The 72089-nt window shown below is 40.8% G+C and overlaps 1 protein-coding gene and 1 long non-coding RNA gene across 2 annotated transcripts; one reads left to right on the top strand and one right to left on the bottom strand.

Moving 5' to 3' along the window:
- Positions 1-42455: 42455 nt before the first annotated feature.
- LOC100343814 (developmental pluripotency-associated protein 2) lies at positions 42456-44936 on the bottom strand. Its single transcript, XM_070059773.1, has one exon. It carries the CDS (start codon positions 44469-44471, stop codon positions 43515-43517), a length of 957 nt encoding a protein of 318 aa, XP_069915874.1. The 5' UTR covers positions 44472-44936; the 3' UTR covers positions 42456-43514.
- Positions 44937-47312: 2376 nt separating this feature from the next.
- Positions 47313-54731, top strand: LOC127492678 (uncharacterized). The gene is made up of 3 exons (XR_007922363.2): positions 47313-47640; positions 48422-48525; positions 54431-54731. It is a non-coding gene; the product is annotated as an uncharacterized lncRNA (long non-coding RNA).
- The last annotated feature ends 17358 nt before the right edge of the window (positions 54732-72089 follow it).

Here is a 72089-nt window from a genome sequence, read left to right as displayed (position 1 = left end):
TTGAACTCCACATCAGACCTGATGCTAAGAGGACCCCCTCAGCTAAGACTCCCCAATGTGAGGCAAAAAAGGTGTTAGAACTCAGAAAGCACTTGGCACTGAGGACTGTAAAAGCATATAATGCTGCTGCTGCCAAAAATTCCTGCAGCCTAAGCCAATGAGGCACCCACAGTAATTTTTGAGTGTCTGCAGCTAAGGAAACTGTATGGAAGTTATAGCACTGCATTTGTTTGGAACCAGAATCACTTCAGCCTTCCAAACCTGCACCGTAGGACTCTTCTGCTGGTGAAAGCCTTCCCTACAAAATCACTCAGTGAAGTCTGAAAGAGGTAATTGTTCCAACAGATGTGCAAACGTCAGTGCAAAAATGTATCAATGCAGAAGCACAAAATCATGAAAAATAATGAAATATGACATTACCAAAGGAGCACAGTAATTCTCTAGTAATTAACCTTAGAAAATGGGGAAAAAAGAAAAGCAGACGGGGAATATTGAGGATTCTTAGGGTACCAGTAACATGTTGGTCTTAATTTGGATGTTGGTTGTGAGTCTGAACAGAGGACCAAAAACTCATTTATCTCCACATATGTGCATTTCTTGGTATGTATACTATATTTCAATACAATGTAAAAAAGTCATATGCCCATTTAAAAAAGGAAATTATAAATGGACTGAAAATGAATTCACAGTAGTCATCTTAAGGAAACCTAGTAAATATGAAAGTAACATAAGCAATTCACTGAAATAAGGAAAACTGATGATCTTAATAAATTCAACAAAGGTGTAGATATCACAAAGAAGACCTAAATAGAAATCTTATAAAAGAGTTCAATGATTGAAATAAAAAATACAATAGTTTCTGCATAAGACTAGGTCAAACAGAAGAAATAACATGTGAAGATGAAACATCTTTGAAATTATTCAGAGGGAAGAAAAGAATATAAAATGAGCAAGAGTGAAATCAGCATATGGGACTTATGTGACATCATTAAGCAAACAAACTTTCAAAATTAAAGAAAGGGAAGGTACAAAGAAAAAAATTTCATTAATGAAATAATTGCTGAAAATGTCTTGTCTTGGGAAAGATATAGATATTCAGATCCATAAATTTCAAAAGTACTCAAACATATTCAGCCCAAAGAGTTTCTCTCTCAGGTACATTATGATCACACTGTGAAAAGTCAAAGACAAAGAGAATTTTAAGTATCAAGAAGAAAGTGCCAAGTCACATATAAGGGAACCTCTATTATCCCATCAGTGGATTTCCCAGCAGAAACCTGCAGGCCAGGAGTGAATGGGATGATATATCCAAAGTTTTGAATGAAAAATAACATCTGCCAGCGAAGAATACTCTATCCAGAAAAGCCAAGGGAACTCATCCCCACTAGACCTACATTACAAGAAATGTTTAAGGACCTGCTCTAAGCAGAAATAAAAGTATGCTCATTATGAATATGAAAATATATGAAACTATCAAGTTCAATGGTAAATGTAAATATACTGTCAACTTTAGAACACTTCAGTACTTCAATTGTGGTCTATAAATCTTTCATATTTCAGGTATGAAAGAAGCCAAAATGGTCACAAATAACTACGTAGTCCCCACTTATTTATGGATTTGCTCTCTGAAGTTTCAGTTAGACATAGGCAACTATAACCCAGAAATATCATGTGGAAAATTCTAGAAGAAAAATAATTCGTAAGTGTAAAGCCCATGGCATTCTGAGCAGCATCATGAACTCCACACTATCCTGCTTCAACTGTCCCAGGGTATGGATCATTCCTTTATTCAGCATACCTATGCTGTATACACTGCGTACACTGTATAGACCTGTTAGTCGTGTGGTAGCTATCTCAATTACTAGATTGACGTTGAAAAATCACATTACTTAATAATGGACCCCAAAGCACAAGATTAATGATGCTGGAAATTCATATATGCCAAGAAGAAACTGTAAAGTGCTTCATTTAAGAGAGAAGGTGAAAGTACAATAAGATATTTTGAAAAGAAGACTACATTCACATAATTTTCATTACAGGATATTGTTATAATTACTCTATTTTATGATTAGCTATTTTTTTTTATTTGACAGGCAGAGTTAGTGAGAGAGAGAGAGAGACAGAGAGAAAGGTCTTCCTTCCATTGGTTCACTCCCTTAATGGCCGCTATGGTCAGCGCGTTGTGCCAGTCCAAAACCAGAAGCCAGGTGCCTCCCCCTGGTCTCCCATGCTGGTGTAGGCGCCCAAGCACTTGGGCCATCCTCCATTGCCTTCCCGGGCCACAGCAGAGAGCTAGACTGGAAGAGGAGCAACCGGGACTAGAACCCAGCACCCATATGGGATGCCAGAGCCGTAGGTGGTGGATTAACCAAGTGAGCCAAGGCGCCAGCCATGATTAGCTATTTTTAATCTTTGTGCTTAATTTATAACTAACTTAATTATAGGTACATATGTGTAGGAAAAATTATAGTACATATATGGCTCAGCACTATGTGTGGTTTCAGGTATGCACTGGAAGTGAACAAATCCCTTGTGGATATGGGGGGTTAATGTGTAGCACCAAGTTGTTAAAGAAAATAAAAGCAAATTGTGACATGAAAGATATAAATTTTGGGAGTCAAGGTAAAGTCTAGATTGTTTTGTATGTGACCAGGTTTAAGTTGTTATCAACATAAAATTAGTCTTTTTTTTTATCTCTAAAATGTTTCATGTAATCATACAATAAAATGGTATATCAGACATACAAATGATAAAGAATCAAAATTTAATACTACAGAAATTCACCACGTCAAAAAGGTAAACAACTAGAAAGGAAGAAAGGACTAAAGGATCTATAAAACAACCAGGAAACAATTATAAAATGGCAATAAAAGTCATTACCTGCCAAAAAATTGCTTTGAATGTAAATGGATTAAAATCTCCAATCAAAAGACATAAAGTGGTTGAATGGATTAGGACAAATAGCAAGGTGTAAACATATACTGCCTGTAAGAGAACCACTTCAGCTCTAAGGATACACATAGGCTGAAAGAATGGAAGAAGACATTCCATAGTAACTGGAAGAACAGAGGTGGCCACATTTCTATTCGGTAAAATAGACTTTGAATCAAAACTGTCATAAGAGAAAAAGAAGGTCACTATTTAAGGATAAAGGGCTCCACTAATCAAGAGGAGTATTTGTACACTTTTTGCAAAATTCAAAAAAATTGTGATATTACTAGGATATTTCCAAAAGTTGGTGGAAAATGTAGTTAAAATATGTTTATTTGGGTACAAAAATTAAAATTCATGAATATGAGGACTCTTTAGAAAGTTCATGGAAAACATATTTTATGAAAAAATGCAATGCATGAGTTTTGAATTTTTTCATCAAAATAATTTTTAAAAGATTTACTTATTTGAAAGGCAGAGGTACAGAGAAGAAGAGGCAGAGAGATTGAGAGAGAGACATAGAGGTCTTCCATCCACTGGTTCACTCCCCAGATGGCTGTAATGGCCAGAGCTCTAATCTGAAGCCAGGAGCTAGGAGCTTCTTCTGGGTCTCCCACATGGGTTCAGGGGCCCAGAGACTACTGCTTTCTCAGGCCATAGCAGAGAGCTGGATTGGAAGTGGAGCAGCCGGGACTCGAACTGGTACCCATATGGGATGCTGGCACTGCAGGCAGTGGCTTTACCCACTATGCCACAGTGCTGGTCCCCTTCAAAATAAATTTATCTTGTAATTCTGTTTTCCACAAGCTTCCTGAACTATCCTCACATATATGCATCCAATGCTAGAGCATCTGAATATGTAAATCAAATATTAAGAGACATGAAGGGAGCAACAGACATCAACTAGGGACTCCAATATAACAACTAGGGACTTCAATACTTAGCTAGGAACTTCAGTATCTTCAATGAAGGACAGATCAAACACATGAAAAAATTAATAAGGAAATACTAGAATGAAAATTCACTTTAGACAAAACAGACCTAACAGATATATTCAGAACTTTCCAACAACAGCAGAATATATATTCTATTCTAATGTACATGCAGCATTCTCTGGTACAGAAAATCTCAGGTCACAAAACAAGTTAGCACATTTAAGAAGACTGAATCATATCAAGCATCATTTCCAACCACAATGCCATTGTTATAGGGTCCCTGCCTGCTGATGTGTCACACTCCATGAGGGCAATCCTTTAAGAAGAGTAAGGTTTTATTAACACTATGCATGAGTAAGGAGGCAGGTGAATATGTCTCAAATCTGCCTCCTTTATCAGGGTTGAAGGAAAGCTTTATAGATTAGCCAGGAAAAATTTGGTATGTGGAAATGCCTGGAAAGACATTGAAGAGGCTTTAAATCAGGCCATCATGGTAAGATGGATATTGAATTCTGTGTTGTCATGTTTAAGAGAACTCTAGCTTCTGAAAGAGCTCCAATATATTCAAGCACCAGTGTTACTCTGGCTTGTTGGGTCTGCCTATTAGATTTCTCTTCTTTTCCCCTACATATGTGTAGCCATATCCTAAAAGACTTGAAAATACGATTCAAGCTACTGTTAAATCAGAAGATGTATTAACATTAAAGGAAAGAATGGGGAAGCATAACAAGAGACTTCCATGTCTGGGGTATCCAGTAGAAACACAGTAAAAGAGCAGTCCAAAATCATAACGAAACCAGAAATGAAAAACTCAGGAATTTTGCAAAAATGTACAAGGAAGTAGAAATTTAAATATAATGTTCCGGAATGATCAATGGATCAAAGAAGAAATTAAAATGTAAATTAATAGCTATCTTGAGGGGCTGGCTTTGTGGCGTAGCAAGTAAAACCACCACCTGCAATGTCAGCATTTCATAGGGGTGCAGGTTCCAGTCCTGGCTGCTCCACTTCTAATCCAGCTCCCTGATAATGTACCTGGGCAAGCAGAAGACGATGGCCCAAATACTTGGGTTGCTGCATCCCCGTGGGAGACCCAGAAGAAGCTCCTGGCTCCTGGCTTCAGACTCGCCTAGCTCCAGATGCCTCAGCCGTTTGGGCAGTGAACCAGTGGATGGAAGACCTCTCTCTCTCTCTGCATCTCCCCCTTGCTCTCTGTGACTCTGCCTTTCAAATAAATCTATAAATCTTTTTAAAAAATCTATCTTAAACAAATGATAGTGGAAGCACAACACACTAAAGCCAATGTGAGATAGTACACCGCAGTTCTAAGTAGTAAGTTTATACAAGAAAGGCTTATACTTAAAAAAAGAAGGCTCCAAATATGAAGCTTAATGTTATTCCTCAAGAAACTAATAAATGGAGCAAACAGTACACTCTAGGTCAGCCAGAGGAAGGAAATTCTAAAGACTTGAATAGAAATAAAACAAAAAGCAAACAGAAAATTTACAGAAAACTTCTGGGCTGGGTGTGGTGCAGTAAGTTAAGCCTCCAGCTGCAGCACCAGCGTCCCATATGAGCGCCAGTTCCAGTTTCAGCCGCTTCACTTCCTATTCAGTTCCCTGATGATGGCCTGGGGAAGCAGGGGAAGACAGCCCAAGTGTTTGGGCCCCTGCACCCACATGGGAAACCTGGAAAGCTCCTGGCTCCTGGGTTTGGTTCAGCCCAGCCCCAGCTGCTGAGGCCCTTTGGGGAGTGAACCAGTGGATGGAAGACCACTCTTTCTCTCTGTCTTCTGTCTCTCCTCTCTCTCTGTGACTCTGCCTCTCAAATAAGTGAATCTAAAAAAAAAAAAAATCACTGAAACTTGAGTTGATTTGAAAAATGTCCAGAATCAATGAGCCTTTGGCTGGACTAAGAAAAAAAAAAAAAAAAAAACCAGAAAATTCAAAGAAAATCAGAAATGAAAGAAAAGACATTACAATTGAAGCCTTAGAAATAGAAAAGATTATATGGGACTATTATGAGCAATTATATACCAACAAATTTGATAATCTTCATAAAATTAATAAATCCCTAGAAAAGTTAAACCTTCCAAAGTTGAATCAAGAAGAAATAAAAAGCCTGAACAGATCAATAGAAAACAAGTGAGTTGAAATAATTAAAAAATTGTCACCTCACTTCTTAAACAAGACAAAGAAGTCTATAGACCAATGTCTCTGACAAACATTCATACAAAAATCTTCAGCAAAATGTTAGTGAATCAGATTCAATAACATATAAAAATATGTACATCATCATCAAGTGAAATTTATCCTTGGCATATGAGGCTGGTTTAATATATGCAAATCATCAATATAATACAACACATTAACAGATGGAAAGGCAAAAACCACATCATCATCTCAACTGATACTGAAAAAGCATCACCAAAGTTCAATATTTTTTTATTTAGGTTTTAGGAATAGAAGGAAAGTTTCTCAATGTAATAAAAAATATCAGCATTGTATGCAATGGGGATAGATGGAAAATTTTTTTCTCTAAGATCTGGTACAAAACAATGTTGCACACTCTTGCCACTTTGATTTAATGCAGCACTGGAAATACTAGGAAATTCTAGCAAGAGCAGTCATAAAAGAAAAACAATCCGGTGCCGCGGCTCACTAGGCTAATCCTCTGCCTGCAGTGCCGGCACCCCGGGTTCTAGTCCCGGTTGGGTAGCCGGTTCTGTCCTGGTTGCCCCTCTTCCAGTCCAGCTCTCTGCTGTGGCCCAGGAGTGCAGTGGAGGATGGCCCAAGTGCTTGGGCCCTGCACCTACAGGGGAGACCAGGAGGAAGCACCTGGCTCTTGGCTTCAGATTGGCGCAGCACACCGGCTGTGGCGGCCATTTGGGGGGTGAACCAACGGAAGGGAGACCTTTCTCTCTGTCTCTCTCACTGTCTAACTCTGCCCGTCAAAAAAAGAAAGAAGAAAACCAATCAAAGATACACAAATCAGAATGAGAGAAATGTAACTATGTCTACTTGCAGATGACACAATCTTCTACGTAGATAATCTTAAAATCTCCACTAAAACACTGTTAGAACTAATAAATAAATTCAATGAAGTTTCAGGATACAAAATCAGCTTACAAAAGTGTTACCTCTTTTCTGTAATGTTTTATTTATTTATTTGAAAAGCAAAATGACAAAGAGAGAGGGAGAAACAAAGAGAGACTGATCTTTCATATGCTGGTTCACATCCCAAATGCCCACATCACTGGGGTTGGGCCATGCTGAAGACAAGAGCCAGGAATTCCATCCAGGAATTTCACACAGGTAGTGGGAAGCCAAGTACTTGGATCATCATACACTGCCTCCCAGACTGTGCATTAAGAAGAAGGTGGACTGGAAGTAGAGGCAGGACTCAATCCCAGGCACTCTGATATGCTATGTGCATGGCCAATGCAGCAGCTTACCCAGCTGTGCCACAATGCCCACCCCAATCCAAGGTATTTCTATATACAAATAATGCCCTGGCCATAAGGTAAATTAAGAAAATAACCCTATTTTCCATGGAATAAAAATACTTTGAAATAAATTTAACCAAGGAAAGACATGTATACAGCAGAATATGAACCACTGATGAAAGAAATCAAAGAGGACGTAATAAATGGACATTCTATGCTCATGGATCTGATGAACTAATATTGTTAAAATGTCCACACTCCCCAAAGCAATACACAAATTCAACATAATTCCTATGAAAATAGCAATGGCATTCTTTCATAGAAACAGAATAAACAGTCCAAAAATCACATAAAACCACAAAGACCCCATATAGTCAAACTAAATCTGAGAAGGAAAAACAATATTAGAAGCATCATACTTCCTGATCCAAAATTACAAACCGACAGTGATTAAAAAAAACAATACGACGGGAGGAGGGGGTGGACAGACGGGGGGAGGGGGTGGACAGCGCTGTGGCACAGTAGGTTAATCCTCTGCCTGCGGTGCCAGCATTCCATATGGGTGCTGGTTCTAGTCCCAGCTGCTCCTCTTCCAATCCAGCTCTCTGCTGTGGCCTGGGAAAGCAGTGGAGGATGGCCCGGGTCATTGGGCCCCTGCACCCACATGGGTGACTGGGCTCTTGGCTACAGATAGGTATAGCTCTGGCCATTGCAGCCATTGGGGAGTGAACCAACGGAGGGGAAGACCTTAAAAAAAAATAAAAACGTACGGCACTGGAATTAAAAGAAGACACAGAGACCAATAGAATAGAATAAATACCTTAGAAATAAAGATTTTAGAAAAAAAGATCTTATAAATGAAAACATACATGATCAACTAATTTTTAGCAAGAGGACAAAGAAGATCCAATGGGAGAAAGATGAAGAGACCTCTTCAATAAATGGGTGCCAGGAAAACTAGATTTTCACCTGTAAAAGAATGAAATTGGACCCTTATCTCCCATCATCAACAATAATCAATCCAAAATCAATAAAAGACCTAAAGAATTAAAGGTAAGATTTGAACCCAACTATTAAAACAAAGGAGAAAAGTAACTTGACATTGGCCTTGGCGATGATTTCTTGTATTCCATGCCAAAATCTCTGTCTACAACAGCAAAAATTAATAGGACTGCCTCAAACTAAAATATACCTGCAGGTGGGAGGGAAGTTATGGGGGGGGAAAGCCATTGTAATCCATAAACTGTACTTTGGAAATTTTTATTTACTAAATAAAAGTTAAAAAAATAAAATAAAATATACCTGTAGAACAAAGGAAATCTACAAACTGGGGAAACTATGTGCTAGCCATATATCTAATAAGGGATTAATATCCGTACTTTGTAAGGAACTCATACAACTCAATAACAAGACGGCGTATAACTCAATTTAAAAATGGACAAAACAGAGCAGGCATTTGGCCTCGTGGTGACGATGCCAGTTAGGACCCCTATGTTCCATACTGGAATGTCTGAGTTCTATATCCTACTCTAGCTCCTGTCTCCAGCTCACTGCTAATGCCGACCTCAGGAGCAGGGTGCCAGCTCAACTATCTGGGTTCCTGCCACCTACTTGTGAGACTCGGATTGAATTCTAGGTTCTCAGCTTTGGCCTCGGTCCAGCCCAACTACAAACATTTAGGGAGTAAACCAGAGGATTGGAGGATTTTCTCTCTCTCTCAAATAAATAAACATTAAAAAGGGGGAATACAGGGTAAAGAACTTGAATAGACATCTTTCAAAAAATTACATAAAAATGACCAACAGGTATATTATGAAAAGGCACTCAATATCACTGATCATCTCAAAAATGCAAATCGAAAATACAATGACACTTCATCTTAAGCCTGTTAGAACATGCATTATTAAAAAAAAAAAAAGTAAAGACAAAACAAAAGAGCCAGTGTTGCAATTTAAATTGTTGCTTGCAATACTGGCATCCCATATCTGAGTGTTGGTTGGAGTCTCAGCTGCTCTACTTGATCTAGCTTCCTGCTAATATGCCTGGGAAAGCAGGGAAAGATGGTGCAAATAATTAGGTCTCTGCTACTCTTATGGGACCCCAGGATAAAGCTCCTGGATCCTGGCCTCATCCTAGCCCATATCTGGCTTTTGTGACCATTTGGGGAGCGAACCAGCAGATGGAAGATCTCTTTCTCTGTGTTTCCCTCTGTCCCTCTGCCTTTCAAATAAATAAGTCTTTATAAAAAAAAAAAAAAGAGAGAGAGAGAATTTTTGGTGAGGATGAGGAGAAAATAAAACACTTCTATGGTGTTGATGGGAATGTAGATTTGTATAGCTATGATTAAAAACAGCATATAGGGTCCTAAAGAAATTAAAAATAGGAAAATTATTATATGACCCAGTATCTTTCTTCTGAACCTTAAAAAATTGAAATTGACACCTTACACAGATCTATGCACTTGCATGTTTACTGTAGCATTATTCACAATAGACAAGATATAAAACAATTTGGCATCTGATTATAGATGAAATGATAAAGAAAATATAGAACATCATGGGGCCTTTAAAAAAAGGAGAGAGACCCTGCCATTTGCCACAACATAGATGGACCTAGAAGACATTATGTTGAGAAATAAGCCAGTCACAGATAAAAAAGTAGCATGATCACATTTTTATGCAGAATCTATAAAAAAGAAAATATATACAGAGAGAATGAAACAGTGAGTACTAATGTCATGAGTGGAAAAAAATTGGGAGACATATGTTAAATGATACAAAATAGCAGCTATATAGGATGGAATTTTCTGAGGATACAAGAGGGTTATAGTTAATACAAATTATATTTAGATTTTTCTCTGCAAAATGCATAGATTGTAACTGCTCTTGCCATGAAGAGTGGAAATAGGAAGTACGAGAGATGATGGAGATTTTCATTTTTTTGTAACCACTTTATTATATACATATATCTCATAAAATCCTAATGTATACCTTAAAAGTACCAACAATACTATGCTTTAGAAAAATTAGCTTTTACTAACTATGAATAAAGGAATACATAAAGGAAGGGAGCTGGTGTATGTACTAAAGTACTACTTTATTTTGCTATCGAGCTGTGGTATATGCTTACTTTATATATTTTTATCTAAATTGTATATAAATGTCTAGAAGATAAGAATTTCTTTACATTTCATGTATATATTCCTTGATTGGTAATGCAATGTGGATTGTGAACACTTTATGAACACATCTTAGAGACTGTATGTATCTAAGTGGTGGCATACTTTAAAGAAAGGATAGGAAAGTTGAAAATGGCAATGATCTCAGGTTGAGTTTGCCAAGCTTTTTTGAAGACTCAAAACTTAAACTCATACCTTTGTATGCTACTTCATTTTCCTGCTTGAGTGATTAAACTGTAAAACAGGCCTCACATGTCCTTCTACCTATGCTTAAATTTAATAAAGGCAGGGGCCGGCGCTGTGGAGTAGCAGGTTAAAACCCTGGCCTAAAGCGCTGGCATCCCATATGGGTGCCGGTTCAAGACCTGGCTCCTCCACTTCCCATCCAGCTCTCTGCTATGGCCTGGGAAAGCAGTAGAAGATGGCCCAAGTCCTTGGGCCCCTGCACCCGTGTGGGAGACCTGGAAGAAGCTCTTGGCTCCTGGATTCCAATCAGCATAGCTCTGGCCGTTGCTGCCATTTGGGGAGTGAACCATCGGATGGAAGACCTCTTCCTCTCTCTCCCTCTCCTCTCTCCATGTAACTCTGACTTTCAAATAAATAAGCAAATCTTTAAAAAAAAGTTTAACAAAGGCAAATCATAGGCCATACCAGAGATGCTCAACTATTGCTAAACCCCTCCTCCTCTCTGAAGGTTTTGTTTCCTATGTGGAATTGAACTTTTCCTAGAATATCTGTTCATGCATAATAATGTGCATTAATTTTAGCTCAAACTAGATTATATACAGTGATTTGAGCTGAGTGTTCATTGCCTTGATATGTGACATTAGGCAAGTTTTATCTTATGTCAGCTATCCTTAGATGACATTTAGGGTATGTGTCATTTTCCTCAGATCACTTTTTAAAAAGAGAATGAGGAAGTTTCTCCAAAGTCATGTTAGCTTTCTAAAGCAATAAGCTAAGGAAATATCATTTTTTCTTCAAAAAAACCAAACTATTGGTTTGATGAGTGATAACTGTGCATCAGCACTGAACACTAGACCTTCTTTTATCTCTTCCATAATCGAGAAGAAGCACATTCCTGATTGTGTGGACACTCATCTCTCCCAAAGGTTTTACTGACAATAAATGCTGGAGATGAGGGATAACATGTTTCCATGTGGGACAGTGCCTTGCATACTCCAAGATAGCCTGGTGAGAGGCTGGAATATGAAATTCACATGGAGCCAGGATCAGATCTTGAGCAAATCAGTGGGGGTGCTTGTAGGATATGAATCACATCCATTATCTGGCCCACACTTAAGATTCTGAGTCTGTCAATGAAGTTGGTCAAACTGGCAAAAATGTCTGTTCTGGTGTGTGTGAACACCAGAGGGCTATAAAATTGCTCTGAGTGGAAAATTCAGCTCTAGCAGAAATTACAAGTCTGCAGCCAACACCACCAAGCAAACTGAAAACCAGCCAGAATATTAAAAAAACAAATGACCACAAACCATACAAAATATGCAGATCCATGGTATAAAGAAAAACACTCTAAGGACTCCAAAGTTCTGATTTATTAAAGACCTGGATTCTTACAAATGCATAAAATTGCGCAATTACTCATAGAAAATCAGACCTCAATGTATTTTGCACCAGGTAGAAGATATATGAAGAACAACCCCATTTATATAAGGAGCCGTGGTCACGATGATTTATTAGGCAATTTCCCCACATGCAACACTATGTGAGTACCAGGCCCAGCATGGAACCCCAACCAGGAGAAGAAATCAAGATGTGGCCAGAGGGCCTGGAAAACGTCTGCCTTAAAGGGCATGTTTGTGTGCAGTTTGGCAGTAATGAGACCAAGTAGGGAGGTTGTGAAGAAAGAAAGAAAAACATTCCCCTTGGTCTCTAAAAACTAAGGAGGGAAGGTTTTCCCCGAGGAAAGCCATTCATTCCACAGCTCACTCCTCTCCTCTAAGACACGCAGGCTGAACCAGGGGCCCTGCTCCCCTCCCAACATGAGAGATGTGCTTACTGCTCCCCTAGGAAAGAGCCACCAGTCACAGCAGTAACTGAGACACATGTCACACGGGGACTTTCTCTAAATGGAAACTCGTGCTCCTTTGGGCGACATTCCCTTAGGGGTGAAATTCAGTTGTTGCTTTTCCTGAAGATCAAATTTTGCACTGAGCTGCACAAAATTATTCTGCCTCAGGGATACAAAAGCAGAGAAGGTGGTACTGGGTGATAGTCCTTGAATTGACTTGAGTTGCTGAGAAACAAGTATACACTTTAGCCTAAAAATGCCTAATGTGCCTCCTTCTGTGATAATGGCCGCTACCTCTAACAGAGATCTGTTTGTGAAGCTAGCAATTGGGTAAGGAGACTTCGTTTAAATAGATGGCTAGGGATACAACTGAATCTCTCATACTGTCCCTATTTACATGCACACACTCAGGAGAACTTGCACAGAAAGGCAGAGACATCCTGGACAAGATGTCATGCATTTCCCCAGGTAATTTCACAGAATATTGCCATGTGACATAGTTCCTTACCAAGCATTTAAATTGTATGATTGGACTCAATATAAGATTATGTTTATAAGTTTAATTAGAGAATTTCAATATATATCATATGATATATATATGTAGATTACACACACACACACACATTTATATATAAAGTTCATAGGTATAGAGAATTCTAGGGCAACTTGCTCTGGAAAACCCATTCTTTCCTTTAGGACAGCTCAAGGCATATGTAGACTTGTAGGCTTCACAGTTTGACTGTCGTTGCAGAATTTGGTGTAATTTATTGACTCCAAACTCTTCATTTTGAGTACTTAAATCCTGTGGATGTTGGTGGACCTCCGTGTCATGTTTGTTCCTGCCACTTGCAACTGGTCCCCTAGGTTTGAGCACTGGTGATCACCTTCAGAGAGTGAATAGGGTTAGCCTCAGGCTCCACTGTGTATTTGCTTTCCAGTTAACTTGTGGGTTCAGATCAATGAATTCAGGCGCTCTCTGTGGTGTGAGAAAGGGGTAAGGAAAAAGGAACCTCACTAATTTATATTCAAGTTGTCACTATTCTTGCTTGCTTTCTTCCAAGATTTTTTCTGTGTGCAAAATGTCATTCCCCGGTTGCTTGAGTTCTATTTTCCCACTATTCTACTCAATTTTTCAATCACATCTAAAAGGAATATTTAAGTGATAAGCACCTATTTTCAAAGCAACCCTTAGAATGTAGATAGATGCAGTTTCTAATCTCAGCTTCGCAATAATTAATCTACCTGTACCTGTTTCTTCTTTTACCAAATAAAGAAAATAGTACCCAACTCAAAATAGAAGTATATAGCAAAGGACCTGATGCATAAAAAGTATTTAGATAAAAGAAAGTTAAAATCATCAATATTCACAGATGTTTAATGATGAACTGACTAAAATAATTAGGAGTTCAAATCCAGGCAAGTTTTTAAAAATGCATGTGTTAATAAAAACATATGTATCATGCACAGAATGCATAAAACAACTTTGTACATCATTTACAGTTTATCTGGAGTGCTGACACAGAAAATCCACTAACCTAACATTTTCCTATCTCTCATTTATTATTCCATGCCCTCTACTTGTACATAAAACCAACCACTTATTTGCTTATACTTAAAATTAGTGCATTCTTTTTAAAATATTTATACTTGCTCAGTGTTTTTGCAACTTTCTGGCTCCTACAATTGTTTGCAACATGATTTCTTTATCTTAATTCATGAACAGATCAAAAGTCATAGTCATGTCCTCACACCCTTTTTGCACTATCCAATAATGTTAGTAATGCTGGGGAGTATGACAGCAGAAAGACAGATCACATTTTCAAAGCCTTGTTGTACATTTTTGTACAAAAGTACTGTGTACTTTTTTCTCACATTGCCACTTCACTTAAGCCTAACTCTAGTTACCAAGCCACTGATTTGACAATCCTTACCAAGCTGTATGGTTTCAAGGGGTCATAAAGAGGAGAGAAATTTAAGTTAATGTTTTTGCACCCTAGTAGATGACCAAAACCTGAAGGCACCAATCTCTCTTTCCATTCTTCAAGCTGGATTAAAGCATCTGTCCCGGAGTCATAGTGTCAGAAGTGTGGCTAGAATGAGGATGTTAATAAAAGAAAAATCCTGGTTTTATTATTTGACACAGCTACCAGTGAACAAGAGTCACTGTTTCAAGCAAGATCTTCCATGGAAGGCCAAGCGACATCAAAATATTACTATCACCTGCAAAGTGGAGATGCCTGCTTTTTAATTTACCAAGTGATAGGAATGTGCCAGCAATTACTATTAATAGATTCTATTAGGCCATTGTGTTCATCATCAACCAACATTTTCAGAGTCTCATGTGGCTCAATTGTCAGACGCAAATTTACGAAGTTCCAAGGTTAAATGTGGAAATTATTCTTCAGCTTGAAAATAAAGCTAAATTTGGGTACTGTGATTCCAAGTGTTATATTTTAATGAGATAAATTGGATAATTATGGATGTTAAGTAGTCATTACTTTTAAATGCCTTGCTACCACTGTCTTTGAGTGAGACTATAAAATACAGATGGGACCTGGCATTTGTTAGGGAGGAGAATTTTATGTTAAAAATTCCCAAGGAACACCCCCCAAACTTATTACTTACAGTCCATTTTATTTTGCCAATGAAAGCTTTAGTGACTAATTGGTTCATTGAAAGTTAAATACGAGAATATTCCAGTCATTTTTTTCCAGTAAGACTAAACGATGGAAAAGAAATATAAAGTGTCGGAAATTGATGCATTCATGGTCTAATAGGAGTGGAATCATGTAGAAGTTCTGTGTACTTTTTTCTTATTTGGGGGCCCATCCTGATTCACTACTAATATGTTTTTAAAAATCAAGGAGGAATTTGTTCAAACCACAGATCATGGGAATGGAATTAATATCACTGTGAAAACAAGAGCAGGGGAGTAAACTCTGGAACTCTGGCTAACAGGAACTGTGGAGCTCAGCAGCCATGCAGACCCTGTGACTCATTTCAGGAAAGAACTTCCTTTGGCCACTTTCTGAGGGATTTGATCTCTTCCATCAACCATTAGCCCACCTTTCTACATTAAGCAGGTTGAGAGTCATCATAGTGCCCTGTAAAAAGAGGTGTGTGAGGTGTCATCAGCATACTTGAAGACAATGACTGGGGTTGCAAGAGACGAAATGCTCTGAAGAACTTTTTCTTTCTTCTTTTAGCATTTCTTTCAAAGCAAAAAAAAAAAAAAAAGAATTGGAAAAATAAATCTTTATGAAAAATTTTGGAATTCTTTTAAAATGAAAACACTACAGGGATTTTTTTTTTTTTTTTTTTTTTTTTTTTTTTTTTTTTTTTTTTTTTTTTTTTAATTTTTGACAGGCAGAGTGGACAGTGAGAGAGAGAGACAGAGAGAAAGGTCTTCCTTTGCCGTTGGTTCACCCTCCAATGGCCGCCGCTGCAGCCGGCGCACCGCGCTGATCCGATGGCAGGAGCCAGGATCCAGGTGCTTTTCCTGGTCTCCCATGGGGTGCAGGGCCCAAGCACCTGGGCCATCCTCCACTGCACTCCCTGGCCATAGCAGAGAGCTGGCCTGGAAGACGGGCAACCGGGACAGAATCCGGCGCCCTGACCGGGACTAGAACCCGGTGTGCCGTCGCCGCAAGGTGGAGGATTAGCCTGGATTTTTTTTTTTAGCTTCAATCAGTCTTGTTTTCCAATAAGTACGATACATGACATTTACGAACTTCAAGACGGGAGACAAAAAGTTGAATGCTTCCAATTAAAATACGTTTTCTTGGTGTTCCAGAGAAGCATTTAAATAGTGCAATTTTCCTGCATTTTTAGACGGGGTTGCTGCAGTTATCCCCTGAACCCATACCTGTGGTTTGTTCTCTTGCAAGCTTCCCAATTTGCCTAGGTTAGGAAAGCCATTCATTAGGTGGCTGAAACCACCACCTTTCCTTTCTCTCGTTCTATCAGATCGTGCTGCAGTGACTAACCCTTAAATCTCAGTGGCTAAAACACACAGCTTATTTCTCATCCCCACTACACAAGTACACATCCATCTTGGTCCACATGGGGTATCTCATCACCAGAGACAGGGAAGCAGTCACATCCAGATGATGCTGAGGGTCACAGCTGTACCTTGAAAAGAGCTCTGGAAGGTCTTGCGTCAGCCATTAAATACTAACCTCTGAGTCAACACACATCAGAATTGGCCAGAATTAGGCACATGATACCATCCACACATGGAGATATTTGATGAACTGCATTAAACAGTACCACACTTGCTATGATTGGACATTGTTTATTTAGAGGCTGGCTTTCAATCTTTCCTGGCACAAAGGTATCAGTGATTCTAAAGCCACTTACAGTTCATATGATATAAGTTGTTCCATCTCCTACCACCTCATTTTTGTCACCAAATATCCTTTCAGGTTAACTATTTTGAGTATGGCAATCATCATTCAAGAAGTTGGACATATATTGACTATCAATCCCTCATTTGTGTAAGATAGAGAACTCACTACAGTAGTTCTCCTCTTACCTTGGTTTCACTTTTCACAGTTTCAGTTAGCCATGGTCAACTGAGGTCTGAAAATAGTAAATGGAAAATTCCATCAATGAAAAAATTCTTAAGTTTAAATGCACACCATTCTGAGTAGTGTGATGGAATATTACACCATCCAACTTTGGCCTAAAATGTGAACTATTCCACTGTCTAATGTATCCATATCACATGTGGTACCTGCCCATTAGTCACTTAGTAGCCATTCCAGTTACCAGATCAACTGTTGAGGTATCACATCGCTTATGTTCAAGTAGCCCTTCTATAAAGCCTAACATGACATCACAATGCCTACGTCATTCACCTCACGTCATCTCATTAGCAGGCATTTCACCATCTCACAAACATGGGTATAGTACAAAAAGCTACTTTGAGAGAGAGAGACTGCATTCAGGTAATTTTCTTCACAGAATATTGTAATAATTGTTCTATTTCATGATTAAGTATTGCTGTTAATCTCTTAGGATTAATTGTGCCTAATTCATAAATTAAACCTTATAGAGGTATGTATATGTAAGAATAACTATAGAGTTTAGTACTATCAGTGGTTTCAGGAAGCCAAAGGGGGTCTTGGAATGTTTCTAAGATCAGGGGGACTGCAGAAGTTATCACCAAATTGAGAATTTATTTGTGCCTCCTTCTTCATTATTATAGGATTTTATGTTTTAATCACAACAAGGCAGATTACTAATTGAAAAATGTTTTGAATTCTCAAAACATGACTCAGCTTTCTGGTAAGAGAAGGAGAACCACTTTCAGAAATTAAGTTTAATAGCTACTAATTCAGTGAAAATTTTGAAGATACCTTTAGGATTTTGCAACTATTTAAGAAAGCACTTCAAAATATACTACTTTTAGGCTCATGTCTAAATCTATTTTTAGTCTAATGCCTATTAGGTAAAGGTACCTGGCAAACACTTTGAAATTATATTATTTTGAATTTCTAATTTTAAGGATATTAGCATGAAGAGTTGAGAAGTTGCAACCATTAGACACTACTGCTATGCTAGGAAGAATATCCTAAAAGTTCAAGAAAAATCGAGTTTACCTCAAAATTTACCACAATTAAAGAGACCTTGTAGCTTGCCTCATCAAATAAAAATTTATTCAGAACTCTAAAATAGGTGTCTGGTGCAGCTTATGCTGCCACCTGCAGGGCTCACATCCCACATGGGCAGTGGTTGGAGTCCCAGCCACTCCACTTCAGATCCAGCTTCCCGCTAACTTGCCTGGGAAAGCAGCGGAGGATGGCCGAAGTGCTTGGGCCCCTGCAGGAGTCCTGGAAGAAGTTCCTGACTGTTGCCTTCTTATCAGCCCAGCTCTGGCCATTGTGACCATCTAGGCGTGAACCAGTGGATGGAAGATCTCTCTCTCTCTCTCTCTGTCTCTTCCTCTCTGTAATTCTGCCTTTCACATAAATAAATAAATAAATCTCTTAAAAAGTAATTTGAGGTAAAGCAAAGCTGTTTTCCTTGACACAGCTGTAGGAGGGTGTAGCATGGCCAAGGCTGTGTCAGGATATAGTTTTCCATCCTGACTTGACTTTTTCCTTGTCTCTTGCATGGTAGTTTCTGGGATACTTTCAGAAACCTCTAGTGTTCTATAGAGCACAGGTTCAAAGTGCTAACCTATAGCTACTTAGTTAGTCGAGGTAGAAATGAGATTTGGAGGGTTCTACCAGGGGGCTAAGGGGCAGAGCTGGTTGATTGAAGGTCAGAAGTCTGAAAGTAAAAGATTGAGGATCAGGGCTCCCAGAAATGTGATTTGACAAACTCCAAGCATGGAACATATTTTGGAAACATTCGTCAGCCAGCCATGCAGCACCTCATTCAGTAGTTACTTACTATGTCTCTACTTATTAAGTAGGGAAATAAATGCAGGTGTCATAGGATTAAAAAAAATTAGGTCACATTTCCTATATCCCAGGAACTTGCTGCCTAGTTTGGAGGAGGAAAATTATTTATCTATTTTTCTAAATCTAGTATCCATCTATTTGTGCATTCCATAAATACTTATTCAATAAACAGTTAACAGGTATCTTGTCTATTGGGCATATACTATTCAACTTCCGTACTCCTCTTTTACTTCTTCTATATGTTCTACTATTTTACAGCTTGTCACTTTTCCTTTCCTTATTCCTGATCTCCTCCACCTTTTCTCTTTAATGATTACCTCCATCTAAAATATTCCAGTAAGCTAGTGAAAGCCTGGAATTCCTTTTAGTATGGAAAGAGTCTTTCACTCCACACTGGAAGATAAAAGGGCTAGAATGCAAATGAGCGGTTGAGAGCACAGGTTATACTTGTGTGACTGGATTTCCGTTAAAGTGCAATTAATCAATCCATCATCAAGTATAAGTGACTGATAACAGGGTCTTTCCTGTTTTCATAGGTGTAATGAGTGGCAAAGGGGGAGGGGGAGTGGAGACAGTGAGAGGCCTTTGGGTAAGTGAAGGGGATGGGAAGGGTACCATCTAGAAATGGAAGGGGTTCTGGGACTGCCAAAGTCTTGATAGCTTGCCTGGGACAAATAGAAGCATTATCCCGAAGTATCTGTGGAGTGCAGCTGCAACATGAAGGCAGCTCTACGTGATTTATGAAAGGGCTCGCATGATTTATGAAGACTTAAAAAAACATCAGCACACAGCTGACTTTCTATAAAGGAGTTTCTTTCCCTGGGGATTCAAGGAGCTTGGAATTTAATGAGGGAAACCGAATCTACAATGAGATACGATAAGGAAATGAGACAGTTTCTCACACAGACATACCAGAATTTATGTATCCGATACTCTGGCCTTCACAGACCTCAGCCAAACTCAGCTACTCCGTGTTCCCAAAACATGAGTTGGAACTCTTCCATTCTCCCCATCACCCTGACACCCATTCTAATACAGTTCACGGCTCAGGAGTTTCATGGAACATTTTGCCTGGAATGACTGCTCCAGCTCCTCTTCTTTCTTTGCCCCCGACCCCCACTGCTGCCAGCTGAAAATCTGTACATCCTTTAAGTGCAAATCCAAACAGCACATAGAATTCTTCTTACCTTCAAACTTCTGTAGCACTCTTTTCATGCCTCACTCATTACATACAGTTTATTTTAACTACGTTATTGGAAAACATATTCCTTTAGGGCTATGTGGGTGTGTTTTAAGACAAAAATGAGAATTACAAAAAGAAAACAAGAAAGTTTTAGGCCTCAAGTTCATATGAATATATGGATAAGGTATCCCCAATTCTTATTTTACTTCTATTGTGTTTGGAGAGAGAATGGGTTTGTTTTCGGTTTTTGGCTCAGCAAGTAGTCCCATTACCTTAACTTTTGCCATCCAGTCAGAGCAGAGTGGTGGGTGACAACAGAGTGGCTGTGTAGAACATGTCTGGGCATGGCCCATTAAGTTACTCCAATTTCTTGTGGACACAGCGATTGGTCTAAGAGCCAGCAGTTGCCTCAAGTTCATCCCTTCAGCATTCTTGCCAAAGATCCCCTGATCTAAAACTAGGTAGGAGGCATTTGGGGCCATGATGCTGGCATGGGAGGCAGCTGGTATTTTTCCACAGTAATAAACTCTGAAGTCAGATAGGTAAGTAAAAATCAAAGTATGGAGGGAGAAAGAGAAATGAATATATATTAAATCCCAGTCCCAATTCCCTAGCTTATGGATCCTTAGGCCTCATGTTTCTGTGATATTATCTGGTTCCCTCTTTTTTGTTGCTGTTATGTATGCCAATTTAAGTTGGGTTTCTATCACTTTTATCTAAGGGTATTTGCTAAGGAGACCTCAATTAAACAGAATGATCTTAAGACCCTAATGGAAAGAAAAAAAATTGAAGAGGAAATAGAATCAATCACTTAATAAGTACAATAATTCTAACAGAATGTCTTGCTTTTTGAAAATATGTCTTGTGTTTGATTTCAGAACAAATGCTTTTTAATCAATGCTTAATGAAGACTAAGAAGAGAGAAAAAGAAGAATCCTAACTTAGATATTTATAAATATACATTTTTTTATTTTTAACTTTTGTTTAATGAATATAAATTTCCAAAGTACAGCTTATGGATTACAATGGCTTCCCCCCCATAACGTCCCTCCCACCCGCAACCCTCCCCTTTCCCACTCCCTCTACCCTTCCATTCACATCAAGATTCATTTTCGATTCTCTTTATATACAGAAGATCAGTTTAGCATACATTAAGCAAAGATTTCAACAGTTTGCTCCCACACAGAAACATAAAGTGAAAAAAACTGTTTGAGTACTAGTTATAGCATTAAATCTCAATGTACAGCACACTAAGGACAGAGATCCTACATGAGGAGTAAGTGCACAGTGACTCCTGTTGTTGACTTAACAAATTGACATTCTTGTTTATGGCATCAGTAATCACCCTAGGCTCTTGTCATGAGCTGCCAAGGCTATGAAAGCCTTTTGAGTTCGCTGACTCTGATCATATTTAGACAAGGTCGTAGTCAGAGTGGAAGTTCTCTCCTCCCTTCAGAGAAAGGTACCTCCTTCCATATATTTGTAATCTTCAAAAGAAAATTTCATGGCCAGCTGTCCACCAAAGATTTCCTGTCCATAACTTAGAATGTGGCTGAGCAGAGTCTAGAATGACACTCCATTTTGGTAGGGCCACATGAATCAAGGCACTATCAGGTGAAGGGGCAGGTATCCTTCTCTACCTTCCCTTTCTCCTCTGAATCCTTAGGGACAAGACAGAGCCATGATTGATTAACTTCCTTAATCATGACATGGACATTATAAGAATTATCAAAGAATGAAATAAACTTTCATTGCACTGATTCCCTGAGACTGTGAAGTCTACCTGATCTAGTTGTGAGCAGAACCCTGGCCAGCCCAGACAGCTTTCTCAAGCTTAGGCCACAGGGTCTAACGCTAAGTCCTGTGAAAATTTTGTAAGTTGTTGGACCAATTTGTGTCAGACAAGTCTCATAATCTTGTTTGGAAACAACTACTACTCAGTAGGAACAACAGTGATAGAGTATTAGAGCATTAGAGTATTTAGTATATCAGGGTGTAAATAAGATAAATGATATGCTTCTTTTGATATTACTGAAAACAAGATGAAATTGTATATAACCTACCTAGAGGAGTTACCCTACACTACTTATCATATTAAAATCTTCTTTCAAACACAGGACAAGGGAGACAAAGCTTAGGAACAGGGTGAGTATCAGTGACTTAAAATATTCATCCATGGAACACATCTCAGTGGAATGGGTAAAGACCATTCAAGGAGGGACAGAGAATCTAGACTTCAGATATTTGGTGAGCTGTTTTCTAGAAGAATCAATGCTTTTTGGGCACAGTAAATTCACTAAGAGTATTCTTGCTGATCACAAACTCTGACAGGTAAAAAGATAATTCAAGTGGGAGATGTTTGGTGCAGTAGTTACAATGCTGCTTGGGATGCTGGCATCCCATATCGGAGTGTCTGGTTCAAGGCCTGTCTCCTCCACTTCTCTCCTAATGCATACCCCGACAGGCAGTGGTGAGGGCCCAGGTACTTACATCCCTGCCACCCATGTAGAAGACACAGATAGAGTTCCAGGCTCCCGGCTTTGATCTGACCCAGCCCTGGAGTTTTTGGTATCTGGGGAGTAAACCAGCAACAGTATATCTCTGTCTATCTGTCTCTCTCTCTGTGTCTCTCTGCCTTTCAAATAAAATGAAAAAAAAATGAGTAAAAATGAAAAATGGTAACTCAAGAGTCAAGCTCTCAGGAATGATTGCCTAAATGTCCCTCAATCCCTTCCCAATCTTGAGAGTATCTTTCTCTTATAATGAGGTTTCTTTTTATTTTTTATTTATTCATTTGAAAGACGAAATAGAGTCAGAAAGACAAAGACAGAGAGTGTTTATCTGCTACTTCACTTCCCAAATGCCCACAAGGGTCAGGAAAAGGGCTGGGCTCTATTTAGGGGCCAGGAACACATTCCAAGTCTCATATTTGGCAGGAACCCAGTAACTGGAGCTGTCACTGCTGCCTCCCAGGGTCTGCATTGGAAGGAGGTGGAGTCAGGAGCAGTAGCAAGGAACTGAGTCCAGGCACTCTACTATGGGGTGTGGGTATCTTAACTGCTGGGCTAAAAGCCTACTCCCAGGTTTTTAAAGTCACAGGAGCTGTGACTGTATTTGACTCTTTCACTATAGTTGTTCCACCAATATTTACTAATGAGTGAGTCTACTAGAATTTGCAAATTGCTTGGATCTACAAGACAAGGAAGAACAAATCCTGCAAGCTGAAGAAGGTGGGCTGACTTTGAGGGGCTTTGTGGTGTGAAATGCTCAGTGCCTGAATTCAATGCAGAATCCTGCTGCTGTTCTTTTTAACCTTGGCCTTGAAGAACAGACTGCAACCCTGGAGTTTTATTACCATTCTCAAAACTGCATCCCATTAGTACTTTCAGAACCAAAGCAGGACAGACAAGCTCTTCTGTCTTTTAGCCCAAGACAGTCCCAGATGTCCTCAAACACTCACCCACACATTACAGGGCGGGGACCTTCTCCATGGAAGGCTGAATTTTCCAGCTTGGCTCGCTCACAAACAGGCAGCACACCAGTCCTCAGAAACCCGTGTCACAAGTGTCACCCAGGACTTACAAGCCGGCTGAAGAAATAAAGAGAAGGCTCAGTAAAACTTCCAGTGGTTTCAAAGCCCCGGGAAACCGAATGCAGGGGCAGGCACCAGGATCACTCAACAAAAGTAATTTCCAGAGCTTACATACAGTCAGCGCCCAGCTCTCTGATAAGCACTTGGAAAGGGTTCTGTTACTACCAAGGATTCTCAGGGAGCTGACTCAGCTGGGTTTTGCTCCAAGAGGAGAGAGGCAGCAGCCGGTCACCCCAGTGCACTGCTGAGGCCAAGGGAGCCAGAATGAGGAACCACACCCTTCGGGCACGTACACAGGAGCTAAACCTGCTCTCAGCTCCATCAGGATGGCAGCCTGTGTGCTAAGGTAGGCAAGGGGTTTCCACCGTGAGAAAAGCTGGATGGCCAGCTGCGTCCCTAGTGAAGCTGCGTCCCTAGCGAGTCAGCAGAAAAGTGAAACAAGCAGGTAGCAAACCTCACTTCCTAGGATCTCAAACAAAGAAATATTAGGGGCTCTTCCTTTCTGTGTAAGTCTAACGTCTTTACACAGACACTGAGAAGCGCGTCGTTTTAAATAAGTTTTCTTAAGAGACAAGCACCACCTGTTCCTTGAGTCCCTGGGGAACCACCAGTTTATTCAACAGCTCAGCCATTTCCCATGTGAGTGTAATCAGGAAAGCTAAGCTTCAGCTGCTCCCAGCCCCAGCCCCGTCTGGCCTCTCCTTCCCCGCCTCCAAAGGGGCAGGGCCAGGAGCCAGAGGAGGAGGCGGCTGCGCCAGGAGGGTGGGAGGGGATAGGCGTGTCTGGTTGGCTCTGCCCTGGAGCCAGTTATTTTATTCACCACAGGCTTCAGTATCCTCAGGGAGAGCCGGTGTAGATGAGACCTGGCAAAGAAGGATTAATTCCTCTGCTCCCTGACCATTCCCTGGGGTGCTCAGTCAGTGGAGGTCACCAAACTGCTGCTCCCTGCTCAGCCATGCTTCTCCTGCGAGGGCGGGCAGGAGCTCAAGAGATCAACATCCTTTGCTACTCAGTGGAGCATGAGAGACAAACAAGAAACAAGGCACTCTTAAGCTCTCCTGTCCGGACTCCCAGGCTGCTAAGTGGCTGTCAGGACAGGAATGGACTTTGCTGGTTCTCTGAGTGCCACCCAACCCTGCATCCATTGTGGAGCGGCCCTGCTACAAGCTGCCAAATGCATCAGACTTCCACAGTCATTGCTGAGGGACCCGATATCTGCTTTAACCACACCCTACTCACAATCTTCAGTGCAAAGTGTCAAGGTCTTTTCTTAAAAAAAAAATTACTTAGGAAGGCACAGAGACAGAGAAAAAATCTCCCATCTGCTGAATCGCTCCCCAAAATCTCACAATAGCCAGGCTGAGCCAGACCAAAACCAAGATCCAGGAGCTCAGTCTAGGTCTCCCATGTAGGTGGCAGGGACTCAAGTACTTGAGCCCTCATCTGCTGCCTTCCAGGGTGCACATTAGCAGGAAGCTAAAATTAGGAGTAGAGCTGAGACTTGAACCCTAGAACTCCTATAAGGGGTGCAGACATCCCAAGTAGATTTTTTTTTTTTTTTTTTTTTTTTTTTTTGGGCAGGCAGAGTGGACAGTGAGAGAGAGAGACAGAGAGAAAGGTCTTCCTTTGCCGTTGGTTCACCCTCCAGTGGCTTCCGTGGCTGGCGCGCTGCGGCCTGTGCACCGCGCTGATCCGATGGCAGGAGCCAGGTACTTATCCTGGTCTCCCATGGGGTGCAGGGCCCAAGCACTTGGGCCATCCTCCACTGCACTCCCTGGCCACAGCAGAGAGCTGGCCTGGAAGAGGGGCAACCGGGACAGAATCCGGCGCCCCGACTGGGATTAGAACCCGGTGTGCCGGCGCCGCAAGGTGGAGGATTAGCCTAGTGAGCCGTGGCGGTGGCCCCAAGTGGGGTCTTAACCTCTCTGCCAAGTGCCCATCCCTATGGAGATGCTCATGAGGTGAGGTTTCCAGCTGAGAAGTGTCAGTTTTGCTGAAGCCTGACTGTTCTTGAAGTTTGTCTATTGATGAGCTTTGGCTGGTGTTTAAGGTGAGCATTTTTAGTATCTGGATCTTATGTAAGGAATAAACTTTCAAGAATTTTTTCTTTTCTCATGGAACATCTTTAGCTGTGGATAGTGGCTGGACAGCACGGAAGAGAAGTCAGCCTTAGAACCAGCCTCAGCCCCCAAAACAACTGATTGCTCTCTATGCAATCATCTAGAACGTTCAGCACTCCTGAATCATTCCAAGAAGCAGCCAGCACAGGGATGTGGTTACCTAGAAGTAGGTATGAAAAGCTTCGGCCTTGTCTACCGGAACAGCAGGGTTCAGCACAGAGGAGTGTGAGGGTCTATCACTCCCCAAAGCGCCAGGAGTAGCCCTGCTTCCAGGAGCATGACAGAGTTGAGTATTAATTACTTGCTGAATTTCATGCCGAATAAAACCACATGTGTCTTTCAGCTGTGGTTTGGAAACATTTCCACACTGGATATTATCTGTGAAAATTGGATGGGATTACATCACCTTGCTGCTGGCTGCTGCGTGTTCAGATTTCATGTCAGCAGAGCAGAGAAGGAGCTTCAGGGTGCTCTCCCTACAGTCCTCCACAGACAGGCAGCCGACAGATGGGGGCATGGAGAAGCCTGACCTCCGCCTGCACACCACAGAGAGTGACGCCGCCATCTTAGTTTTGGCTCCACAGGCAATAAGTAGGGAACCCACAACAGATTTGTTCTATCAAGTTGAGTGACAGATTCATATTTTCTCAGTGGCCTAATGGAGTCAAAGAGCACAGAGAAGACTTAGGGAGTAAGGATCTGACAGCAGCAGCCATAAAAGGTAGGACAAGTTTTGAAAAATATTCTGGGGCTGGAGCTGCGGCTCACTAGGCTAATCCTCTGCCTGAGGCACTGGCACACCGGGTTCTAGTCCTGGTCAGGGCGCCGGATTCTGTCCCAGCTGCCCCTCTTCCAGTCCAGCTCTCTGCTGTGGCCCGGGAGTGCAGTGGAGGATGGCCCAAGTGCTTGGGCCCTGCACCCATGGGAGACCAGGAGAAGCACCTGGCTCCTGCCATCGGATCAGTGCGATGTGCAGGCCACAGCGCACTGGCCCTGGCGGCCATTGGAGGGTGAACCAATGGCAAAAGGAAGGCCTTTCGCTCTGCCTCTCTCTCTTTCTTACTGTCCACTCTGCCTGTCAAAAAATAAAAGAAAGAAAAAGAAAAATATTCTGGATAAGAAGTCAATTACTTGGGGCTGGCGCTGTGGCTCACTTGGTTCATCCTCCGCCTGCGGTGTCAGCATCCCATACGGGTGCCAGGTTCTAGTCCTGGTTGCTCCTCTTCCAGTCCAGCTCTCTGCTGTGGCCCAGGAGGGCAGTGGAAGATGGCCCAAATGCTTGGGCCCTGCACCCGCATGGGAGACCAGGAAGAAGCACCTGGCTCCTGGCTTCGGAATGGTGCAGTGCTGGCCGTGGCAGCCATTTGGGGGTTGAACCAATGGAAGGAAGACCTTTCTCTCTGTTTCTCTCTCTCTCACTATCTATAACTCTACCTGTCAAATAAAAAATAAAATAAAATAAAAGAAGTCAATTACTTGGATGATTCTTTGGATCTTGGACAATGAGGAGAGGGGAGAATCTCAGGTTTCTGGCCCAAGTGACCAATGTATGGTAGAATCATGGTAGACAGATGTAGGGGTCCCAGGAAATAGGTCTTAGGGAACGCTTGAGCACACTGGACCCCTTGAACTATAAGGTGCCTAAGTGGCAACTGAGTCTACATATTCCAAGGGTAAGTAGATGTACAAATCTCGTGTGCTGGTGAAAAGCCTAGGTGGGAAAAACAGTTTGAGGGATTCACTGTGGTAAAGCTAGTGGATGTGCCATCCGTGTGGACAGGGTTGCTCTGGGGCAGGAGTCGAGTCAGGAATGGTGATCCAGACTGCGGGAGTCCTGGAGCTCTGACGTTCCCCTGAAGGAGGAGAATAAAGCTACGAACTTCAGCCTGGACCCTCCCCAGCTGTTGTGGTTATTGGGGGGTGAATGAGCAGATGGAAGGTTTCTCTCTCTCCTCTCTCCTCTCTCTCTTTGACTCTGCATTTCAAATAAATAAAAAAAATCTTCTTTAAAAATTTAAAGAAGCCAGGCATGAACAGAACTTCCTATGAAATAATGAAATCTATCAAATTATATAGAGGATCAAAGCTAGTAATAGCAAAAATGAATTTTTTTTCCATTGAAATGTCGACAGCAAGAACATTGATAATTTTTACTAGCTAGTTTCACAGGTTTAGTGAGGATGGAAACTATGTTATGAGAGTTTGAGAGGAGAACAGGCAGTGAAAACATTAAGAGGAAATATATTCTACTTTGGATGCTCAACTTAAAAGAGAAGAAAAGGGATGTGTCAAGGGTAAAAAGGTTAAGGAAATGATTTAAGTTTTAGGATTTTTGTCTGTTTTGATGAGGGAGTCTTGATCAAGTTTATAGGCCAAAGAAATGAGACTATAAAGTGGAAGTGTCGAAGGCACAAAGAATAAAGCAATAAATGGAGGAGCAGAGAAGACAACAGCGAGGAGAAGAGCTTAGCTGTTCACAGGGAGAACAGCAAGTGGGCAGGAGAATGTGGTGCCAAAGGCTGCGAAGCCCATAGCCAGTATAGCATGTAAGGACACCTTTTGAGAGGAGATGGGCAGGTAAGCATTGGGAGCACGAGAAAACTGAGAATATTTCATATCATTGCTTAGGTGCCTGCAGAGTGAGTTAATCAAAGACCAGTAGGAACTGCCAGGAAATATCAGTGAGAACGAATGCCCAGGGTTATAGAATTTTCCTACCGGCTTTCAACCTCTCAGGTGTAGCAGTTGGCATGGAGCTGTGAACTTGAAATCATGGTGCCACGAGCACATGGACATTTATGGACTCTACCTGGGAAGAAACATGGAGCAAGCAGAGACTGACTCTTCTGCCACAGTCTTTAGTGAAAGCAAGGGAGTGCTTGATAGTGGGCTTAAGAATGTGAGTTGTCAAGGCTAATCCATACGGATTTGAGTCCCAGCTCAATCCCCTACTGGGTATGAGATCTGACTAGTGTCCTAGTTGTGTCTTTTTTTTTTTTTTTTTTTTTGACAGGCAGAGTGGACAGTGAGAGAGAGACAGAGAGAAAGGTCTTCCTTTTTGCCGTTGGTTCACCCTCCAATGGCCGCTGCGGCCGGCGCGCCTAGTTGTATCTTGTAAATTGTACGCTGCTGGGCTGGCCAGAAAGCTTCTGGAATCAGGAAGCTGCAGGGAATGTGCTGTCTCTAGGTACTGGTGTCAGACCAGCCTTATGTTCATCAGCCAGCATCCTGCACGCACATAAATGTTTCACCTGGAAAGACTTGGCTTATCATTATCATTGGTTGTCTTTATTGCTCAAACCCAGCAAAAGAGTCGGAACTCTGCTCATTGATCCTCGACCTGTCCCATTCCTGCATGATGCCATGGTGGAAGCTGGACATACTGTGGGGAGCAACTGGGAGCAACTCGGACTAGACTAAGTTACTGGAATTAAGACTTATTCTATGCATCTGCTCTCCCACAATATGGCGCTGGGAGAGGAGGAAACAGCTTCTACCCAGCTGCCTCTCACCAACTTGACAAGCTGCAGGAGCTGCTCCTGATTGGAGGAGAGCAGCGTACTCGGCGTGTGGATAGCAGAGTTGGGATTGGTGGAAGAGGACTATAAAGGAGGAGAGAGACAACATGCACTGAGGAACATCTATCTGAAGGAACACCTGTGCAGCCCCCGAGAGAGCCGGCCGGCGGTGTGCCGCTCCCCCGCGGAAGTGGGGAAAGTGGCTAGGGGGAACCACCCTTCCACGGAGGTGGAAGGGTCGGTAGCCAACCCGGGAAGAACCAGCAGCAAACCCGGGGAGGGCCGAGCAGACGAAAGAACAGCGCAGGGTCCTGTGTCGTTCCTCCACGAAGAGGGGGAGCGACACATACAAGGAAGACATGTGTTCAATCGCTCCCAGCATATTTTAATGCAGCAACTACTGGTAACAGCTTGTTACAAAATGAAAAACCCAAGACAAGTACAGAACCAAAGGGACTCCAGGACAGCAGGCACAAACCAGGACTCTGAGACAAATTAAAAAACATGGTACTTGTGGAATGAAGGATGATCACCTACTCCCCAGAGAAGTATGCAGTGGAAGCAGGAACACAGCTTCAGATGCAGGTTGGAGTAGCCCCTGGGCTGGCGTCACACAGCTGTCCCTACCCTGTTTCCCACTGGGTGGATAAATCTCCACCCCCAGACATGACAAAGGATGCAGACATTTTCCAGGCACTGCTTGACGTGGGCAGGAGAGTGGGCAGCACATTGGCATTCTTCCATCATGGCCTCTTTGGGGACTGACTCGCTTATGGCAGTCCCAGCAGCTTGGAAAGATTTTCCTGCTGTGAAGATTAGCTTTCATCTTTGAATTGTGGTGCATGGTTTGGAGGCCACGGGGATAAGCCCGAATCCCGCTTCCTGCTTTCAGGGTCCCCTTGCTTAGAACAAAGTCTCTCAGGGCACATGGTCACTGCGAGCAAATTAGGGAAACAGCCACCTGGTGTGACATGGAAGACCCACTCTACACATCTGCACCAATGTTCTCCTCCACCCCTGAGGTGTTCTGACAGCTCTGTCCTTGCCACTGCTCTCCTAAAACATAGGCAGCCTTTGTAAATACAGAACAATCCCCCCTTTTCCCATTTCACTGTAAATGATCTTATCAGACCACTTTCCATCAGTTTAAAAATGCTAGCACACATAGACTCTGAACTGAGCATGGTTGAGACTTAGACTAGAAGGGCAAATACAGGGTGAAAGCACAGACAGGTGTATGAGGGACCGTGGAAGCTGGTGAGAGCCGGGTGCCTGAGACAAGTTACTTCCTTCATTTTTGCTGTTTCAGTTCTGGTCTTACAGACACTGCAGGTAAAATTACCTGACAGGGTACACATTTGTTGTCCCTGTGTCTGGCCAAGACTTGGCAGTGAAAGTAGAAAGACTGAGGTGTTTGAAAAATGAGTGTTTTCCAGGCTCTCTGGAAATATTTAGTGTCTAAAATACTTGGATTGTTAGGATTTACAACTTGAAGGCACATGCAAAGATTCATTGGAATGCCCGGACTACTGAGTGTGATCTTTCCAAGTTTTATTCTCTTTTGTTTTATTTTGAAACATTGTACATGCACACAAAAGGATACAGAAATATGTGCACAATTTAAAAAGAATAAAGTGGGGAACAGACAACCCATATCTGCATGCAACATGGGTCAATTTCATAAACAAAATGTTGAGAAAAAGTAGCCAGACAGAATGAGTATATGCTATGTAATTTCTTTTATATAAAGTTATTAAGAAATAAAAATTGGGAGCTGGTATTGTGGCTCAGTGGGTTAAGCCACCACTGCAATGCCAGCATCCCCATATGGTCACCTCTTTGACTCCCAGCTGCTCCACTTCCAAACCAGGTCCCTGTTAATATCCCTGGGAAAGCAGAGGAAGATGCCCCAAGAATCTGGGCCCCTGCTACCCACATGGGAGACCTGGAAGAAGCTCCTGGGTCCTAGCTTCTGGCTTCAGCCCAGCCCAGCTCAGCTGCTGCTGGGAGTGTACAAGCAGGTGGAAGATTTTTTTATTTTATTTATTTGGAAGACAGAGTTACAGGGACACTATGGTATTCTATTGCATAAATATGTCATAATCTCTTTAGTGATTGATGGGTGTTTTTCAATTACTTGCTAGAAAATTTGGGCTATATATCACTTATATATGGTTGTTATGTATTATATAGCGAATATGTACAAATTCTATCTATGGAATATAGTTTCAGATATAGTATTTTTGTATTTTATACCATAGGTTATACATTGTATATATATGTTCATACACACATACTCACAGATATATATTCCTGAACATATTGTCTGCAGAACATATCCAATAGTTTATTTTTCTACGGTACATACCTGAAAGAAGATTTACTCAAATATTACTAGGTATTGCTAGTTATGATCTATTGCTATGCATAAAGCTTATTTAAATTTTATTTACTTTTATTAAAATGAGATTGAATTTTGTCAAATTCTGTTGATATCACTGTGGAGATGATCATATTACCTTTTTCTTCTTGGTGTAATCATATTCTGAATTATATTTATATTCCCTAATTTACCACATCCTTGCATTCCTGGCACAACCCTTATTTAGTTAAATGTACTATTTATATAATGGCCTGTTGGATTCTGTTTGTGAGTAATTTGTGATTTTGTACTTGTCATAGTGATATTTTAAAAAGATTAGTTTGTGTGTGTGTTTTAAAGGCATTTTACTCTGTAGTTACTGAGCAATACTTTTAAAAATTACTTGTTTTCATTTTTATAGAAAGGCAGAGAGACAGAGACCTTCCAATTGCTAGTTCACTCTTTTTCTTTCTTTCTTTCTTTTTTTTTTTCTAAGAAAGATTTACTGGGGCCGGTGCTGTGGCACCGGCATCCCATATAGGCGCCCGGTTCTAGTCCCAATTATTATGGATTTATTTAGTCTATGGTTGCTAAATGTTACCCAAATATGGATTCTTTCTTTCCTCTTTGTTTCTCCTGGCATTGGAAACCTTCCACCTGGAAATTACTTTCCTATGGGCTGAAGGTCATCTTTCAGTACTTCCTTTAGTATCTGTAGGCAACAAAACTATTCAGTTCTGTAAAAAATGTCCAAAATATATAAAAATATCTCAAAAGATATTTTTCTTTGGATTGTTTCTAGATTTATTTTGCTTGTTTGTTTTCCCTTTAAAAACAATGAAAATTTCACTTTATTGTCTTCTGGTTTCCATTGTGCCTTTGAGAAAGTTGCTGTTATTCTAATACACCTTTTAAGGTAAGTTGTCTCTTTTTTTCTGGCTCCCTTTAGAGAAGAATGCCACATTATTTCTTGTTCTGGAATTTCAATTAAGTATATTAGATTTTTTTCAATTTATCCTCTATGTTTCCTAACTCTCTTATAAATTATTATTTACTGTGATTGTGTGTGTGTGTGTGTGTGTATAATATACTATGGATAAATTCTTCAGCTCAGTACCCAATTTACCATCTAATCTTCAACTTTGCCTGATCTATTTTCAAACACACCCATTGAATTTTAAAATTTTCATCATTATATATTTCCTTTCTGGAAGTTGTATTTGATTCTCCTTTGAAACTTTCTTGATTTCCCTTTGTAGTATATTGTTCTCTTCCTGTATCTTTATTTTTTTTCTTCCTGTATCTTTAAATGTGTAGCATATATTCCTTTTGTTTAAGCATTTGCAAACATAGTTGTTTCATTTGTATGGTGAAAGTCTTCACAAAAGATGTTCAACTCTGGTAGTTCACATTCAAAGGCATCTGTCTCCTATCTATTTAGTGATTTTAAAAATATAAGCTGCTAATTTTCCTACTAACTTTTTGGGAGTGGAAGACTTATAAGGTGAGTACATCTGAAAAGGATTATGGCTTTCCTCCACCAAGTGACAACCATTCTAAGAGTATTTAAACTAAAGTTCATTTTCAGCTTTTTGGGTCCATCCTTTGCTATGAAGAAGGGGCAACAAGTGCACATGAAAGCCAGCTTATAAACAGTCTCCTAGGCTCTTTTCTTTTACTACTCTCCTCCAATTGTTTAAAACAGGCAGTTCTCTCCTTCCTGCTTTTCCTTTTTATCATTTTCTGGCAGGCCAGTGGAGGAGAGTTGATTTCTTGTTCACAATCATACCTAATAAACAGGCTCTTGTTGTTCCAATGTCGTGGGATGGGGGTGGGGGGGAGTGGAGATCTCTCATTACACATCCTAACTTGGAAGTGGCCTCTGCTTTCTTTTCTGACCTTCACACCCCACAGACCTGTAGCAGCTTCAATTGTCAGGTCTTGAAAGCACTCTCAAAGTAAAAATACTGGATGAAATACTAATTTACCTCTCCAGGTCTCACTTCCCCTTAGCATTTGGTCTAAACATTAGATAATTTTTGCTAACTGAATCATTCAACAAATATTTGGGGTGTGCTTACCATACCAACTACTATTCTATATGATCGAGATACCAAAGTATAAACAATAGTCAACAATCTCTAGTGTTAATTAATTTATGTCACAAAATTAACGGAGTGTTTCACTTAAGTATACATATACCCCTTAATTTAAAAATGGATTAACTTTATTCTCCTTAAACATTTCAAGTATTTTCCTCCTGAGTTAAGAGGGTTGATCATTTATTTCTCCACCACAGGGTGACGTGGGGCACTAACTTATGTAAGTGGAGGCTCGTAGTGAAGATTCTTCTTCTTTAAAAAAAAGATTATTTATTTATTTATTTGAGAGTTAGAGTTACAGACAGTGAGAGGGAGAGACAGAGAGAAAGGTCTTTCTTCGTTGGTTCACTCCCCAAATGGCCACCATGGTCGGAGCTGTGCCGGAGCTGCACTGATCCGAAGCCAGGAGCCAGGTGCTTCTTCCTGGTCTCCCACAAGGGTGCAGAGGCCCAAGGACTTGGGCCATCGCCTACTGCTTTCCCAGGCCATAACAGAGAGCTGGATTGGAAGAGGAGCAGACGGATCTAGAACCAACGTCCACATAGGATGCCAGTGCCGCAGGCAGAGGATTAACCTACTCTGCCGTGGCGCTGGCCCCAAGATTATTATTCTTAAAAATTCAATGTGAGGCTGGTGCTGCGGCTTATTTGGCTAATCCTCCACCTGTGGCACCGGCACCCCAGGTTCTAGTCCCAGTTGGGGAGCCAGATTCTGTCCAGGTTGTTCGTCTTCCAGTCCAGCTCTCTGCTGTGGCCCGGGAAGGCACTGGAGGATGGCCCAGGTGCTTGGGCCCTGCACCTGCATGGGAGACCAGGAGGAGGCACCTGGATCCTGGCTTCAGATCAGTGCAGTCCGCCGGCCATAGCGGCCATTTGCAGGGTGAACCAACAGAAGGAAGACCTTTAGCTCTGTCTCTCTCTCTCTAACTCTGCCTGTCCAAAAAAAAAAAAAAAAAAAAAAAAAAAGTCAATGTGACTATTTTTTCACTACAGAAACTATTCTACAGGAATTAGAGGTCAAGTCCAAAGCGACACTGACGATTTACTATTGGAGTTATCCGGTCCTCCTGATTGGAAGGGTCAGCTAAGTATGAGCGGGCACAATCCTTCCAGTGAAAAGGGCTTCACTCCCAATATGCGCTTTTTGTCTTCCTAGCATTAAGTGATAAATTATTTTCCTGAATTCACAAAGCTGCCGTAACCAATAATGGAACTTCAAGCAACAACATTGTGGTCACCCTGAAGGTGACACATGGAGCATTTATAAGAGCTGAGGAAGAAGGAAGAACTAGCTCCTGAGTCTACTTTGTTCTCCTGCTATTAGTGGACACCCACAGAGGTCCATAGACTCTCTCTCCATTTGGACAGTGAAGAAACACTGGTCAAGTCATTTTCTGTCTCAGGAGCCTTTTTGGGCCATGCATCCAGGTATAAATCAGGAAGGTCTAGAAAATGTCCCAGCTTCTTCCGTGGGGCTGAATCAGCTGCCACATAGGACCATGCAGAAGCCTGAAGACAGGGGGTCTTCAAAGTGTTCACACACGGCAGACAGGTGACACAGTGATGACACAGTCACCACTTGGGATGACAGCATCCTTTATTGGAATGCGTGGTTTGAGTCCTGGCTATTCTGCTTCCAATTCAACTTCCTGATAATGTGCAGCCTAGCAGTGTGTGCAGTGGTGATGTCTCAAGAACTCGGGTCCCTGTCAGCTATTTGGGAAACCCAGATTGCATTTTGGGCTCCTGGCTTCAGTCTGGCCCAGCCTTGGCTATTGAGACTTTTGAAGAGTGAACCAGCAAATGAAAGATATCTGTCTCTCTGTCTTTCAAATAAAAATAAAAATTTCAGAAAAAAATCATCAAAAATGTGCATAATGGATTTCAAAACTTTTGTCAGTCAAATAAATTTAGCCCTGAGTTCTGTTTCTATGAACACTTTAAAGTCTCCTCATTTTAGCTAGTTATGTTTCATTCTCTTTATCCACTGATGGAGTCTAGAGAGACTCAGAATATACCTGGTGCCTCTGGCATGACTTTTGAGCTTCTCAGGAAACACAAGTCCACAGGCTCATGGGATTCACAATCCTTCCCAAAGTGTTTATTTAAAAATAAAAAGAATTCTTTTCTAATAAAGAGAGGCAGCTGTTAACCATCTTGATTCATTTCATATGTGTTTGGCCCAATTCAACAAGCTTCAAATGAAGGATCAGAGGGCAAGCCCTGTTTTCCTTACATCCTTCAGGGTCACATTAAATCCATGTTGCGTTTTCTGAGAGATGAGAAACAGACTTCACAGGGGACTCAACAGATTTTGAGATGCAACTTTTCTGCCCTGAGCATAAACCTCCTCAATCTTGTTTTGTGTTCATGATGTAGGAGTTGTTATTTATGCTGAATGCCCTTTCATTCTAAATTTCCTATCTGCACAGAGGTGAGCTTACACGTCAATATTGCTTACCCTCCTCACCCTCTAGTGACAGAGATGCCCGGTGGTACCAATGTGGGTAAAACTCGAGCGATGTTAAGAAAAACACTGCTAATTTCTTAACAATAAAAACATACGATTCCTAGGCAGGAAAGACAGCACTGCATGTATAACTAAGGCTCCCCGGAGGCCAAGGGATGATGCTAAACCCTGAGAAGTTACTCTTGCCCCAAGTAAAACGAAACCAGTCAGTAGTAAGTCCCGATGCAGATTGACTGATTCACAAATTGCTTTCGTGCAAACAGAGAGGCTCAAATATTTTGATTTTACCATTTTTCACTGAAGTCTTTCACTAAACCTGACCACAGCTGTCCTCGAGGCCAGATGTTCGCTGTAAAATTCAGTGAATTTAATATACCGTGCAACCTCCCAGCCTTTTTAGACAGACTGAAGCCCACAGCGCCTGTGTGCATTAGCCTTACACAGCTCCGGTCGCTGTGTCGAGATGCCTGTTATCCTCATGTGGCTTGGCAGTGGCTCAGATTCCCTCTAAGCCTGTGCACAATCACTTCATTTAGAAGCTATCTGCTTCTAGTGAGGTGAAGGACCCTCACAAATGCACTTGATACTGGCTGTTCCTGAGAGTATTTGGACAAAGTCAAATACCTTCCCGTTTTATCACTATTAAGCTGCCCAAGTTTGGCTAATTGTGGTCTGACCAAATGCGTTTTCCTGGAAGGCGGCAGGACCTGGGCCAGGCAGAGGGGAGAGGGGAGTTTGCTGAGTGTTGAATTGTCTGGGAGCCCTGTGCTCCCCACCTCCAAGAGTGCATTTTCTGGGCTGTTAATTAGAGACTCAGGACTGTGCAAATGCCTGTCTGTAACTCCTCAGGGCGAATTCGCATAGCCTGGGGAGCAGTGATGCAATGGAAAGAGCACAGGGTTTCAGACTGGAAAGACCGGGGCTTAAGTCAAACAACACCACTGAATTCCCTGAATGCCCATTGATTCCAGTCTAAGCCCTGCTCCTCCTGGCTTAAGGCAGTCATTTTCAAGCCAGACTCAAGACCGCTTCAGGATCTGCAAGTGTTAGAGTGGCTTCTTACAAAGCATATTTAAAACTTTTAATAAGATTATAATTAAAAAGCACATACACAAAAGTGAATTTAGGGACCAGCATTCAGTATTCCCTCAACAGCCTCATTATTTTTATTAATGTTCCTTACAAATGCAGAATTATAGATCATCTTTTCATTATGAAGTCCTATTTTAATCTGCACTGTATGTTGGATTTCTAATGTTTCACATGAAATAAAAGGCTCCACTCCTAACAATCACCACTTGAAAATCACTTCTTAACAGTGTGAATTCAAGTCTTCCAAATGTTCTTTCTCTCCCAAGAGCTTTCTTTTTCTTTTTCTGTTTTTAAGATTTATTTATTTATTTATTTAAAATACAGTTACTGAGAGGCAGAGGCAGAAAGAGAAAGAAAGGTCTTCCATCTGCTGGTTCACTCCCCAAATGCTACAATGGCTGGAGCTGGGCCGATCTGAAGCCAGGAGCCAGGAGCTTCTTCCAGGTGTTCCACCTGGGTGCAGGGGCTCAAGGACTTGGGCCATCTTCTACTGCTTTCCCAGGCACATTAGCAGGAACTCCTAAGGGATGCCGGAACTGTGGGTGGTGGCGTTACCTGTTATGCTACAGCGCTGGCCCACTTTCAGTGTGGCCTAGCAACTCAGGACAGGCTGCCATTTTCAGGTGCACAGCTTTCAAACTTTTCATCATTATTTCAAGGCTTGAAAATGATGGAGGGCCCTGACAGAGATGAGGGGCAGGTTTGACGGGGTCCACCCTCCAGCCTGGTCATAGGACAGGATCAAACCTGGGCCCAGGTTGTTTCACATACCAGGCGTTTCATAGAGAAGGGGTTGGATTTGTTGGCCTCTTGGGCAAGGTGGGGGCAAAGTCTCCGGCAAAGGGAGCAGAAGGCAGTAACATATTTGAAAGCTGGAAATCACTCAATATAACTGGAAAGAGCATAAGAAGAGAAGCCTAGTAATACACACAGGAGTCGGCAGTGAGTGAATGGTGAAGGTGTTGCAGTCAGGCAAATCTGTTGGACTTCTATCCAGTAAGAAACTAGTAGACCATTGGAAGCAATTTAAAAAGCAAGACTTCTGCATGTATATCTCTATGACCCTTTCCATTTACAATTCATATGGTTAAATTATTTTTACTTTTTAGGATCCCATAGGTTGAAGAGAGCTGTTTAGGTTTTGTCTAGTGTTTGCCACTTACTAGTGTGGCTTGGCCAAGCCCTTAAATATTTGAATTGAGTTTCCTAGATCTGGTGCCATTTCCTTTGAAGCAGACTTTAGTTTACCATAAGACAGAACCTCATTACACATTCTCTTTCTTCCAAAAGCCCTCTTCTGATTCCTCTTCACAAAGCAGGCTTTTCTCTTTTTCAGTACAGATGTCCTTTCCCTGGGGACACCATTTTCAGGTATCAGACTGAATCAAGGAACTCACATTCTAATAGTACTGGGTCAGTATATAACAGTCATCAGATACGCGATGATTTGTAATCATCCACTTTTTTTTGTTTTGTTTTGTTTTACAGGCAGAGTGGACAGTGAGAGAGAGAGAGAGAAAGGTCTTCCTTTGCCGTTGGTTCACCCTCCAATGGACGCCACGGCTGGCGCGCTGCAGTGGGTGCACCGCACTGATCCAAAGGCAGGAGCCAGGTGCTTCTCCTGGTCTCCCGTGGGGTGCAGGACCAAGGACTTGGGCCATCCTCCACTGCACTCCTGGGCCACAGCAGAGAGCTGGCCTGGAAGAGGGGCAACCGGGACAGAATCTGGTACCCCGACCGGGACTAGAACCCGGTGTGCCAGCGCTGCTAGGCGGAGGATTAGCCTATTGAGCCACGGCGCCAGCCTATCATCCACTTTTAAATCATTACTGCACATTAGCTCAAATTTTCCAGGAGTTGTATATAAAAACAATCACATGGTATGTACTTTTTTATGGAAGGGTGTGGTCTGACTTCTTTCACTTAGCAAAAGTATTTTGGAACTCATCTTTGTTGCTGTATATATGTTGTTGTAGTATCCATTCCTTTTCATTACTGAATAGTATTTCATTGTATGCATATAGAAAAATTTATTTATTATTTTTTTTTGGAATTTTGAACAGCAAATTTACTTTTATTAATTTTATTACAAAAATATGTACAAACAATATGAGTGGACATGGGTGTCTCAGTTTAACGAGAAATATTTTGGTCTGTGGTCATTAAGTAGCTTTTGAATATTTTAAGTACATAGGACGCTTAAGAGGAGAAAAATCTCCACTTGCACTAGTACCTGGTTTCCTTTTACTGAGTACGTTATGTCTGGTTTAAACAAAACAAAAAGAAACAAAAATATATATACATCAAAAGACAAAAAGCATGGTTTGAGACAACAGAGTAAACATCAGATATAGACTGAGCTACAATGGAGATGTTAGAATTACCAAATTGGAGGTGGGAGGGGGGCTGGCACTGTGCCACAGCAGGTTAAAGCCCAGTCTGCAGTGCCAGCATCCCACACGGGTGCCCAGCTCGAGTCCTGCCGCTCCACTTCCCATCCAGCTCCCCGCTAATGTGCCTAGGAAAGGACTGCAAGATGGCCCAAGTCCCTGGGCCCCCGCACATAAGTGGGAGACCCAGAAGAATCTCCCGGCTCCTGGCCCAGGGTCAGCTCAGCTCCGGCCACTGTAGCCATCCGAAGAGCGAACCAGCGGGTGGAAGACCCCCCTCTTCTTCTTTTTTTTTTTTAAAGTGTAATTTATTTTTATTTTATTTTTTTGACAGGCAGAGTGGACAGTGAGAGAGAGACAGAGAGAAAGGTCTTCCTTTGCCGTTGGTTCACCCTCCAGTGGCCGCCGCGGCCAGCGTGCTGTGGCCAGCGCACCGCGCTGATCTGAAGCCAGGAGCCAGGTGCTTCTCCTGGTCTCCCATGGGGTGCAGGGCCCAAGGACTTGGGCCATCCTCCACTGCACTCCTGGGCCACAGCAGAGAGCTGGCCTGGAAGAGGGGCAACCAGGACTAGAACCCGGTGTGCCAGTGCTGCAAGGCGGAGGATTAGCCTAGTGAGCCGCGGCGCCGGCCAACCCCTCTCTTTTTCTGTCTCTACTTCTCTCTGTAACTCTGTCTAAAAATCTAAAAAAAAAATTTTTTTTAATTCTTAACTGGGAATGTTTTTTAAAAATAGTTACTATTTATTTTTTGAAAGGCAGAGCCACAGAGAGGCAGAATAAGAGAGAGGTCCTTCATCCGCTAGTTCACTCCCCAAATGGCCACAGTGGCCGGAGCTGAGCCCATCCAAAGCCAGGAGCCAGGAGCTTCCTCCAGGCCCCCCACGCAGGTGCAGGGGCCCAAAGACCTCAGCCATCTCCCTGTACCTTCCCAGGTCAAGCAGAGAGCTAGATTGGAAGTAGAGCAACAGGGACCAGAACTGGTGCCCATATGGGATGCCGGCACCACAGGAGGAGGCCCCACCCACTATGCCACAGTGCCAGCCTCTACACTGGGAATTTAAGACAATTTTGATTCATGTGCCAGGGGCTCTGATGGGAAAAGTAGACAACATGCAAGAAGGGACCAGTAACGCAAGTAAATGAAAACTCAAAAACAGAAGCTCACGTTGTGGTGGTGTAGTAGGTAAGCTTCTACTTGAGATGCCTCAATCTCAAAGCAGAGTGCCTAGATCAAGTTCTAGCTCCACTTTCAATACATCTTTGTGCTAATGCGCTTCCTAGGATGCAGCAAGTGGTGACTCAAATACTTGGGTTCCTGCCACTCATATGGGAAACTCAGAGGGATTTCCTCGCTCCTTGTTTTGTCCTGACCTTTCCCCATCTGTTGCAAGCATTTGAGAGAGTGAACCAGCTGATGGAAAAATCTCATCTATCTATCTCTGTCTCTTTCTGCATGTGTCACTCTGCCTTTCAAACAAATAAATAGAATTAAAGTTTTGCTCATTCACTGATCACTGTTAAAATAACAATATACATTTTAAAGAAACTCAAAAGGAAGAATGCCTTTCTCAGACTCATCAGTAGATTAGACAAGAACAGATTCAATGAGCTTGAAGATTTCCAGAGAAACCTCAAAACTGAAAAGCAAAAGTAAAATTTAAAAAAAGTGATAGAACTGAATATGCAAATATTGTTACACAATTACAAAAAGTTCTCATATCTAATGAGACTACCAGAAGGAACAAAAGAATATATTTGAAGAGAAAGGAGCAAAAGAAAATATTTGAAGCAGTAATGATTAAGGTTATATCCAAACTAATGACACATACAAAATGATAGATCCAGAAATCTCAGACACAGGGAACAGGATAAGAAACAAAAAAATCTATGCCTAGGCTTATGCTCAAACTTCAAAAAATCAAAGATAAAGATAAAATCGAAGCTGGGAAAAAGAATGAAGGAACAAAGAAAAATTATATTAAAGTTTAGAAACAATACAAACCAGAAGCGAGGAGCAACATTTGAAAGAAAAAAAAAAACAGGCTAAAAATTTGATAAAGACTATAATCTAAAATATAGAAGGCCCCCTTAAAATTCAGTTTAAAAAACTCTACTAAAGAATGTGCAGATCAAAAAAACATGCTAAAGACACACAGGTAGATGGTAAGTATGCATATGAAAGCATTTAAATTTAAATGTGTGTCATGAGGGAATCTAAATTAAAGGTAGAGATAAGAGACCATACTACATACCTATTAGAATGGGCAAAATCCAAAATTAATGACACCAAATGCTGGAAAGGGTGCAAAGCAGCAAGAACCCTCATTCATTGCAGTTGGAATTGCAAAATGCTACAACCACTTTAGAAGGCATTTTCTTACCAAGGCATACATGTACCATGTGATCCAGCAATCATGCTTCTTGGTATTTACCCAAATGAGTTCGAATCTTATGTGCCCTGCCAAAATACGTACATGAATGTTTACAGCAGCTTTATTCATGATTGCCAAAACTTGGAAGCAAGGTGTCCTCCAGCAGATGAGTGAATAAACTTTAGTACATCCAACAGTGGAATGTTACTTAGCACTAAAAAGAAATGAACTATCAAGTACATCAGAAAAACAAAGCATATTGCTATGTCAAAGCCAATCCGAAGAGCTACATGCTGCAGATTTCAAGTATATGGCATTCTGGAAAAGGCAAAGCCATGAAATAGTGAAAAAAAATAATCTATGGTTTATAGGAGGTAATGGGAAACAAAGGACAACTAGGTGGAGCATAAGAGACTTTTAGAGCAGTGAAACTATTCTGTATTATAAGTGGGGGTCTTTAAAGTTTCAAGAAAATATGTATTACAAAACAAACTATGCATGGACTTCAATGTTTTTGCACCACAATAAACGTATTTTTTTTCGGAAAATGTGAGAGGCACAGGGACAGAGAGAGTAGCTCCCATCCACTGGTTCACTCCACAAATGCCAGCAACAGCTGGGACTGAGCTGGGGCTGAAGCCAGGAACACAATTCAGGTCTCCTGCCAAACAGGTGGTAGGAACTCAGTAACTTGAGCCACCACCATTGCCTCCTAATATTGATATTAGCAAAACGCTGGAGTCAGAAGAAGGAGCTGATCATTCCATGTACACTCCAATATGGGACTAAATGACCTTAACCTGTGGGTCTAACTTATCATTTAACTTTATTTTTCCATGGACTTTTTGAAGTACTCTTGTATTGGACATGTTATTAAACATTTGTCAAAACCATAGAAGGTCCAAAACAAAGAATGAAATCTAATGCAAAAGTATGGACTTTAATCAACGTGCCCAAATTGACTCATAAATTGTAACAAATGTATCACACGAATGCAAGATGTTGAGAAAATCATGCGTGGTGGGGCTGGGGAGTGGGGCAAATATCTGGGAACTCTGTATTTTCCCCTGAAACTGTTCAAATATAGCAAGCATTCTAAAACAAAACAAAATCACATTCTACATAACAAAATACTTAGTAAGTCTGTACTTGAGGTATGAGGAGACACTGAAGACGGTCAGAATTATTCAGATGCAAGCCAATCTGTTGTGGACTCCACCATATGGCCTTCCTGGTAGAGAGGGGGAGGTGGGACTTTCATAAACTTAGGTACCACTTTTTAGTGAAAAAGTGGCTTTTTTGTTAAATAGCGGGAAGGCAAAGAATTCTCCTTGTATCTGCTTCTTCTCAATTACTCTCAGATAAAAACAACACGAACACAGTTTAAGGTGGCATATTTTGGGGTGGCATATTCTGTTTTCTTACAGTGTGGTGTTTTTTCTCCCCCACTGACATTAATCTTCTCATCATCTTCTTATTCCTCTTAGTACATTCAGGGCATAACATGTTGTCTTCTAGTCCTGGGGATGGAAAAGTACAGGCTGGTAACAGAAAGAGAGAAATCATCCTCTTGGGAGTATCAGGTACCCAGGTGTGGCCTGCTCGGAACTGCAGGCGAACCCAGCCTGGTACATCTGCGGGGAGAAGTCTGCCGTGAACTACACACCACCTGACACCAGAGGCTTCCTGCAAAAAGGCTTCAACTGAAGTAGGAATGGAAGACGAATTCACAGCCTTGGGCTGACTGACTCTTGCAGCAATTCTTGCCCAAGATGCCAACGTGGCTTCCTGAGCTGAAGTTATCACTTCAACTATATTAGTTTCTTCCTCTCCATTGCTCCTAGTACAACTGTCCTGCAGCTTTGCTCTATTAGTACTTTTTCTTGGACATGACTGCATTTTGGCTTCTCGTGGTGTGTCAGGAACATCCTGTATTTGTTCAGGATATGCATGTCTCTGGAGCCTCAGATACACTTCTATTTTCTGGCCATCTGTACTCAAATTAAGTTGTTGGCACCAGTTCCGCAAAGTGTTCCGAGACACCTTAGTAATTGGGGGCAAAATGGTTGGCAGGGGAAAAACTGCTTTTTTGCACTTAGGTTTTGGAGAAGCTTTGAATTGTTCGTTTGCTTGTGGAAAGTCAACTTTATTGCTTTGCCAAGGCTTCTTAGATTTGATATCTGCAGGTTTGATATCTGCGGTTGAAGAAACACTTGGTTCCACTAGATGTTCTTTTTTAGGTTCCTCTACAACTGGAACCAATGTTAAAATCACATTGTCCTCATCTAATGCCTCCTTAAAGTAATTCATCTCGCTGCTGCTATAATGTGAGTCTGACATTTTCAGATTGGCCAGGAGAATGTAAAGATGGCAATGTTCGAAAAATTTATTTATTAAATTTAACTTTTTCTGAGAGACAGAAGCATTTTAACACAAGCATTCTACTCTAATGTGGGATCATTATAATGTAGGTATCTTAACCAGTATCTTAATCACTAGGCCAAATACCCACTCCAAAATGTATTTATTCCTTCACTTGTTTCATAGCATTTGCATTGTTTTCACTTTGTTCCTATTACAAATAAAGCTCTACAGATACTTGTGTGTGCCTATATTTATAAACTGGAATTTATCAAAATAAGAACTCCTACTCTTTGAAACACATTGTTTAGCAAATAAAAATACAAGTCAGACTGAAAAAAATATTTGCAAACCACACATTTGGTAAAGATCTTATACCAAGAATATACGAAGAACTCTAAAACTCAATAACATTTACCCAAAACCAAAATAAATCAGCATCTGAAAGAGTTATCTATACCCCCATGCTCATTGCAGTACAATTCACAATAGCTAAGACATGGCATCACTCCAGATGTCCATCAGCTGCTGACTGGATAAAGAAGTTATGGTATGCATACACTATGGAGTACTACTCAGCTATAAAAAAAATGAAATCCTGTATTTTGCAACAAAATGGACACATCTGGAAATCATTATACTTAGTGAAATAAGCCAGTCTCAAAAAGACAGATACCATATATTTTCCCTGATCCAACGTAACAAATAGAGTTCCTAAAATGTAATGTACTGGAGTGAAATGGACATTTTGAGATTCAATGATTGTTTATAGCCCTCGTCTCTTTTGTTGAGGAACAGCTGTTTTTTTTTTTTTCTTCATATTGTTTGTTACACTCTTTTACTTAGTATAGGGTTAACTTTATGATCATTAAGTAAACTGAAAGTTGATCTTTGTAAAAATTAAGAGTGGGAATGGGACAGGGAGGAGGTAGAAGGGTAGGAGCATGAGTGGGAGGGAGGATAGGGTGGGAAGTGTCACTATGTTCCTAAATCCGTATATAGGAAATACACAAAATTTGTATAACTTAAATAAAATTTTAAAAAACTCAATAACACAAAACAACAAAACCTGGCTGAAAGAAATGAAATGTGCAAAAGATTTGCAGACACGTCTCCTAATGGGTTTGAGTCTTTGCTAAGTTGGACCGAGCCGCACTTAGTCTAGAGCTCTTTCTCATGTACTTTGGGGGCACCTGACTATCCCACTAGATGTCCCAAGAATTAGGAAGTTTTCCATTCTGGCTCTTGGGAAACTCAGAAATCATGTTCTCTAACCCTTCCAGCTGATTTTCTGCCTGGCCCCAGGCAACTTCTGCACAGACTTGTGTATCAGCTCTCTATGCTCAAGTGGAGACTGAAGGGGCCTCCATAAATCTGCTCAGCTTGCTACCTGTGTAGCTCTGTCTTCTCTGGCACTCTGCCCTGTGAAATATAAGCACCTGGCCCTTCCTGGATATGCATCTCCATCAGCTCAGCCTTCAGAAACCACTGGGCTCTGCCTGGCGTCCTCTCACCTGCCCTTTAGCCTGTAAACTCTCCCCAGGCAGAAAAAAAGAGGCAACTACAGGATCCATTCTTAGAAGACCCAGCGATCCCTGTTTTGTTCTCTGGTGTCTAATGTCTTGAACACATTGGCTTCTTATCATTTATCCTATTTTTTAGTTTTAATTGAGAGACTAAAGCCCATCCACATTATTCCATATCATCTAGAGTATAACTCTGATTGACTGTTTTTTTGTGGGAGTGATACCTGAAAGTTATTGAACACATTTACTGACAGTTGCTTAGTCCTCAAGACAACCCTATGACATGTACTATTTTTATCCTCAGACACATAGTGCAGCAATGCCTGGTAACTGGGAGAACTATGAACTCTGGCAATCTGTCTCAGTCTAACGTCCCTCAATTATATTCTGCACAACCAACTTCAGAGCTATATAAATGTAATCAGTTTTTCTCCCACACACAAATTATAAATTTTATTCCTCTGGTACAGAATATACCATATTTCATCAGTACTTTTTCCTTACAATTTTGAATACACCTTTGAAAATCTATTCTTTGAAGTTTTTATCCAGGTATGTCTAACATTCCTAATTGTATGTTGGATTATTATTGAAAAAAAATACTCATCAATGGTAGAATCAGCCAATGACATGTCTTCTTACCAAGCACAATGCTCAGAATTAGATGATCCTGTGTTATGTTGGGTTACTGAGATGGTTAATGGGAAAACACAGACATCAATGGCTTTGAGTAGAAAAGCAATTCAGAATTAACTGGATACTGAAGATCTAGGAATGCCTTACTTAATATATCATGTTTATGTTACGCTTTTTGGATGCGCCAGAATGCTATGTGAGAAAAAAAAAAAAACACCTATTTCTAAGATTAAAGGAGTTTCTTTGGTGAAAATGATGATTCTAAGAAATAAGATACCATCGTGTCGTAGTGTGATGGACAGCACTTTTTTCCACTCAGTATTGCTTAAGGTGAGGGCCTATCTTACAATTAATGCCACCTTCAATTTAATGAAACATGGCATCATTTGTCCAAATGTTTTAATTTTTTATATTTGTCCTCTGCAGTGATCTTTGTATCTCAAGCTTTATTTAATTATGAAACTTTAGGCATAGTGTTCCATTTATTATAATTTCTAATGTATATATTTTTCCTACTCTTGTTTTGTTCCCTGTTTTATTTCTTTAACTCAACAATCTCCTTTTTCTAGTTCATTTTATTTTTTTTTACTATTACTTTTTTCCTGAGTTGTCTCATAAATGGATTTATATTAAGTTCCTTGGTAGTAAAGGAATTTCTTTCTTTTCCATGGTTTTGGTTGTTGCCTATGGAATTAATTTACCAAAAAACTTTCTCATTTTATTTGTTCTACTTAAGTTCCAGCCAGTTTGACCAATTGCCTACTTCTGAATGTCCTGCCCTTTCCATCCTACAACATAAGCTTGTCAAATTCCCATCAAACTCTCAAAGTCTGTCTCAAATAGTCTTCATTTAATATGATTTTCTTTATTTTATGAGATTTATAAGGTCTCTCTCTCCTTCAAGTTTAAAAAGGTGCTATAAAGATAGTATCTTTTCCATCTCTTATAGGTCCTACCAGATTCTTCCTTGGAATTTAATTATTGAGGTAATTGTGCAATAGCTATTTTTTGTTACTGTGTCTTTTATTCCCTCAATCACAGCAAGATGACTTGTAGATCATAGCTACTTCAGAAATACTAACTGAATTGAATTCAACTGTTATACTTAAGTAATATGAAAAGCCCTGTTATATGAAATATTAATTTTCTGATATCATTTTTAAAATCATTGAAGATTTACTAATACATCTTAAGATAGTGGTTTCTGTCTTTAGGGCATATCAGAATCATTCATGTAAGTTGAGCTTTTTTTTTACTTTTGTTTGTTTTGGTTCAAGTCAAATCTACTGAAACTATAATTTGTGGAAATGGGGCCAGGAAAATGTTTGTAAAAGTTCAAGAGGAATTTTGATATTCTAAAAGATTTAAAATGTTGCAGAAATCAGGTGATGATTATCTTCTGAGCTCTATGTATATTTTGATATCTTTCTTAGCTATCTTAATACCTAGGCATGTGTCTTAATTAAACAAAATGATGCATGTGCTCAATAGCCAAGATCCTTTTTTATTAGCAAGGAAAAAGGAGTAAATAAAACATGGGGCTTCTATAAGCATTTCTTCACAGGGTCAATGTAAATTTTGATGTAAAAATAACCTACCCCTGATAATATTCTCCTTTCATAAATATGGTCCCACAAGAAAGAAAAGCATACATTATAATTACTTTGTGCCCTGCAGTAAGAGAGGCTCCTATAAAAGGATACGCATTCTCTCAACCAAGAATAACTCACTCTTTTTTTTTTTTTTTTTTTTTTTTTTTTTTGGCAGCGTCAGCTTTATTTTGTGTAAATAGTCTGGAAACATGATTTTCAGCATGGCTAACAAAGCATGTATGGACAAGTTTGTCAGAACATATTTATACAGCACCCTAGGTAAGTCGTTAATCAGATAATGTGCACAGTTCTTTACCATGTACTGAGGAACCTGGTGTTAATCATCTTGAAGCATGGAGCCTTTATTAAGAATTAATGTGTTCAAGTTAGTGTCTATACAAATTTCAGAGTCGCCCGTAGGGGCCCCAATCCTCCAGAAATTTAGAATCTAAAGTGGATGAAAGAATGTGAATATAAACTGAATTTGTTTAAATGACAGAGCCAATAGAATAAATATCTTCCCTCATTGGCTGTAAATAGGCATGCCTTTGTGGATCTAAGACTACTAATGAATTTGCCCAAACTATGCAAGAGAAAAGCTATGGATCTTCCATAAAAATATAGACAGCTGAAATGGCAAATTTTGGAGAAACAGGAGGAGTACAATCTCTAGGAAATAGAGTTCCAGGAAAGACAAGAACCTGGACTTGTGCCACCCACATCTTCTGTGGTGCCATCAGATGCCTGGCCACTCTAACACACAAGTACGGTTTACCTGTGAGTGGTTCAGAGCTAGCCCACGTTCACACACAAGGGGAGACTTTCTGAGTTGGAGGAGTCCTGATGAAAACACGTGGTTCCTGATTCTCCACTCATGCTAGTTGCTTTGAGTCCCTAAAACATACTCTTCTTGGCAGCAGAGCCTGGGGAAGATGTTTCTGTGAGGCTTGTTACTGGGTTGCAAGACTCTAGAGGGTAGATAGTTCGTGCCCCATTGGGCCTAGAATTATGCTGGGGACATAATAAATGTTCAACAGAAGTTTGTTGATTGAATATTTATTACTTAATTACAAATACCTATGCAATATCTTCAGTTCAATATATCCTATGTTTTTATTTAAATAATTCAGTTCCTACTTACAAAGGTAAATAGGTACAGTATAGAAAATTTAGAAAATATTTAAAACCTATGAGAAAATAGAAATTATTGGTGATACTATTAACTAGAGACGATCACCATAAACATTTTGTATACTTTTTTCCAATTTATATGTGTTTTTATAAACATGCTTTGCTCTGTGGTGGGTATGCATATGCATAGAACTTAACTGGAATTGTGTACATTAAGTTTTCTCACAGGGGCCAGCATTGTGGCATAACGGGTAAAGCCACCACCTGTGAGGCCGGCAACCCAAATGAATGTCCCAGCTGCTCCACTTCCAATCCGGCTCCCTGCTAATGACCTGGGAGAAGCAGCAGAATATGGCCCAAGTGTTTGGGCCCTGCCACCCAAGTGGAAAACTAGTATGAAGCTTCTGGCTCCTGGCTTTTTCTGGCCTAATTGAAGCCATCTAGGGAATGAACCAGCACACAGATCTGTCTTTCACTTTCTGTCTCTCCCTGTAAATCTAACCTTCCAAAAAATAAATAATCTTTTTTTAAAAAAAAGATTTATTTATTTATTTGCAAGTCAAAGTTACACACAGAGAGGAGACAGAGAGACAGAGAGAGAGAAGGGTCTTCCATCCGCTGGTTCACTCCCCAATTGGCCGCAGTGGCCGGAGCTGTGCCAAACCAAAACTAGGAGCTTCCTCCAGGTCCCCCACGTGGGTGCAGAGGCCCAAGTACTGCTTTCCCAAGCCATAGCAGAAAGCTGGATTGGAAGTAGAGCAGGTAGGACTTGAACTGGTGCCTATATGGGATGCAGGCAAAGCAGGCAGTGGCTTTACCCTCTACACCACAGTGCCAGCCTCAATAAATAAATATTACTTAAAAAGTTTTCTAATTAAATTAGTTGAAATTATGAGTTAGTGGCTACATAATTTCAATCACGTGGCTATACCATAATGTGTTGGTTGTGTATCCTATTCAGGGCCAGTATAATTTAGCTACTTTTGGTAAAATTAAATAATACAATCACAGATATTCTTATGCACTAGATTTTTAACATCACTTTTTTTTTTACCATAGGATAATTTCTTACTGAAATAGTTATAGAAAGTTATAGATAAAACTTTCTAAGAATGTGTCTTTTTCTCTTTTTCTAAGAGATATTGTTAGTTTCTCTGCATTCTTTTTTAATCTCAAGGAAATTCTCATGAGTTTTAAAATTTAAGTAAACTTTAGAATTCTATTTATAAGTATAACAAGAGTGATTATCATTCCTTTTTCAATCTATGTAAAATAATATTTCATTATATATGAATTTAAACTTATTTTTAGTTATGTTTATATGTTTTAAAAGTGCATTTTTAATTAAGTAAATGTATTGTTTAATGCAATGTGTATTTCTTTTGCTTTTCCTTAATTTTTATAAAAGCACTTTATGTGGTACAGGTAGAAGACATTTACATGTTGTACACATTTTTCCCTTTTAGCTATTTCAATTTAAATGTTATAATGATTTTATATGACTTCCATTTTACATATGTCAACATATTAATTCATTGTTTCCTTTTTGGATTTTATTTAATTTTTTCAACTTAATACGTTAGTTACTATTTTTGAGAAAATTTATTTTTAATTTACATTATAGCAATAGCTTAATGCTCTAGTAAACAAAGTGTTCAACAAATAAAAAGTAAAAAGGCTATTGTGCAGAAGGAAAATTGGCAAGGAAGACAAATAATAATTATGTGAAAACATATTCAACCTCACCTGTCGCTCCTCCTCTTCGTGGAGGAACGACACAGGACCCTGCGCTGTTCTTTCGTCTGCTCGGCCCTCCCCGGGTTTGCTGCTGGTTCTTCCCGGGTTGGCTACTATCCCTTCCACCTCCGTGGAAGGGCAGTTCCCCCTGGCCACATTCCCCACTTCCGCAGGGGAGCGGCACACCGCCGGCCGGCTTTCTTGGGGGCTGCACAGGTGTTCCTTCAGCTAGATGTTCCCCTTAGATGTTCCTGGTGCATGCCGTCTCTCTCCTCCTTTATAGTCCTCCTCTGCCAATCCCAACTCGGCTGCCCACACGCCGAGTATGCTGCTCTCCTCCAATCAGGAGCAGGTCCTACAGTTTATTGGTTGAACTGGAGGCAGCTGTGCAGAAGCTGTTTACTTCTCTCCCAGCACCATATTGTGGGAGAGCAGATGCATAGAATAAGTCTTAATTCCAGTAACTTAGTCCAATCCGGATTGCTCCCCACAGATCCCCCTTTCTTTTTATTTTTTGGCGTTGATACGCACCTGTCCTTGGTGTCCCGCGGCACACACTCTGCTCTACTTGCCAGAGTTGCCACAGGTTCCCACAAGTCCTATCAGGCAAACCGAATCCGGGTCCTCTCTTCACCATGTTATGAGGAGGTTTTTAGGCGCTGATGCGTGCCTGTGTTCGGTGCCCCACAGCGCATGCTCTGCTCTGCCTGCAGGGGCTTACAAGCCCTAACAATCAGGCAAACCGAATCCAAGCCTTCTCATTGCCGTATTGTGGGGGAGGCCTTACTGATGTTAATTCGTGCCTGTCTTCGGTGACCTGCAGCGCATAAGCTGCTAGCTGCCCGCAGGTGCTCATCGCCTCACTTAATCAGGCAGACCGAATCCAAGCTCTCTCATTGCCATGTTGAGGGGAGGCCTTTCTATTTCTCTATTTCTCTATCTCCGGGCATTCCTATTTCTCCCATTTTACTTCTATCTTCCAGCATTCCTATTTCTCTCACTTTACTTCTAAACTTCTGTTTCTCTTATCCCTGCGGCTTCCTGGTGCCTCGCCCTGCCGGCAGGCTCCGCCCCGAGGCTATTTCTCGGCGGCTTTCCGGCTGAGCCGCTTCAGCCCGCGTCTCTCTCATCTGCGCAGCTCGGCTTTGCACGGCTCGGCTTTGCGCGCACACTCCGCGGTCTCACACTTAACCCTTTCGCGTCTGAACCACGGCCTTGCGCCAACCCCGCGTTTCCTATGTACTTGAGCCCCGCACGCTCTGTCTGCGCGCGGCAGCCTCTGCGAGTCACACAGCGTAGCTTACGTGTCCGCCACTAGCATTCAATCTAAGTTCCCCGGGCTAGCCTGGCGAATTCAACCCAGCTTACGTCTCCGCCCCACGATCTGGCTTCCCATCCTTTGCTCCCCGGGCTAATCAGACGGATCCCAATCTGGCTTACGTTTCAGCTTCTGGTTTCAACTTTTCGCCCCCTATTCCCGGGCTAACTTGAGAACCCCAAAGTGGCTTCCGTTTCCGCCTCGGCCTGCCCCCCGCGGCTTCAATTTCCCTAACATTTTTTTCTACCCGGTATGTTTCCCCAAGCTTTCCTCCAACAATACTCCTCCCTCATTTCTCCTGGCCTCTCCCCACAGTCCGCGTCCGAGCCTGTTTGTTCTAGCTTTCACTTTCGCTTTCGACCTTAGAGATTTCTCCCAACTTCCCCCCGTAGTCCGTATCTGAGTCTATGCCTAGGCTTTCAATAGCTTCTTCCGGCACCTTTTTCGTCCGGCTTTTCCCTAGGCTGTTTGCTAGTCTCTCTCTCCGATATTTTCCCTAGCCTGTTTGCTAGTCTCTCTCTCCGATATTTTCCCTAGGCTGTTTGCTAGTCTCTCTCTCCGATATTTTCCCTAGGCTGTTTGCTAGTCTCTCTCTCCGATATTTTCCCAGTTCTTCCCGTTTCTTCCCTCCTAAGTTTGCTATCCGTCCTAGGTTTCCTATCCGAGTCACGGCACCATTATGTCGCTCCTCCTCTTCGTGGAGGAACGACACAGGACCCTGCGCTGTTCTTTCGTCTGCTCGGCCCTCCCCGGGTTTGCTGCTGGTTCTTCCCGGGTTGGCTACTATCCCTTCCACCTCCGTGGAAGGGCAGTTCCCCCTGGCCACATTCCCCACTTCCGCAGGGGAGCGGCACACCGCCGGCCGGCTTTCTCGGGGGCTGCACGGGTGTTCCTTCAGCTAGATGTTCCCCTTAGATGTTCCTGGTGCATGCCGTCTCTCTCCTCCTTTATAGTCCTCCTCTGCCAATCCCAACTCGGCTACCCACACGCCGAGTACGCTGCTCTCCTCCAATCAGGAGCAGGTCCTACAGTTTATTGGTTGAACTGGAGGCAGCTGTGCAGAAGCTGTTTACTTCTCTCCCAGCGCCATATTGTGGGAGAGCAGATGCATAGAATAAATCTTAATTCCAGTAACTTAGTCCAATCCGGATTGCTCCCCACACTCACCTATATAAAGGAAATTTTTAAAACAGTTAAAAATCATTAAAACTATGGTGGTATATAATTGGAGGGAACGTAAATGAGTGCAGACACTGTGGAAAACAGCATGGAGATTTATTTAAAATGTAGAAATAGGCTTGCCCTATGTTCCAACAATCTCACTACTGGGAATATACCCAAAAAGACACGAACATACTGTATTGAAGAGATACATGTTCCAACATGTTTATAGCAGCACTGGTCACAATAGCCAAAATATGGACTAAATCAAGGTGCACATTCTCAGATAAAAAGATGCCATAAAACCGACTCCTATCATTTTATTCTAGCCACTCATATGGTAAGACTTGGTATCTCTATGGTTTTGATTTTTTTGATTTTTTGACAGGCAGAGTTAGACAGTGAGAGAGACAAAGAGAGAGTTATAGACAGTGAGAGAGAGAGAGAGAGAGAGAGAGAGAGAGAGAGAAAGGTCTTCCTTCCATTGGTTCACTCCCCTAAGGGCCACTACAGCTGGCGCTGTGCCGATCCGAAGCCAGGAGCCGAATACTTCCTCCAGGTCTCCCATGTGGGTGCAGGACCCAAGCACTTGGGCCATCCTCCACTGCCCTCCTGGGCCACAGCAGAGAGCTGGACTGGAAGAGGAGCAACAGGACTAGAACCCAGTGTACATATGGGATGCTGGCGCCGCAGGCGGAGGATTAGCCAAGAGAGCCACAGTGCCGGCCATCTCTATGGTTTTGAATAAGAATTTTTGATATCATTAAGTTAGCTGTTGTAGTTAACATAATGCTATTGTACTTCCCCACAACCAATGCCCTCTTGTGCCTCTGTCAGATATGTTGACTGCTGCTTTCTGCACAATGGATACTCTTGGGAGACTCGTTGCTCATCAGATCTACATAGGACAACCCAGTACTTAAGAATACAGATTCTGTGCCTACCTAACCTGGAGTCAAATATCAGCTCCATTGCTTTCATGCTCATGTGATCTGGGGCAAGGCTTGCATAATGGATATTATGGATGCAAGAAACACAAAAGGTAAATTTAATAAGTGCTCACATCCTAAAAGAAATCTGTGCTTTGTACCTCCACAACTGGCAAATTGTCATGAATGTTTAAGTTAAAACCACATTTTTCAAGCATATGATATAATTATTGATGTTTCCTTAATAAACATAGGATTTTAGGAATATAGTGATTCTTCCCACCCCCACATACCACCCCACCTCCTCCTTCCTCTCCCATTCCCAGTCACATTATATGTTAAAATTCATTTTCAAGTATCTTTATACACAGAAGACCAACTCTATATTAAGTAAAGATTTCAACAATTTGCACACACACACACACACACACACACAACCTGAGAACAAGTTTTACAGTTAATTCTCATAGTACAACACATTGAGGATAGAAGTCCTGAATGGGAAGTAAGTGAACAGTGACTCCTGTTGTTAATTTATCAATGAACACTCTTGTGTATGACATCAGTGATCACCTGAGGCATTTGACAAGAGCAGACAAAGCTACGGTAATCTTTTGAATCCACAATCTCTGTCAGTATTTAGACAAGGACATAAGCAAAGTGGAAGTCCTCTCCTCCCTAAAGAGAAAAGTACATCCTTTTTTGATGGCCTCTTCTTTCCATTGGGGTCTCTCTCACACAGATCCTTCATGTAGGACATTTTTTTTTTTTTTTTGCCACAGTAGTGTTGGCTTTCCATGCCTGAAATGCTCTCATAGGCATTTCAGCCAGACCAGAATGCCTTAAGGCTGATTTTGAAGTCAGAGTGCTATTTAAAATGAGTCTGCTGTGTGGACTGTTTCCAGTATTGGAACATTCTCTCCTTTTTAATTCTATCTATTATTATTACCAGACACTTGATCTGCTTTATATGATCACTTTAACACTTAATCCTACCTATATGATCACTTTAACACTTTAGATGGTATTTTTAGCACCCAGCTTAATGGGATTTGGGGTCTCATGGCAAGTTTTTAAACTGTACTCTTAGAAGTAAGTCTATAGGAATGTATACAGAACTATACAGCTTTACAGTTACAAACTTCCTCCTCCCTCTCTTATTTCCATTCTTGTTTTTTACTGATATCTATTTTCAATTGATTTTTATATACATATAAATAACTCTATGTTAAGTAAAGAGTTCAACAAACAGTACGAAGAAGAAAAACAAAAAAACACTATTCTTTGACAGTCAAGATAAGGGCTGTTCAAGTCATTGCTTCTCAAAGTGTCAATTTCACTTCTACAGGTTTCCTTTTAGGTGCTCTATTAGTTATCACAGATCAGGGAGAATGTATGGTATTTGCCCCTTTGGGACTGGCTTATTTCACTAAATAATATGTTTTCCAAATTCATCCATTTGTTTTAAGTGACCGGATTTCATTTTTTAACCACTGTGTAGTATTCCATAGAGTACATATCCCATAATTTCTTCATCCATTCTTCAGTTGACAGGTATTAGGGTTGATTCCATGTCTTAGCTATTGTGAATGGGGCTGCAATAAACATGGGGTTGTAGGTAATTCTTTTATTTGCTGATTTAATTTCCCTTTGGTATATTCCCAGGAGTGGGATGGGTGGGTCATATGACAGGTCTATATTCAGATTTGGGAGGTATCTCCAAACTGTCTTCCATAGTGGTTTTACTAGTTTACATTCCCACCAAGAGTGGATTAGGGTACCATTTCCCCCACATTCTCTCCAACATTTGTTGCTGGTTGATTTCTGTATGAAATCCACAGTAAATGGGGTAAAGTGAAACATTGTGGTTTTGATTTGCATTTGCCTGATGTCTAGTGATCCTAAACATTTTTTCAAGTCTCTGCTTGTTGGCCATTTGGATTTCTTCTTTTAAAAAATGTTTAAGTCCTCTACCGATTTCTTAACTTGGTTGTTTCCTTTGTTGTTGTGGAGTTTCTTGGTATCTTTATATATTCTGGTTACTAATCCTTTATCAGTTGCACAGATTGCAAATAATTTCTCCCATTCTATTGGTTGCCTCCTCACTTTCCTGAGTGTTTCTTTTGCAGTACAGAAGCTTCTCAATTTGATGTAATTCCATTTGTTAATTTTGGCTTTGATTGCCTATGCCCTTGGGGTCTTTTCCAAGAACACATTTCCTGTGCCAATGTCTTGCAGGGTTTCCCCAATGCTCTCTAATAATTTGATGGTAGCAGGTCATAGATGTATGTCTTTAATCCATTTTGAATGCATTTTTGTGTAAGGTATAAGTTAAGGGTCTTGCTTCATGATTCTTCGTTTGGAAATCCAGTTTTCCCAGCGCCATTTGTTGAAGAGAATGTTCTTGCTCCAGAGATTGGTTTTAGCTCCTTGGTCAAATATAAGTTGGTTGTATATGCTTGGTTTGATTTCTGGCATTTCTATTCCATTCCAGTGATCTATCCATCTGTTTTTGTACCAGTACCAGACTGTTTTGATTATAACTGCCTCATAGTATGTCTTGAAATCTGGTATTGTGATGAGTCTGGCTTTGTTTTTGTTGTATACGATTGCTTTAGCTATTTGAGGTCTCATGTGTTTCCATATGAATTGCAGCATCATTTTTTCTATATCTGAAATGTCTTTGGTATTTTGAATACTATTGCATTCAATCTGTAAATTGCTTTCGGCAGAATGGCTATTTTGTTGATATTGATTCTTCCAATCCATAAACACAGATTTTTCCATTTTTTTGTATCTTTGTTGTTAGGAGGGTCTTTAATACTGATTCAATTTCCGTCTTGATTATGGGTCTGTTTAGGTTTTCTGTGTCTTCATGGCTCAATTTAGGTAGGTTGCATTTGTCCAGGAATAGATTCACTTCTTTGTTTCCCAGTTTTTCGGCATAGAGCTCTTTGTAGTAATTTCTGATGAATATTTTTATTTCTGTGATGTGTTATATTCCTTTTTCATCTCTAATTTTATTGATTTAAGTCCTCTCTCTCTCTCCCTTTACTCTCTTTCTCTCTCTCTCTCTCTCTCTCTCTTTTTTTTTTTTTTTTTGGTTAGTTGGGACAATGGTGTGCCAATGTTATTCATTTTTTCAAAAAACCAGCACTTCATTTTGCTGACATTTTGTATTGATTTTTGGTTTAAATTGTGTTGATTTCTTCTATAATTTTAATGATTTATTTTCTCCTACTGCTTTTGGTTTGGTTTGCTGTTTTTTTTCTAGTTTCTTGAGAAGCATTGATAGCTCATTCATTTGGTGCCTTTCTAATTTCTTGATGTAGGCACAAACTACTATAAACTTTCCTCTTAACAATGCTTTCTTTTTTTTAACTTTTATTTAATGAATATAAATTTCCAAAGTACAGCTTATGGATTACAATGGCTTACCCCCCCCATAACGTCCCTCCCACCCGCAACCCTCCCCTTTCCCGCTCCCTCTCCCCTTCCATTCACATCAAGATTCATTTTCGATTCTCTTTATATACAGAAGATCAGTTTAGCATACATTAAGCAAAGATTTCAACAGTTTGCTCCCACACAGAAACATAAAGTGAAAAATACTGTTTGAGTACTAGTTATAGCATTAAATCTCAATGTACAGCACACTAAGGACAGAGATCCTACATGAGGAGTAAGTGCACAGTGACTCCTGTTATTGACTTAACAAATTGACACTCTTGTTTATGGCATCAGTTATCACCCTAGGCTCTTGTCATGAGTTGCCAAGGCTATGGAAGCCTTTTGAGTTCACCGACTCTGATCATATTTAGACAAGGTCGTAGTCAGAGTGGAAGTTCTCTCCTCCCTTCAGAGAAAGGTACCTCCTTCTTTGATAACCTGTTCTTTCCACTGGGATCTCACTCATGGAGATCTTTCATTTAGGTCATTTTTTTTCCACCAGAGTGTCTTGGCTATCCATTCCTGAAATACTCTCATGGGCTTTTCAGCTGGATCCTCACGCCGTAAGGGCTGATTCTGAGGTCAGAGTGCTGTTTAGGACATCTGCCATTCTGAATCTGCTTTGTATCTCGCTTCCCATGTTGGATCGTTCTCTCCCTTTTTTATTCTATCAGTTAGTATTTGCAGACACTATTCTTGTTTATGTGATCCCTTTGGCTCTTAGTCCTATCATTATGATCAATTGTGAATGGAAATTGATCACTTGGACTAGTGAGATGGCTTTGGTACATGCCACCTTGATGGGATTGAATTCGAATCCTCTGGTATGTTTCTAACTCTACCATTTAGGGCAAGTCAGCTTGAGCATGTCCCAAATTGAACATCCCATAAGTTTTGTATCCCATAAGTTTTGATATGATGTTTTGTCACCTTCATTTGCTTCCAGAAATTTTTTGATGTATCTTTTGATTTCTTCTATGACCCACTGTTCATTCATGAACATGTCTTTCAGTCTCCATGTGTTTGCATATGTTCTAGAGATTCCAGAGTTGCTGATTTCCAGCTTCATTGCATTGTGGTCCAAGAAGATGCATGATGATGTATGAATCAATTTTTTTTGAATTTTCTGAGACTTGCTTTATGGCCTAGCATGTGGTCTATCCTAGAGAAAGTTCCATGCACTATTGAGAAGAATGTGTTTTCTGCAACTGTAGGGTGGAAGGTTCTGTAGCTATCTGTTAGATCCATTTGGTCTATAGTGTCGATTAACTCTGCTGTTTCCTTGCTGATTTTCTGTCTGGTTGATCTGTCCATTGCTGAAAGTGAGGTATTGAAGTCCCCCATTCATGTTGTATTTGAATCTTTGTTCCCTTTAGATCCATTAACATTTCTTTTAAATAGCCAGATGCCCTGGAATTAGGTGCATATATATTTATGATAGTTACATCTTCCTGTTGAATTGATCTCTTAATCATTATATAGTAACCTTCTTTGTCTGTTTTAACAGTTTTTGTCTTAAAGTCTATTTTGTCTGATATTACGATGGCTACACCAGCTCTTTTTTTGGTTTCTGTTTGCTTGAAATAACTTTTTCCATCCTTTCACTTTTGGTCTGTGTGCATCTTTGTTGGTTAGATGTGGTTCTTGTAGGAAGAAAATAGATGGTTTTTGTGTTTGAATTCATTCAGTCAGTCTGTGTCTTTTAACTGGAGAGTTGAGGCCATTTACATTCAAGGTGACTATTGATAAGTAACAACATTGCCCTCCCATTTTTTAATAAATATTCATATTTTTAAATTTGGATTTCCTTTTATTGTGCTTTTATTGGGAGATTTTTTTCCTCTACCTTCTTTCATAGTGATGATCCTGTTTCTGTGTTTCTGTGTGCAGCAATCTTTGAGTCTATTCTGCAGGGCTGGATTGGTGGTGACAAATTCTTTCAATTTCTGTTTGTCACAGAAGGTCTTTATTTCACCTTCATTTGCAAATGAGAGCTTTGTAGGGTACAGTATATTCGGTTGAACATTCTTTTCTCAAGACTTGGACTGTATCTCATCATTCTCTCCTATCCAGTAGGGCTTCTGATGAGAATTCTGCTCTGAGTCTAATTGGAGATCCTCAGAAAGTTATGTGGCATTTTTCTTGTGCCCATTTTGGAATCATTTCTTTATGTTTTACTGTGGTGATTTGATTACAATGTGTTGTGGTGAATATCTTTTCTGGTCATGTCTATTAGGAGTTCTATGTGCTTTTTGTACTTGGATGTCCCTTTCTTTTCCAAATTAGGGAAGTTTTCTGTTATTATTTCACTAAAAAGGCTTCTAATTTTATCTCTCTTTCCATGCCCTCAGAAACTCCTAGAATCCATATGTTTGGCCATTTTATAGTATTCTGTTGATTACCAACTCTATTTTGTAGTTTTCTAATTTCTTCTTCTTGTGTTTGGTCTGACTGTATAAACTCCCTTGCTTTGTCTTCTAGGTCAGATATTCTTTCTTCTGCTTCACCAATTCTGTTATTGAGACTTTCCACTGTATTTTTTATTTGTTCTATTGCATTCTGTTTTTTCAATATTTCATTCTGATTTCTCTTTAAGATCTCATGTCATGTATGGGTTTTATTAGTTCATGCATTTGCTTCTGATTACTTCTAAGTAATCCTATGATCAATATTTGACTTCCATTTCTGGTATTTCTTCAGTCTCATCATCTTCACAATCTAATATTGAAGTGTGTGTTCTTTTGGGGGCATCAGGTTGTCTTCCTTATTCTTGTTTCTTGAATTGGTGTGTTTGTTATTCAGCATTTGTGGAGATACTCCTTTGTTTCTTCTCCCCCCCCCCCCCATGGTGGCTTTTATCTTTGGACTATGAGCGGATTAGTGGAATTTCTGCTTTCAGGGAATACCTAGAGGTGTGTGGTGGGTGTGGCCAAGGAGCTCTGTTCATTGCTCCAGGGTGAAAGGCGGGTCTGAGGTGACTCACCAAGGTTTGGCATGGTAAATCTCTCTTTCATGTTTTTTAAAAAATCAGAAGGGATGTTTGTTTTTGTCTGTTGGCATAGATTCAGCTGAGCTCCTCTCCTCAAAGACCAGCACTAGCCCCTGTGGGTATATTATTCATCCACTCTGCCACAAGGACCACATAAAGTATCTGTGCAGTCCTCAGTGTAAGCTTGGATTCCCCAGCAATGTCCCTCGCTAGGTAACCAGGATCCCTGAGCATGTGGAGCTTTCCATAGTGACTCCCAAAGTCCCAGCCACATCCTAAGCCCTCTCACTCAGTCTCAGTGTTTTCACAGTCCCAGCACACCAGCCTCCCACAGTCACAAGCACCCTTCCCTGTGTATTCTCTCCACCAGACTCAGTAGTCTCTGCCTGGATGCTTGCTGTGCATGGACACGAGCTGGTGCAGCTGTTTGTATGTCCAAAATGGTGCCTTCTCTGTATCAGCTTGTTACAGGAAGGCACTGCAGGGTGTTCAGGGAGAGAGAAAACCTGCCCCCGCTTTTTTTACTCTAGTTTGACAGGCACATTATCCTCTACAGGGCTCCAAGCTGGATTCCCTCTAGGCTCCTGCAGCTTTTTCGCCAGTGGCTTGGGTTGCTGCAGTTTGGTCTCATCTCCCACTCCAATGCTGATGGGGAAGCTCTTGGCTGCTGGGGTCCTGAGTTGTGTGTGTCCTTGCGCTCCATGTATGTTCACTGCGTCCTTCAAATTTGTGTAGAGTTTCCTCTGCTGTTTTCTCCCTAACTCTTCCCTGAGACTGCACTCTTTCCACTTTTTTAAACTATCTTCTTCTAGACTAGAGCAGCAAGCACCCTTCCTACTTCACCATCTTAATCCAATCCTGCTATCAATTTTTAACAAATGAAGATATTACAATAAGGATTTTTGTATTCATTATGTATGTAATTTTTTCAGTCAATTTTCTTGATTTTCAATAAATAATAATGATCTATAAACAGTGACGTTTCTGGTAAATGTTTAATGACTGGCTCTGGAAAACTTGTGTGAATTTACAGTACCCATATTTGCACACAGAATTTTATAATAACTTTTTATAAAATATATAAAATAATTTTAATATAATTTCTCTTTAGAACAGTTCAGATTAAGAACAAATTAGCTCCAAATCAATTCTAGGACTAAGCCATGGCAGCAGATCCTGTTCCTTGCAGTTCTAGACTTATACTCTAATCCTCCAGTCACCTACAGCCTTTCAATGCCTCCAACAACTTAAACTTCCAAGTGGCAAAGGACTTCAGAAGCCCATGGTCAGGGCCAGTGCTGTGGCATAGCAAGTAAAGCCACTGCCTGTGGTGCCAGCATCCCATATGGGCACTGGTTCGAGTCTCGGCTGCTCTACTTCTGATCCAGATCTCTGTTATGGCCTGAGAAAGCAGTATATGATGGCCCAAGTCCTTGGGTCCCTGTACTGAGTGGGAGACCTGGAGGAGGCTCCTGGCTCCTGGCTTCAGATTGGCGAAGCTCCAGCCAGTAAAGCCAATTGGGGAGTGAACCAATGGATGGAAGATCTCTCTCTCTCTCTCTCCCTCCCTCCCTCCCTCTCTCCCTTTCTCTCTCTGTGTAACTCTGACTTTCAAATAAATAAATAATTTTTAAAAACCCCATGGTCTTCCCCTAGCTCTGTTTTTCATTCTCTGAATTAGGAGACCATTGAGGTCTTTTAATAGCATCTTCTCTGATAAATTCCCATGCAGCTGTTCCTATTCAGGAAAAGAGTTTAATTTACATCACTTCCTGCTAACTGTACTCCCTAAAGTTCCTACGCTGTGGATGACATTCATAGAGCTCACAGAAGTTATCTCTACATTTACTCCCATTAATCATTTACATAAAACCTGGAGAACTGATAATATTTTGTGTCTGTGTTGGTTTTGCTCTTCTTCTCTGGAATTCTGTCTGTACTTTAAAACATCACCAAGCTCAAGCATTTGGCACAAGAGGTTAAAATGCCACTTGGGATGCCCACATCCCTTATCAGCATGCCTGAGTTCAAGTCCAGGCTCCATTTCCAATTCCAGCTTTCTGCTAATGTACACCCTGTGAGGCATCAGATGACGGCTCACGTGGTTGAATCCCTATCACCCACATGGGGACATGGACTGAGTTCCTGGCTTCTGGGTTTGGTCTGGCACAGGACTAGAAGCTGTGTTCATTTGCATGATGAATCAGCAGATGTGAGATCTTTCTCTCTGTTTCTTTCCCTGTCTTTGTCTCCATCTGTCTCTCACCCTTTCAAATAAAAAAAAAGGTTTTAGTTAATAAATATCTTTACTCTGGGAAAAACAAAAATATTCAACTAAAATATTAGTTACTTTAATTAGGAGTCACTTGGAGCTAACTTTGACTTCTTTCATAATTAGCTGAAGAAAGCTTCACAGATAGTCTTCACCTTTGATTCTTCAGGAAAATCTGAAACATTCTAAATGAGTTTTACAATACGACAATGAAAGTGCTTCATCTTTGATCTTTGAGAGATTAAGCGACATAAGAATGAAGAACAGGAGAAAATCATATTCAAATTATAGAAACAGATAAAATCAAAAGCATTTGAGAAGTTCCAGCTTCCTTATGGTTTTCACAAAATGATCCATCTTCTCATCCTGCCCCTGCCCCACAGAAAGATTCCTAATGAGCCTCCTGACCAGGAAAATACACTGTGATACATGAGCTTCTCCTTCCCACAGATTCTACCCTTGAAACTCCATGTTTTCTTTCCCCATTGAGCTGTAGACTTATGCAAATATAATGGTTAAAATAATTATTTTACGATTGTGGAGCTCAGAAGGCCAAGGTGGGGGTTCTAGGGCTAATACCAAGGGTTGGACTCCTTCTGGAGCCTTTAGGAGAAGAAACCATTCTGCCATTCCATCTTTGGGCAGCTTGCACTCTTTGGCTTGTGGTTACGTCATTCCAACCTCTGCTTCTGTGCTCACATCTCGTTCTCTGATTCCCTCGCCTCTATTTATCCCCATAAGGAAACCTGGGATTACATTGGACCCACCTGGATATTCCAGGATAATCTCATCTCAAGATCCTTAACTGAAGTCTCTTTTGTCATAGCATATTCATAGGTTCCAAAGATCAGAATGCAGACATACCGCGTTGGGGAGAAAGGGCATCACTCTGCCTAGCATACTTGCTTTTTGTTGTGACTTATGCTGCCATTTGCATGCTTGTGTGTGTGTGATTATTTTTGCAAAAAAAGTTACCATGAGTAAGAGGCTTATGAACTTTTGTTTGATTTTGCGGTGATTTCTGCAGTAAATTTTGAATGTAGAGGCTTATCTTACTGTAAACACACTCAGCAAAATTGAAGCAATCCAATATCCTTGGCATCAAAAAAAAATCTGAGCCTATGGTTATGAATATTTTTAAGTAAATAAAAAATGATCTTAACATTTGGTGGGTAGGAATATAGGAAAGAACTTAAAATCTTGGGTATTAAGTGGACATTCATTGTGCATAGCAGATGAAATTCTAAGCTTTATGGATTAGTTCTTCACTTTCCAAAATCAGAAGACAAACTGTAAGTTACTTGTGGCTCTTTTGATCTGTCTCTACCAGTCTTTTTTTAATATAGCTGTCATAGTACATTTTCTCTGGCTATAACTGAAAACCACAGACGGAGTAATTTATAAAGAATAAAGATCTATTTGGCTCATAATTCTGAAAGCTGAGAAGTTCAAAATCAGTAAGCCGGCGCCGTGGCTCAATAGGCTAATCCTCCACCTTGCGGCGCCGGCACACCGGGTTCTAGTCCCGGTTGGGGCGCCGGATTCTGTCCCGGTTGCCCCTCTTCCAGGCCAGCTCTCTGCTATGGCCAGGGAGTGCAGTGGAGGATGGCCCAGGTGCTTGGGCCCTGCACCCCATGGGAGACCAGGAAAAGCACCTGGCTCCTGGCTCCTGCCAGGATCAGCGCGGTGCGCCGGCTGCAGCGGCGGCCATTGGAGGGTGAACCAACGGCAAAAGGAAGACCTTTCTCTCTCTGTCTCTCTCTCTCACTGTCCACTCTGCCTGTCAAAAAAAAAAAAAAAAAAAAAAAAAAATCAGTAGACTACATCTAGTGAGATCCTCCTTGCTGGTTAGGACTCTATAGATTCCCAAGCCCCAGAGGATATTGTGTGGTGAGAGACAACATTCTAGCTCAAGTCTCTCCTCTTCTTACAAAGTCACAGTCCCATTGGATTAGAGCCCCACTCATTTAACTTTAATCTCCCACAGGTCCCACCTCCAAATACTATAGTTGGATTAAGTTTCCAACCCAGTTAATACATCACAACAGGGACCAAATTTCAACATGAGGTCTGTACATCCTCAGAACATGGGACCTCATATTGGCCATATCATTTCTGTTTGCTTCTATGGAAAACAAGACCTTATCTCTATTTTCTACTTTTCATTCAACCTGATCCTACGTAAATAGCATAATTGTGACCTTATTTAAGAATGGTAACTCTCTTTGAATAGGATGGTACAATTATGATCATCTAGTTGATGTGTTCTGTAAATTCTTTATGTCTTGAAACAGTTGTAAACCCAGAAGTCTTGATGCTAAATCCATCAGTATGATACACTTTAATGATTGGTAAAAAAAAAACAAAAATAGCTGCAATTTCCATTAATCAAATTCATCAAAGACTTGGGATTGAGCTTAACAAGACCAAGTCCAACATAAGTATAAAAGCATTTATAATCATGCTAAAATAAAGTATTCTAAGAAGATGTTAAAAATTAGAGATATCAGCTGTACTATGAAGATAAAATATTCAAGGCAGCATTTCTTCATAATGACAATAGGACTATGACAACAAAAATTAAAACATATCTGACTGGTGCAATAATTTAAGATATTTCCCTATGCAACAAACCATGTTTAACTATTGAAAAAATTAACCTGGTATGGTTTTAGGCTAGCTGAAGTAGACATTCTCTTTTCTGGAATATCCGCTCATTGAATGTATCCATAAACTCTGGACAGAATGATGAAGCAGCTATCTGAGGACTCCAAAAAGTAAATCATAGCAGGCAGATCAGAAAAGAGACCACGCAGGGCCAGCACTGTGATATGGTGGGTAAAGCTGGTCATCATCCAATAGGGGCACCCATTTGAGTCCCTGCTGCTCCACTCCCCATCCAACTCCCTACTAATGGTCTGCGAAAAGCAGTGGAAGATGGCCCAAGTGCTTGGGCCTCTGCAACTCATGGAGGAGACCCAGAAGAAGAACTCTGGTCCTGGTTTTGGGCTGGCCCTGCCCTGGCCATCTGAGGAGTGAGGCAGTGGATAAAGATCATTGTCAATCTCTAACTCCGAGTTTCAAATAAACAAAGCAATCTCAAAAAAAAAGACATCACAATCTGTTCCAACGTAACACTGGTCATGAGTTTCTTGTTTTTCTATCTCTAGGATCACCCTACCCAGACTCAAAAGTGTTCGAAGTCTAAAAATACATAGCATAGCATGAGGAGTTGGAGAAAGCTTCAGATAATTTTGCTCTTGTAAGCCCAAGAATATACAATGAGTCTCCCAAGTGCCATATGTATTTAGGGCTATTCTTTTCCACTCCAGCCCCAATATACTACCATGACAGCAGAGTAGAGGCAAAGGTGAGGGCTCTATGGGAGTCGCTGTAAGAGAGGAGAATTCATTCCATCTAGAGGAGCTGCAAAAGCAGTCCACATACCATATCAGAGTACAGGTTCAAGTCCCAGATATACCATTTCTGAGTCAGCTTCCTGGTAATGCATCCTGGGAGGCAGCAGATGATGGCTCAAGTGCTGGGGCCCCTGCCATCCAGTGGGAGATCTGGATGGAGTTCCAGGCTCCTAGCTTCAGGCTGGTACAGCCCTAGCTGTCGCAGACATTAGGGAGTGAGTCAGAGGATGGTTGAGATCTCCATCTCCATATCTCTCTCCCTCCCTCTCTCCGTCTCTCTCTCCCCCTTCTCCGTCTCTCTCCTTTTCTCTATCACTCTGCTCCAAGGTAATGAAAATAAATTTAAAAAACATTTAAAAACTAAACCTAAACGTAAAAAGTAAACAGTTTCCTTATGATTTAAGCAAGACCCACAATTTCATGATGCAATTATCAAAATTTCTGAAACATAATCCAAAATTTCTCAAAATGAAAGAATGGTGTGTGTGTATATATATATATATATATATATATATATTTAAGAGTTTTTTTTAATTTGACAGAGTTATAGACAGAGAAAGGGACAGAAAGAAAGGTCTTCCTTCCGTTGGTTCACTCACCAAATGGCCACTACGGCCAGAACTATGCTGATCCGAAGCCAGGAGCCAGGTGCTTCCTCCTGGTCTTCCATGCAGGTGCAGGGACCCAAGCACTTGGGTCCACTGCCTTCCTGGGCCACAGAATAGAGCTGGACTGGAAGAGGAGCAACCGGGACTAGAACTCAGCGTCCATATGGAATGCCAGCACCACAGACAGAGGATTAACCAAGTGAGCCACAGTGCCAGCCCCAAAAGACTGGTATATTTCAACATATAATGAATGAAAAACACAACCAAAACAGCAATTATCACCATACTCCAAGAGGTATGGCTGAAAATTCTTGAAGCAAAATGAAAGAAAATCTCAGCAAAAAAAACAAAGAATAACCAAGAAAATTTGAGAATAAAAAACCTGATATAAATAATCTGAGGGTGGGTGGGCACTTTAGATCAGTGGAATAAGCCACCCCTTGAGATGCCTACATTGCCTACTGAAGTGTCAGTTCTAGACTTAGACTATTCTGCTTCCAATCTAACTTCCTTCTATTGCTTCCTAGGAGGCAGCAGATGATGGTTCAGTTGCATGGATCCCTGCCGCCCATGGGGAAGACTAGATTGTGTTCTAGGTTCAAGGCATTGGTCTAACCTAGCCCTGCCTATTGTGGGCATCTGAGGAGTGAACAAGAAGATGAAAGCTCCCTCTCTCTCTCTCTCTGTGTGTGTGTGTGTGTGAGAGAGAGAGAGAGAGAGAGAGAGAGTTTCTCTGTCTCTCTGCCTTTGAAGTATATGAAAATAAAATAGACATTTTTAAAAACAATAATAATTCAGCATATGTGGCAGAGAAGATTTAGAATGACCAAAGAGTCAATCAATTTGAAAAAAGAAGTTATACAACCTAAATAGCAGAGAGGGGGGAAAAAAGCAAGTTAAAAACCTCTGGGAAAAGTAAATGATTTAACATTTATGTCATCAGAGTTCCAAAGGAGAGATAAAGAGTGTGTCACTGAAACATGTTTGAGAAATGATGGCTGTAATTTTGGCAAAAATAAACAAACTTACAGTTTACAGAAATACAGCAAGAATCTATGCCCCCCCAAAAAAATGCAGTCAAAGAAATTTTCACCCAAATACATTATAATCTAACCAATACAAGTTAAATATGTGAAAAAATTTGCAAAGACGCAGAGAAAAACAATGTATTACCTACAAGGAAACAATGGTTAGAATAACTGAGTATTTTTCAATGAAAACCATGGAAATAAAAAGTCATACAACAAAATTATTATTTCCTGAAGGAAAAAAAAACTATCAGTTAAGAATAGTACCTTCAGAAAAATATTCTTTAGGAATAAAGATAAAATAAAATACTCTCAGATAACAGAAAACCAAGAAAATCTTTCATTAGGATATCGGCTATAAAAAAATACTAGGGGCTGGTGTTGTGTCACAGCACATTAACCCACCACTTATGAAATTAGCAATCCATATGGGAGTGCTGGTTCTTTTCCCAGTTACTCCATTTCCAATTCAGCTTCCTGTTCATGCACCAGGGAAGGCAGTGGGAAATGGTCCAAGTACTTGGGAACTCCTGACTCTTGGCTTTTATCTAGCCAGACCCAGCTGTTTTAATCACTTGTGGAGTGAACCAGTGGGTAGAATGATCTCTCTGTCTCCTTTTTTTCCCTCTCCCTCCTTCTTCTCCTCCCCTCCACCTCTCCCCTTCCTCTCATTTTCCAGCTCCTCTCTCTCTGTTGCTCTGCCTTCAAATAAATAAATATGTTTTAAAGGACTAACTAAAGTAAATTCTTCAGGCAGAAGGGAAATAATACCAGAAATCTGGAATATCGGCAAAGAAGGAAGTAAAAGAAATAATAAATTACAGACAAATATTATAGAAAATTCTCTTATGTTCTTTGAGACATTGATCTAAGTGAGAGAAAATAATATAGATAGCACTATCTGAAGGAGTTTTCAAAGCATGTGGCTGTAATCTATGAATAAAAATATCTACATGATGAGATTTCAATGTTCCATGTGAACCTATAAAGTATCATTCCTAAACAGACTGTGAAAGTTAATTTTATGTACTGTAATCTCTAGAGCAACCACTCCAAAGATATATACAAAGAAATACAGTCTACACTAAACAGAAAAAATGAAATGCTCAAAATGTTTTATAATTCAGAAGAAAGAATAAAAGGCGAAAAAAGTATAAAAAAGGAAGAAGCAGGAAGTAAACTGCAATACAAAAAGCGAAGTAGTAGACCTAAATAAAAATGTAATTACACCAAATTTAAATGATCTAAGCACATCAAATTAAAGATAGAGGTTATCCTAATGGATAAAAATAAGACATAACCATAACTGTCTAGAAGGAACCCACTTTAAAATGTGATCTGAATAGATAAGATACATGTAAAATAGTGGGAAAATACTCAGTGAAAACAAAAAGCATATGTGCTGATATAAATATCAGATAAAGTACTGTTGAAAGCAAGAAAAATTACCTAGGATAAAGCAAGACATTGCTTAATGACAAAATCCCAAGTAAACTTAATAATGCAAATGTTTATACACCTAACAATAAAGTTTCAAAACACAGGCAGACAAAGTCATAGAAATAAAACAGGAAATTATGGTTGGAGACTTCAACACTTCTTTCTCATCATAAAAAACTTAATGTAAAAAAAAATTAAACAAAGTATATTTTCCAGCAGTGGAACTGAACTCAAAACCAGTAAGAGGAAGATAATAAATTTCTCCAAACTCTTGGAAATAAGACAACACACACCTTAATGATCAACAGATCAAACAGAAGACCCGAAGCAAAATTAGAAAAATGAAACAAAGGGAAAATGTGTAGGATGCAGTTAAATAAAATCCTTACAGGGATAATTATAGCATTAAGTGTCCAACCAGGTCAGAGATGTCCAGGAATCAGTTTCTGCTGGAATAACTGCTTTACAGATGGAAAATCAGAAGCAGAGACAGAGAGGGATCCACATTGTATGTTCAAGTTCTGCTAGGTTTTAAGAACAAGGGCAAGCTTAGGCATGATCACTTGGTGAGAGTATGTACAAGGAATACAGAAGAAAAGAAAGCAAAGGAAAATTATTGACACCACACAGCCTTGCCTCATTAGGAACTGACCTTTGTTCCTTTGTTCCACCATCATTCAGGATGTTACAGGTACCTGGGCTTTGGATTTAGGATCAGATCCAGGAGACCCAAATTTCTAGTCAGTGAAGATAAGCCTGAGTCTTGGCATAGAATAATCCTCAATAAATAGTAAGTAATAGGGATGATGGTCCTGCTGTCAGTGACAGCACAGGCAGCCATTTTAGAGATGCGTTCCTGGTGGCCTGTGTGCTGCTGATTGAACTGCTTCTTCTGTCTCATTGCTTTTTCCTCTTCTCTGACCCTGTTTGGGGATCCTTCAGGATCCTGTTTTGGGAGAAGTGAGCCAGCATTTTGAGATTCAGCTGCGCTAACAGTACACAGACAGTATTCCACAATTAGGATTCCTGAGCACATTTGGTCCTCACCAGTACTTTCTGGAATAAGTGATTTTATCTTGATCTTCTTGCTTTTGAATAAACATTCAATCTTTAAGAGAAGGAAGTCTGACCAACTATCAATCCTGTGCCATCTTTCCTATGCCACACTTTCTGGGCAAAGTCCAAATAGATGCTATTCTAACTGCAGTTTACTAAGTAGGCTCTGAGTCCTCTGAGTACTAAGAAGCCATTACTTAGAGCAAAGCCACTAATCAGAGCTGACTGGAGCTCTTCCTTCCATGTTCCATCCATCATTAACACTTGGTGGAAGTTGTAAGAGTCAGTGAAATGATTAAAATAGTAGAAAAAGCATCAAAGGGCCACTGAAACCCACCAACTGGAATATCCCTTATTAAACAATCAAGAGTAGGCTTTTTGCACATTCTAATTCAGATTGTCAGGCTGTTCCCAGGGGAGCCTTCAGAGGATTATTTAAACCTAACAGGTCTGTTTGCTTCACTCCCCGAAGTCCTTGCTGCTTTGGCAATCCATGTATTATAAACTGTTCCACATCTGCTCCCTTGGATGGAGTTGCAGAGAGTCCAGGGACTGTCTCAGAGAAGCAAGCAGAGCTCTGAGTGCAATGGGCATCACCCCAGCAGACAGTTCCCTTTGGGGAAGGACCTTCCTCAGCCTCCCTGAGTAATCCATTCTGGTGTCTGCATCTCAAGACTTTCCCGTCACAAAGGATCTCCTTACACTGACCTGCATCCCCTGTGTTGCCACTTAAGCCCATGTCCTCTGGGAAAGGGAGAACAGCTGGTCACCCTTCTCTGTATAATTATCCCTCAGGAGATCTAGCACTGCTGCTAGTATTTCTAATTCATACTGAAATCACTGTTGCTGCCAAGATCCTTCTTGAAGGCCGTCTTTGCCTTCTGTATTCCAAGATGACGCCGTTGATGAGTTGTTTTCCATGTGTGTCAGAAGGACTGAAATGATAGGCTTGTACTCTTGGAAAATGTCTATATTATATTGCCTTAATGGAAATGCAGCATCCGTTGCTGGTCAAAGCTCTGCCTGCTGACCTCGCAAATTTACCTAATGCCTTTGCTCAGATGCTCTCCTCTTGTTCACTGTCCAGCGCCTACCTAAATGTTTCACTTTGCTGGGCTGCAAGTCTCCCTCTCTTCTTCAGCTTCTGAGTATTAGTTATGACACATCACATGTCATTAGTCTCACTGGCTTGGATTTGCTCTACAATAACTGTTTTCAAATGATGGGAGTCACTCAATTTCCAATCTGTTCCAATTAATGGGCTGTTCTTGGATTATGGAGCTTCCTGCACACTGTTGATGTTTA

The sequence above is a fragment of the Oryctolagus cuniculus genome, chromosome 16 (genome assembly GCF_964237555.1).
Source record: "Oryctolagus cuniculus chromosome 16, mOryCun1.1, whole genome shotgun sequence".
Classification (NCBI taxonomy): domain Eukaryota; kingdom Metazoa; phylum Chordata; class Mammalia; order Lagomorpha; family Leporidae; genus Oryctolagus; species Oryctolagus cuniculus.
Note: the sequence above shows the minus strand (reverse complement) of the source record. Positions and strands in the feature narration are given on the sequence as shown.

Bases quoted from the DNA above. Each gene is read 5' to 3' on its own strand.
- LOC100343814 (XM_070059773.1), bottom strand. From the start codon at position 44,471: ATGTCAGACTCACATTATAGCAGCAGCGAGATGAATTACTTTAAGGAG.